Source organism: Lygodium microphyllum, chromosome 23 (assembly GCF_053477565.2).
Source record: "Lygodium microphyllum isolate KBCC chromosome 23, Lygodium_microphyllum_v1.1.10, whole genome shotgun sequence".
Lineage (NCBI taxonomy): Eukaryota > Viridiplantae > Streptophyta > Polypodiopsida > Schizaeales > Lygodiaceae > Lygodium > Lygodium microphyllum.
The window spans coordinates 36,413,711-36,485,799 of NC_141157.1; the positions used below are offsets into that span (position 1 = coordinate 36,413,711).

Here is a 72,089-nt window from a genome sequence, read left to right on the forward strand (position 1 = left end):
TTGCTTAACAAACCTATCATCCTTGATTCCACCACACCTCTCACATTGATTATGCTAACCACCTCCTAGTTGCATGCCACCTATTAACTTACATGACCAAACAACCACAACCCTTAGGCAAAGCACCTTTTTCATTGCATATACAACCTAATAGGCTTAATAAACTACCAACTATAATAATCAAAAACTTCATTCTCAATAGCAATTAATCTACTCACTTATTATCTCTTCACCAATGCAAGTCTTTTGTACCTCTCATCTTTGCTCCTTGTTCTTACATGCTAGATTTGATAGCAAGTGCCATCATGAGGCTAGCACTCATCCATCAAGGGAGGTAATGTTAGCCCAAAAAATGCTACCAATGGAGGCTAATATTAACCCAAAACAATAGTAACATGCCAAAGAAAGAGCTTATCAAGGACAATCAAAGCTAGGACAAAAGGAGTCTGTGAGGTGTCCACCAGTCTCAATCCACGGTGGCACACCTTTTAGTAGTCCATCAGTAGGTTTCCAAAAAATGATGCCGCCTGATGGCACTCCCTTGGAACATCACGAAGTTTGTCACTTAGGCCCTACTGAGTCTACTTCGTAACGAGAAAGTTCCAGCCAAACCCACTAGGATTGACCTGAATTTCGGGGTTCCTTAAATCAGATGGGTCTCCTAGCATAGCCAGCTAGCATCAGTAATTTCGAGTTCCCACTCTTACAGGATTACTCGATCTGAAGCAGACTTGACATTGCACTTGCTCAAAGAGAATGGGAGACGGAGGGAGTGCGGTACGTCAACCCTCCTGTCCATAAGGTAAAATCCCATTCCGGCCCCTAAAACAATGCAAGTCGGTTCTACCTAACTGCTAGTTGGTCAATTTATCGTCTTTCTATTTCTATTGCCGATTTAGAAAAGCTCCCAACTAAACGAGACCACCCTACCATTGGATAGACTCGTCAAGGTTATGCCCACCCGCTTTCCTTTGATGACGGTATCATCTTTAGTTTTTTAATTACCTACATCACATTTATTGGAACATATACAACTAGCTTCCTTAATTAGTCTATTAAATCACATGTTCCTTCTTCACGTAATTTATCTCACAGACATGCATACAATTCAAACAATCCTTGAATAAAGAAAACTTCTTTATTATATTGAAAGCTTATTACAATTTTCATCTTTTTGACCCTGTGGAAGATACACAGAATTCCATGAGGGTATTCTGCCCACCAAGATTCCACCCTTACAACTAGCATTTAGGGTTCCCATCCTAGGTCACGAAGGGGCTCGTCAGATTCTAGGAACAATGCAGGATTTACAGCCAGAGCCCCCTCTTGCACCCACATCTCCTACTGCTTGAGACTATTCCTACTGATAGACCTTTTGCTATTGGAGTCGATCTAAGCCTCTCGAAGCAATAACCATGACCCCCTTGGAGTAGGGTCTCGCCGCTAGCTTGGGGGTAGCCTAGCGTGATCCTTCCTTTTATTCCATTGTCAATAATTTCAATCAAAGATCTAGATTCTAGCAAACACAAACAATGACAATCACACCATCGTGCAACTCACAGCTTTATATGGCCAAGGTAGAGTCCTAAGGTTACCTTACATTCTAATGAGGATTCTCCTCCCCATAAATAAGTGTTGAGTACGTCTCTTATAACATGTTAAGCAAGGCATGAATTTCCCGTTTGGTCTATCTTACCCAACATAAGTGAACTTCCTTGAAGAAATATATTCTGCCAATAACTGAAGGAGATGAATTATAGGACTCTTAAATAGACATCTAGTTTTCATAACAAGCGTTAGTCAACACTTAAACTTGCCGCATTTGACCATAAATATATTGAATGTGCAGAAGGACATGTGTACAATAACCTTCGACAATTATTTCTAACATAATTCTACGATTTAGAATCTCAATTAACCTAGCTGCAATTCATAACGAATAATCATTTATGCTTGTAATAGTATGCTTTCTAGATGAATTTATCAATTCATGTAAGTGAAAAATATGGAAGCTAATATTTTATGTAGAGAAATAATAATCTAGTAATGAATAACCTAGTTTGGTAGCGTGACAACATTAGGAATTTCGTATTTTCTTGCACTTGCATTAGCCACACCCGAAGTTCCATTGGTAGTGGCAACTCTGGCAACCTTGGGCACTCTCGCATCTCTAGCAATATCCGTTGCTTGACCGGTTGTGATGGTTCCCATGGTCTTTCCACTTCGTTGCTTGGAGCTGTCATCCATGAGTGGTTCAAGAGATAGGGAAGATGGAATAGATTTGAGATGGGAGAGCGTAGGAGAAGATGGCTTAGTTGAAGCCGGGGTAATTCTTCTCTCTCTCTCTCTCTCTCTCTCTCTCTCTCTCTCTCTCTCTCTCTCTCTCTCTCTCTCTCTCTCTCTCTCTCTCTCTCTCTCTCTCTCTCTCTCTCTCTCTCTCTCTCTCTCTCTCTCTCTCTCTCTCTCGTCTCTCCTCTTAGGTGTATCCTTCTACCTCTCTCTCTCTCTCTAACTCTCTCTCGCAGCCTCTCGGGGTCTCCTTGTGTCCCTCTAACTCTACCCATGCCTCTTATTTATAGTGAATTGGAGAAGAAGGTTTGTGGCTGAGAAGAATAGGTCTTTGTGGAGGGGATCTTGGAAAAATTAGTGATCTAATGCTCAAATCATAAATTCGACGGTTTCATTGGTTTTAAAAGGGGGTAGAACCCCAAGACACTTGCAAGACACTTGGTTAGAAATATTTATAATCACTCCTTCTTCTCCCTGTTCGAAGTGTTGTTTTCTGTCTATGGACTGTGATTGCAATGCGCACAATTTCGACAATCCTTTCTTTTTCATTAAATTTCCAAATTTGGCTAAAAAATCACTTGCATTCTTTTTTTTTACATGACATCCTATTCTAGAAATCTTCCATAGCTTTTTAGGATATTTGTAATATCTAAAATATCTAAAATATACTAGTTTTGCTAAAAAATCTAATATTTTTGGACCATCCATACTATACATATTAATACTAGTGATTATTATGGCTCATAACTCTCGTTCACGTTGTAACTTTCGTGAATGGTGGCTACAGTCCTTGTCAATCTAAGAAAAATTTTAGATTACAATCCTCGATTTTATTTATTTTTAATGTTAGTTAGTTATTAACGTTAGTTCAACTTTTTACTTTAGTTAGTAACCTTACTAACTTATTAATTGACTAACTAACTTTTGAACTAACCAAATCACTTTTATTGCATGGAAATATTACATCCTTCTCCCCTTAGAGAAATCGAGATGTCCTCATCTCAAGAGAAACCGTGGGAATTGTTGATGAAGAGCATTCTCATCTATCCATGTAGCATCTTCTTTGGGATAATCTTTCCACTGAACAAGGTATTCTCTAAGCATTCTACTCCTCAATTTTCTCTCCCTTACATCAATTACTCTATCATGTTGTAGCTCGAGAACTCCTTGGCTAGGTATTACAACTTGTTGATCATCAAGGATATGGTTAGGGTTAGCTACGTATGCTTTCAATAAGCTAACATGAAATACATTGTGGATTTTTATACTTTCAGGGAGTTGTATCTTGTAAGCGCTTGGTCCTAAGCACTTGAGAATCTTATAGGGTCCACAATATCTTGGACTTAGCTTCTTAAATTCTCCTAAAGATAAAGAACTCTTCTTTGGATGGACACAGATGAAGACCATGTCTCCCTCTTTGAAGATTTGTTCTTGCCTTTTTAGATCAGCATACACCTTTTGTCAGTCCTGGGCAGCGTCCCGGTCCTGGGCACAGCTCAAATATCTTGTCTGATAATCTTGATTTGATCATCCATTTCTTCTAACATATTTCTCGAAGCTTCTACCCTTAGAGTAGGATCGAAAAAATTAAGTGGTATATGGCAATCTAGACCATATAGTGCTTGAAATGGAGTCATCTAAATACTTTGATGATCGGAGGCATTATAAGAAAAATCCATTAAGGATAGGCACTAAATCCACCTTTTAGGATCCTTGCTGCAATATATGCGCAGAATATCCTCAATTACTTGATTAATTCATTCTATCTACCCATCAGTTTGTGGATGATAAGTAGTAATGAAATAAAGTTGGGTTCCAATGGCTTCAAATAAACTCTTCCAAAAGTATGATGTGAAAAGAGAATCATGATGATGATCCTTTTAGGTAACCCACGTAACCTAAAAATCTCTTTTATAAAAAATCTAGCAATATCTGAGGCTTTGTAATTGGTTTTTGTTGGAATAAGATGAGTGATCTTTGTTAGCATGTCTATTATCACCATTATTGAGTTATATGCTCCTTGTACAGAAGGTAATCCAACTACAAAGTCCATGCTAATAAATTCCCATTTCATCTTGGGAATGCCAAGTGGCTAGAGTTTTCCTGGTAACTTGACATGTTCAAATTTTACCCTTTAGAAATTTAGACATTCAATGACATACTTAAGTACATCACCCTTGATTTTTTGCCAATAGTAGCTTTTCCTGACAGCATTAAGGGTTTTTGCATACCTCAGGTATCGTGAAAAAGAAGAATCATGTGCTTCCCAGAGTATCCTTCTCTTGAGAGTCTAACTTGAAGGAATGCATAGTCTGATTCTAAAATAAACAAGTCATTTGTTTTCATCTGTAGAGAATTCTTGATACTTAGTCTTGATCTTGGGATCTTGTTCCTTATTCTAAACTTTCCAAAATAATTGTTGATAGTCTGGGTCCTTATTTGCTTCATCCTTAGTTAACTCGATGATAAGATTAGTTGGCATTAATACCATTGTAGCTAGAGTTTCTGCCCTAGATGGTTCTTTAGTGATAAGAGCATTAAATAAGGCTTTACGACTAAGGGCATCTGCTACTACATTTTCTTTGCTAGGTCTAAACTTAATTTCAAAGTCATACTCTTGTATAATTTCAACCCACCGTCATTGCCTCATATTAAGATCAAGTTGGGTAAAAATCCACTTAAGACTTTTATGATCTATGACTAGGGAAAACTTATTTCCAAGCAAGTAATGTCTCCATAATTTGAGAGCATGAATCACAGCTAACAACTCTAGGTCGTGAGTAGCATATCTCTTTTCATGGGTTTTCAATTTTCATGGATTTTCATGCTTTTTTAGTAGGTCTATAAGAGGTGCTGCAATTTGGGCATATTTTCTGATGAATATCCCATACCATCCTGTTAGACCTAGAAAAATTCTCACTTCTTTGATAGTGGTTGGGGGTGGCCAATCTTGAACATCTTTGACCTTGGCAGGATCTACTAATATACCTTCAGCAGACACTATGAATCCCAAGTACTCAATCTTCCTTTTGAAGAAGGCACACTTCTTCTTCTTGGCATACAACTTGTGTGCTCTCATTGTCTCCAAGACAATGCGAAGATGTGGTTCATGATCTTCTTCCTCCTTAGAATAAGTTAGGATGTTATCAAATAATATAAGAACAAAATCATCAAGATGAGGTCTGAAAATGTATTGTATTAACCTATTGAAGATAGCCGGGACATTTGTCAACCTCCTCCCACAAAATCTTAAGGTCATCGACTAATGGACGAAGATACACGTCCATATTTTTGACTTTGTAGCGGCCAGGATGAGATGTCCTTTCTCCGTAGAAATCCATGGAGGGATATTGTAATTGACAAGGACTATAGGCCACACACTGTAAGAAGTTGAGCATAGACAGAATGGGTTCACGCCATCCATTGCAAGATCGATCCGAAGATTCCTTGGCTCTCGGGCAAAGCCTAGGAAGATAGAGTCAATGTGACTCCATGCGTGTGAATCCACTGATATTCATTGAACTCCATCTGTGGACCTATTATGCACATGCCACGTTGTCAAGCTCACCGTGCTGGATGTACCAAACATGTGGTTTATGCGAGGGATAAGCGGAAAGTGTCTAAGAACTTTTTTAGGGATGGTTTGCCCTTGCAAGTCCTGTCAATACCTGTGAGAACTACACTTTGGACATGTCTCCATAGTCTCGTATTCTCCTCGAAACAGTATGCAATAGTTGATACATGCATGGATGTTGTTGAAGTCCATGCCAAGGTTTCGTAAAACATGTCATGCATCATCACGAGGCCCATGCATTGTATTTGCAAGTGGTAATATATGATACTTCAGTAACCTGAAAAAAATCATAAAACACCTTGAAAAAGCACAAATGTTTTTAATGATAGTGCCAAAAAGAAATCAACGAAGCATACGTACAAGGTACCTAATCAACTCGGTCACACTCGCATCGCTCCACCCGTATTTTGCTTGCACACTTAGAAGTGCAAGCAGTGTCTTCAGGCGAGATACTCGATGCCTATCATATAATGGTACGGATGCTTCCTCTCTAAGCGGATCAGAAGTCTCGACATCCATAGGAATCAATGCATCGATCATTGCCTCCATCTCAGGCTCCAAGATTGTAGGCAAGTCTCGAAGGCTACATGTCTTCTCTGGTATTGACAGTATAGATTAGGTAGTACCTTCCAAGTGGTGGATTGGCTCAGGCACTCCATCCATCGCATACCCACAAACTCTTCTAATTGGCCACAAAGGGTGCACTCCTCCTTGGGACGAGACGTCACCTCCCTAGATAGAAAATTTGCCAACCACACCCAATCTTTTTGTATATGGTATTTAATTAGCTTGTGAATACAATGCATGATTGATATAAACTTTTCTTACCATTTGCTCAAAATCTAAGATCGCCTGATCAATGATCTCAGATTGAAACTCGCCGAAGCATCGTACGTGTTCTATAGACAATCGACGTTTTCATCTAATTGCCAGCTTACATTGAGAGCAAGGACATGGGACAAGTTGATTAAGATATGCCTCGCGATCTTGAACATCACGACCTTCATCGTTTTCCATTTTGTCTACGTTACGACAAACAATTTGTTTTTGTTATCATTCTTTTTTTCTTTCTTAAATTGTTTGAGAAGGGATTTCTTCTCTTGTAACTCAGCAAAATTAACGTATGTAAAGTCTCCACCCACCCACAAATTAACGTATGTCGAAGTGTTTCCCGTATCGTGGTATTGTACCGGGCCTCGCCACCACTCTCTCTTTGTTTTTTATCCATTCATTCTCTCCTCTCCTTCCATCTCTCTCTCTCTTTCTCTTTATTTATTATGATGTATGTTTATTTCCTCTCTCTCATTCCTTCTTCCTTTTTCTCTTCCTCCCCCTCTCTCATTTCCTTTAACAAAACATATATCTCTCTCTACTATCAATTTCCTTTAAAACATCTCTCTCTCTCTATCACTACCACTACAATAAACAAGAAAGAAGAAAAAACTACTACTACCACTACCACTACCACTACCACTACTACAAACAAGAAAATAAGAAAAAACTAGTACTACTATCACTACTATAACAACAACAACAAACAAGAAAACAAAACAACAATAAACAAGAAAACAAAAAAAACTATTACTACAACAACAACAACAACAACAACAAACAAGAAAACCACTACTACTACTACAACCATGACTACGACTACGTCTACGACCACGACTATGACTACCACTACCACTACGACTACGACCACGACCACAACCACAACAAACCACTACCACTACCACTATACTAAACAAGAAAAGAAGAAAAAAAAAAGCAATAACAACAACTACTACTACGACAATAACAACAAATAATAAAAGAAGAAAAAACTACTACTACTACTACAAAAAACAAGAAAACTAAACAACAATAAACAAGAAAAGAAAAAAAACTACTACTACTACTACTATAACAAACAAGAAAACTACTATTAATACTACTAATACTAGTACTACAATTACGACTACGACCACCACAACAACTCTCTCTCTCTCTACTACTACCACTACCACTACAATAAACAAGAATAGAAGAAAAATGAACAATAACAACTACTACTACTACAACAAACAAGAAAAGAAGAAAAAACTACTACTACTACTACTACTACTACAATAACAAACAAGAAAACTAAACAACAATAAACAAGAAAAGAAAAAAAACTACTACTACAACAACAACAATAACAATAACAACAAACAAGAAAACCACTACTACTACTACTACTTCTACAACCACGACTACGACTACCACTACCACAACAACTACTACCACTACAATAAACAAGAAAAGAAGAAAAAACAATAACAACAACTACAACAACAACAACAACAACAACTACTACTACTACTACTACAACAAACAAGAAAAGAAGAAAAAACTACTACTACTACAACAACAACAAACAAGAAAACTAAACAATAATAAACAAGAAAAGAAAAAAAAAACTACTACTACTACAACAAACAAGAAAACTACTATTACTACTAGCATTTGCAACGCAAATAGCGAAACTGCTATTTTGCGTCGGAAAGCGCCGTCGCTATGCCTCCGTATCCTTGTAGTGATTCTCCTCCCCATAAAGAAGTGTTGAGTATGTCTCTTATAACATGTTAAGCAAGGCATGAATTTCCCATTTGGTCTATCTTACCCAACATAAGCGAACTTCCTTGAAGAAATATATTGTGCCAATAACTCAAGGAGATGAATTATAGGACTCTTAAATAGACATTCAGTTTTCATAACAAGCATTAGTCAACACTTAAACTTGCGGCATTTGACTATAACTATATTGAATGTGCATAAGGACATGTGTACAATAACCTTCGACGATTATTTCTAACATGATTCTACGATTTAGAATCTCAATTAATCTAGCTGTAATTCATAACGAATAATCATTTATGCTTGTACTAGTATGCTTTCTAGATGAAGTTATCAATTTGTATAAGTGAAAAATATGGAAGCTAATATTTTATGTATTTATTTTATGTAGCAAAATAATAATCTAGTAATAAATAACTTGGTTTAGCAGCATGACAACATTAGGAATTTTGTCTTTACTCGTCCTTGCATTAGCCACACCCGATGTTCCATTGGTAGTGGCAACTCTGGCAACCTCGGGCACTCCCATATCTTTGGCAATATCTGTTGCTTGATCGGTTGCGGTGGTTCCCATAGTCTTTCCACTTTGTCGCTTTGGAGCCGTCGTCCCCACGAGTGGTTCAAGAGATAGGGAAGGCGAAATAGATTCGAGATGGGAGAGCATAGGAGAAGATGGCTTAGTTGAAGACCGAGACATGGGAATTGAGGTAACTCCCTCCCTCCCAGCCTCTCTCTCTCTCTCTCTCTCTCTCTCTCTCTCTCTCTCTCTCTCTCTCTCTCTCTCTCTCTCTCTCTCTCTCTCTCTCTCTCTCTTGGAGGGGTATCCTTCTACCTCTCTCTCTCTAAAACTCTCTCGCAACCTCTTAGGGTCTCCTTGTATCCCTCTAACTCTCCCCATGCCTCTTATTTATAGTGAATTGGAGAAGAAGGGTTGTGGCTAGAAGAAGAGGTCTTTGTGGAGAGGATCTTGGAAAAATCAGTGATCTGATGCTCAAATCATAAATCTGATGGTTCCATTGGTTCTGAAAGGGGGGTAGAACCCCAAGATACTTGATTAGAAATATTTCGGATCACTCCTTCTCCCTATTCGAAGTGATGTTTTCTATCTGTGGACTGCAATCGCAACGCGTGTAATTTTTTCAATCCTTTCTTTTTCATTAAATTTCCAAATCTGGCTTAAAAATTACTTGCCTTATTTTTTTACATGACATCCTGTTCTAGAAATCTTCCATAGATATTTAGGATATTTATAATATCTAAAATATACTAGTTTTTCCCAAAAATCTAATATTTTTGGACCATCCATACTATACATATTAATACTAGTGATTAATATGGCTCATAACTCTCGTTCACGTTGTAACTTCTGTGTGAATGGTGGCTACTGTCCTTGTCAATCTGATAAAAATTTCAAATTTAGATCCTCAATTTTATTTATTTATTTATTTTTAATGTTAGTTAGTTATTAATGTTGGTTACTTTTTTTACTTTAGTTAGTAACCTTACTACTTATTAATTGACTAACTAACTTTTGAACTAACCAACTCACTTTTATTGCGTGGAAATATTACATAGTCAATGGAGGTCAACTGTAAGAAAGAAAGTAGCCCTAAAATTTTTGGAAATAACCTTATGCGTTGGTTCCTTTAAAAAAGACATCTCTACTAATTCTTTATATCTTTCAACTTGCAGAATATTTTTGTAAAACTTGAGATTTGGGCTTACTCTTATACATAATATCTTCAAATTCTAGATGAGAATTATAATTCACAAATGTACAAAAAACATTGAAGCTACCATTAAGCTAGCCAAGTCTTGTAAAATCTATAAATCTATTGTAATGTACCAATCTAGTGTAAGCAATTCATGTGGGTCCAAGGGTATTGTAACTATGCACGATGATTGGACTATGGAGAGAGAAAAGAAGTTGAGAGCACTTGCCTTTGAGGATGACTCATCTATGTGAGAGGTAGATTGAGCCACTGATAGTCGAAGTTGTTGACTTGAAAAGAGCTCAATGATGGGACATTGCATGGTACTATTATTCTTTCAGGATCTCAGCTCTATCACGACTCAACTACCTCTCACCTAGTTGGCTCATACTCTAGCTCCAAGCCAACAAATCTCTCTCTCTCTCTCTCTCATGGAAGTAAGAGAAGGAGAAAAAAACTTAAACTCAAAGTTGCACACATGAGAATGAGCTCTCTATTCACTTTTTCACCTTTTATACATTAGGTTTAGAGTTACATTGGTGTTCCTTTAATTGCATATCCATTAATTTGGAAACTGGAAGTTTTTTGCTTAAATTTATAGGTTTTGGACCAGCCATAAACCTCGCATGCTCATATACATGGATGACATTGATTGATGCTAAGATAGTGGTAGTCTAGACATAGTCTAGTACTTGGCTTTCTTTTTTGACCTCAAGGGGCTGACTTATTGGGTGGCTTGGTGATTTACTTCTTAACACTAGAAATCGCTAAGGTATTCATTGGAATCCACTTCAAGATAAGGGGGCAACTTATAACCTTGTGGAATTGCTTGGTAACCACGATCTTGAAGAGCACCACTCTACAAACTGTCATAGAAGATTGGGTAATCACCTTTGTGGTCTCCCAATCTCATGAGATAGACCATTTGCATCTTGGGCAAGGTTGGAGCCCGTGTGCACTTCACAAAAGTGAGGAATTTCCTCTTGGCATTGAGCACGAGACATGCACTTGCCCATGTATATACTCAAGTTCAAAACTTGGTGACAACTCTTGGTCCAAGTCATTAATCCACTAAAGTGATTCATCAACACAAAGTCCTCTTCGAGTCATAGTGCCACTCGAGGTAATCTTGAGCATCCTAGGCTCATCTTCCATCCATAAATCTACAAGAGGAAATTCCATCTATATATCCCCAAATCTTGGATGGGGAAGAGCCACTCAAAGCTACAGTCTTGCATGGATGTTGAACCATGCAAGACCAATGAGGGAACACTCTTTTTGGATGTCTAAATCTCTCTCTCTCTCTCTCTCTCTCTCTCTCTCTCTCTCTCTCTCTCTCTCTCTCTCTAGTTTGGTTGAAACTTTGCCAATTAGTGAGAGTTTATCTCCTAACAATGTTAGGGTGGTAACTAGGCGTCAAAAATTGAAAGACGGAAATATGACCCTAGTAAAATTAAAGTTAATGTTAAACCTAGTAGGGATGATAAGAAGATGTTGGATGCCCAGACGGGTCATCCTAAAAATGACACGTTTTAGAGGAGCCTGTGGTTAAAAGAAGATGGGTCATCCTAAAAATGACACGTTTTAGAGGAGCCTGTGGTTAAAAGAAGATGAAATCAAAAGAAAAGGAGGATACTAGGATTATTAAGAAGCCAAAAGAGCAGTTGGTGTGGAAAGAAAAGAGAGTAGTGGCAAACTTCCATGAGTTTGACCTAGTAAACAAACTTTATGAAGTTAAACCGAATATGAATCTACTACAAATGATCCAATTGTCACCGAATGTTTATAAGGAGTTTAACAAATCCCTATGAATGGGTTATGTTTTGGAACATTTTGGTGACCATTGAGTGGGTACTGAATGGTGGGATCATGTTGTAATAACCCCATAAGAACCCCCCTTTTTCATCAAATTAATCGAAACTTTTTCAACACCCCCTGTTGACGCCACCAGCCCGGTGGAGGGAGGGGGAGCTGCAATAACAGTCCACGAAGGTGAAGAAAAAGATGATGATAGTGGAGCTACATATGGAAACGATAGGCTTCATCTAGTTGACGATGCGATCAATGATGGGGGGAGGGGCACACGTGTGCCACCTCTCTCTCTCTCTCTCCCCCCCCCCCCACTATCTCTTCTCCCCCAAGATTATCAACTGCATGGCGGGGGGGCCAAATTGGCCGCCTAGGTAGAGGTAAAAGGAGGGGCCTCGTGTCAGCCCCCCCCCCCCCCCAATAATACCTTCCTCCCCCCTTATAAACCCCCCCCCCCCCCCTTGAACAAGGGAAAGCATGTTATCCCCCCCCCCCCCCCCAGTTGCCAATTTGTGGAGTGAAAGAGAGAGAGAGAGAGAGAGAGAAGAAGAAGGCTCAAGAAGTTCCTTCCCTCCTCCTCTTGGAGAGGGGTCACAAACACCCTCCTTTCCTCGCTATTTCCGCAAGAAGTGCCCATACTCAAGTAGCGCATAGGAAACACTTGCAAGAAGGAGTGCTCCGAGAGAAGAGAAGCCGCATCCCAAGCTCCGAAATGGCCCCAAAGCGCAAATTCGCCCAAGCAGCGAGAAAGGCCGCAACCGCGGAAGGAGGATCGTGCAAAGATGCTATGGCTAATACGAAATGGCTATTGGGTATAAATACCAACTCATCACTCCAAAACTAGGTACCACAATGATGTCTTGTCCTATGAGTGGAATGGTAGAACGTAACTTTCATGGAAGAGAATCATACTTTTGCATCATATAGTTTGTGTAATTTGAAGGGTAGATGCATAGGTTTGAATCTAATTCACGATGGTCACGATAATTACAAGTTGATTAACATTTATGGGTTGTCTGCAATACTAAGCTGATTAGTAAGCACAAATTTGCAAATGCATCCTAGAATACTGATTCGTAAATGTACAAGCTCTTGCAAAGGATTGCATAAACCATTAAAGAGAGTTAGCTTGCACTTACATAAAGCGTGATGAATTCTTGTACTTCCCACTTAAAAGTATAAGTCGCAATTTATGATTTTTCTTTCCATAAATTCATTGGAGTGAATTTTCAAGGAATGGAAGCTCCACACTATATCATCAAATCAAGAAAAACTTGGATCTAGATTTGCGTGGCATTGTGGATAGTTTCGATTGCACTACATGATAGAGATTCATCTTAAAAGATAGATTCAAGATGTGCATACAAATTTTTAAACTTAATTGCAAGAGGCAATTCGATAAGTGAATCCCTAGATGGTAATTAATGCTAGGGTTTAATTGTAAATAAGTCAAATTAATGCTTTAATCATAGATTGACTTAGAATCAAGTCAATATGCTCATAGGTCTCTACCCTAGCAACTAGCCGTGATAAGTCCAATAACACTCTTAGAGGTATCATTGAAACCATGATATAACTTGATGTCAATACAAGAAAACTCGAATGTCATATCCGCATGGAAGAAAGACAATTCGCCATGTGACATTTGATGCTTGCAACTACTCAAGGATTGCAAAGGACTTAGCTTACTCTTGGTTTGCACGAGAGATGAACAAAAGTTTATGTCATGAAATCTTGAGGGAATGAATCCCTAGAGTAGACTTAGAAACCTCAATAGAGTTCTATGAAGGAAAATGGTTACCGAATGACCAATTTGGATCCTAGATTGAATCATCAAGTTCTTGTGATCTCAAAACAAGAAACCCTGATCTAAAGGTTGATAAATTAGGGCAATTACCATCCAGGAACTATTGGATATAAACCCAAATGCATAAATGCTCGCTATCCTGTCACAGAAAAATGAGGGACAGAACAAGGATATTCCCTACCCCCTCAAAAGGCCAATTGTAGTTTACACCAAGGCAAGAGAAATCCAAAGAGTGACTGCTAAGCGTTCAAAATGGGAACTTGACCTTAGCAGATGTTCTGAGCACTCACCTCCATTATTGTTTGTGCTTGTAAATTTAGGATCATTGTCTATGAAAGGATTCTATGACCCAAGCTCACATAACAATTGGTATAATGAATCAGGTTAAATTCATGGAGGCCGTGCCAAACCACCCCCAGCTAGCAGTCAACCCTATCCAAGGGGGTTCTAAATAACCATGATGAGAATATGGGCCAAACCCACCACGAGAGGTCTCTTCATGGATTAGTTTGAATGTAGGAGGACGCTCAAATGCCACCGGGTGCTCTGGGTGTAAAGTCCTTGCCCCTGGGTCCTACTCAAGCAATCTACGTGAACTCGAGGATGGAGTCTTGAGGCCCTGTTACTAGTGCAAGGGCGAAACTTGGAGGAAAATAAGATGCATCCTTGCGGATCGCAGGAAACGTCCTATGGACGGAACTTGTATCTCAACTGAAATGTTAATATAAAGTTTACTTCCAAGGAACTTGTCTAAGTTTTTTTCGTGTCAATGCATAAATTACATAAAGGAACATGTGGCTCACAGGTTAATTAAGGAACCTACTTGTATGTGTTTCCACTAATGTTCCTTAGGTAAGTAGGAAACTAAAGATACCAAGGGAAGCAGGTGGACGGGTCCGTCCTATGGCAGGGTGGACGGGTCCATCCTACGGTAGGCCAAATTTAGGTCAATCCTAGTGGGTTTGACCATGAATGTTCCATTGCAAGGCGAACTCGAGAAACCCTAGGCGACAAACCCCATAACATTCCATGGGAGTGCCGAGTGGCACCATTTAGATTCATCTCTTGATGGACCGCTAAAAACATATCTAGACAACGCACATTACACATGTAGAGAAGCATTGCCCCAGGAAGCAGGCATATGTCAATGGAATTCTGATAGATAATGCAGTGGTATACCTCGGCTCATCCGTAAACATCATGATTATGGATTTATTGGAGAGGTTGGGTCTAACAATCCAAAAGAATGTTATCTCGATTTTAAAAATGGATGATGATATCCTAAGACAATCAGAAGGAATGGTAACGGAAGTACATGTGACGGTTGCTAACATTGAATGTGTTCTTGAGATTTGTGTTATTCGATTTATTGGGATGTCAAGCTATTAGTTGCTATTTGGATGTTCGTGGATATTATATTTTGATTATTTTGTAGATATCCCAACCATTTGACTAATTTTTGGGTGAGTATTAAAGAGAATAATTTTGGACCTTGAGTGCTCATTGGATGAAAGGGAATTACCTCCCACTACAAATTGTAAGACAGTTGAGGGAACTTCAACTGTTGGAACCATAAGTTCCAGTGATTTTGAAGAGAGTTCTACCATTGAGGAGGTTTAAATGAGCCAATAGAGGAAAAGGATAGGATTCGTGATGCTAATATGATAGAGTTGGATCTTGGAACTCCCAATGATCCCCACCCCATTAAACTTAGCATTATGTTATATGTTGATGAGAGTGCGAATTATGTGGCACTTCTATAAAAGTTTAGGGATATTTTTGCATGGAATTATCACAAACTCAAGGGAATTCCCCCCTCTATTGTCGTGTGCATATGATCGCATTAAAGGAAGGTAGTAAGCCAGTGAGGCAAAAGGTAAGGTGTATACATTTTGAGTTGAGAGAACCTCTTTTTGAGGAATTGATGCATTTAAGAAAGGCTGGTTTGATCTTTCTCATTGAAAATACAGACTGGTGATCACTGATGGTAAGAAACCCCCAACAAGAAGCAAACTAAAAGAAGCAATCCATTGAACCTCCGTATTAGCCTAAGTACATGTCCACGCATATTATTTAAAATTAAATATATACATGATCAACTCCTTAAGTGTGGGACATACCTATGGAGTTTCGACTTGCCTACAATTAGACCCATCTCCCAATGCAAGAATATGTGTCCTATGTAAGAGAAAAAACTACTTGTGAGGTTTTAATTTGCTGGCTCATAGAGAGCCCAACTCGTCATCTCAACTTTCAATAATAAGCTAAACAAAATAATCATGTCCATGCAATTCAAAATCCCACAAGAAATTCATGAGTGCCTAGACCAAGTGTTAAGTGGTCAAGAAGAGACTAGAGAGTTGAGAGCACCACCCCAAAATGGAACCATGTTTATATAGATTGTAAAAATGAATAGAGAGCTCATTCTTGGTTATAAAAACTTTGGGAATCCCTTCTTCTCATATCTTATTCTCCTTCTTCCCAACTACATTTGTGTGTGTGTGTGTGTGTGTGTGTGCGCGCGCGCACATGCTTGACAAAGATTGGGAGAGTTAGGTAGAGAGCATGAGACAGTGAGAGTGAGTGAAAGAGGAATCCAACATCTTTATTCTTGATTTCCCTCTTCTTATCATATCCCTCTTCTTGTGTTCCACTCACAAAGATGAGAATTGAGGCTTCACCTTCAAAATCTAGATGACAACAAAGAAGGAGACATATCGATGAGCATTCTCTCATTCTCTTATTTACTTTTCTTATTTTCTTGCATTCATGAGAGAATGAATGGAGTAAGCAAGAGATAAAGAGTGAGAGCATAGACTAATTTATCCATGTCATAGGCAAATGCATCAAGAGAAAGTAAGCTCTTGAAAGAATAAGTGTATTTCATCCATGTCCCATTATTGAGTTTGTAGAGTGCAATTAATCACATTAGCAAGGTCTACTCGAAAGCGAAGGATCCAACAGTTGTAGACATGTGAGATCTTGGTTTTAAGATGAATGATACTGTGCATAAGATCCAAGAAGACTATGCATTCACCTCATAATGCACTTATCATCCTTCTATGCATGACGCATGTGTGGCAATTTCTAATTTTAACATTTGGCATTTTGATCTACTACACATAGAAATCCAAACATAGCAAAATCAAACATACCAACAAGCATATTTACTTATCATACAAAGTTGTTTTTCTCTTTGGAAATACCTTGATAGAAAGGCTTTGCTCAATGTGCCAATACCATGCATCGTGTTCAACGTATTACTAAATACAATTTACAGCAAAAAATAGTCATACGCATAATCTTTCATTAGTGTTTTACATGTAGGCATCAAAAAGAACCTACTATACATTTGTGCAATTACAAAAGCTAGTTTTATAATCATATTTCTAGATGGCAAAATAACATTTTGTGATTAGGACAATGGTGATATTATTGTTGGCTCTCAAGCACCTTATGTTATGGATTTTTTTCTCGCATAATGTGCATATCAAGAATATGACTAGTGTTCCCCAATCCCTTCATGTTAGAAGTTTCATGCAACCTTTTCTTTAAGGTATCCACATTCATGAATGACTTCCTAGCAATGAGCATGCCATCCACATATAGAACCAAGATCATAAGGCGATATCCCTAGCCTTCCTAATATATAGGTAGTAATAGGTCTCACTCCTAGTGACCACTCAAATTGCATAGATGCATCAAACATGCGATATCATTCCATGGAAGCTTGTTTCAAACCATATAGGCTCTTATGAATGCACTACTACTACCATGTTGAGTTTATGCAACTACTCAGATGAGATATATTCAAAATTGTTGAAAAGATTTGGATTTGATGCATGTAAGAGTATGGCTAATCTTGGAGAACTTTTATTATATCTTAGTATTCAAGATCTAGGTGATCCCATTGATTCATCCTAATATTAACATGATATGTTAGGAATCTTCTTTGTCTATGGCACTAGGGTAGATGTGCAACTTGCAATCATGTGTGAATAGATTTATGAATAGACCATGTTCAAAGCATCGACAAGTAGTTAAGTGGATCTTTCATGGATCACATATGATTAAGCTCTATTTTACCCATGTGGTCTTGTTAGCCATCTTCCTTGTCTATCACACTAGGTCAGATGTGCAACTTGCATTATCATGTGTGAATAGATTTCTATAGACCATGTTCAAAGCAATGGCAAGTTATTCTACCCATTTGGTGTTGATTCACACCTATATGCTTTCAAAATTTTCTATTAAGTAGGTTACTCTACCCATGTGGTGTTGATCCACACGTATATGTTTTCTAAAATTTTGAAATTGTGGCACCAAAGTATCCACTAGCAGGTTTTGCTTCCTTCTTGGTGCTTCATGCATGTTTTTGGAGAGAAAAATGAATCCTATTGTTAGCACTTCCACCGTAAAGTTGATTAAAGGCAACCTTCACAACTACAGTTGAATCTATTAGCAAGTTAGGTGTTGATCAATCAATCCTCTACCACTATCAACATTAACAATTGAGTTGCTTTAGTAATTGCGAATAATGTAGTCTTCTACACTTGCATCAAGCATATTGAGGCACATGACCATTTGGTACAAGAGAACCTTTTATCAAGGGAGAGTACCTTGGTCTATGTGCCTATGCAATACAATTTAGCATAACTTTCCATAAGGCCTTAACTAATGAGAATTTTGAATCTTTTTACAAAGCTTTGGACATATTTCAATTCCTAGATTGATCAATCATATCCCTATACCATTGGTTCACGTAATCACTCATTGTGAGGGATTTTAAGAATATACTATGGCAATATTTTCTGAATACACTCATGATTGCCCAAGATTTTCTCCTCCTTAAAAGGTTTTTTCCCTCAAGTTTGTACATACCTTACTTTTGCTCTCCTAGGGTTGTGCACTTACTTTTTGTTCTTTTGCTTTTTCATTATCTTTGATAGTAGAGTTTTGGCATTCATGTTTCTTCTATATGATTGTTGTTTATGTTATTGTTGCACCTCTTGTCATTGTCTCCAATGATGAGATATCATTTCCATAAATACAAGGGGATAGGAGCAAAGATGTGGAGTCTCATTGAGTAGAAGAGAAATGAATTCCATCATCAAACGGATGAGTCCAATGAAATGAAATTCATTAGATTCATGTGGCAATGCGCATACATTTTCTAATAGGAGCCTAATAAAATGGCATAAATTCTTCATTACCTAATTTTATGGACATGCATGAGTTGAGTGATATGTTATACTTGTGAGTTAACCTTTTGAACTAAATGACAATGTACAAATGTAATGTAATCAAATGGGGTACAATGAAAAAGTGGAACACCATGGTTAGCTTGATGCTTACACTCTTAGTCAAGGCTACAATCTTATGGAGTGCATGAAAAAGGCCCTATGAAAGTCATGAAAGTGTGCCCCTTGTGTGAGAGCTACCATAGTCATGGTATAAAGTCCCAATTGGTTATTAGCATGAGCTATCATTGTCTCTTGAGTCATGAGTTACCATTGTATCTCCTCTTTTGGTCATTAGCATGGCTACCATAATCATGGTTTATACTCTTTTGAGTCATGAGCTACCATTGTTACATCTCCTCTTTTGGTTGTTAGCATGAACTATCATTGTCTCTTGAGTCATGAGCAACCATTGTTGTATCTCCTCTTGTGGTTGTTAACACGAGCTACCATCATCATGATTTAGCCTCTTTTGAGTACTTATCTACTTATCTATTCTCATTTTCGCATTTAGAGTTGAATATCAATTCATTACACAACTAATTGAGAGAGCATCTTATGATCCTCACAAGGAAAGGGGGAGAGACAAATGCAAATAGAAAAATAGACAAGAGATTGTGTATGCATTATTTAGAAGTGTCATGGAATACATGGAGAGAGAGAGAGAGAGAGAGAGAGAGAGAGTGTGTGTGTGTGTGTGTGTGTGTGTGTGTGTGTGTGTGAAGGAAGAAAAAGAACGTGAATCAAAACATTAACAAAAATACAATTTGAAATTTAAGGTTGAGATTTAATGGCATCAATTCCAATGTAATAATGAGCTTACATGTACTTCTAATCATCTTTTCAAAAATGGGTCTACATAATTTTGGCATGGATGAAAAGAGAATAAAAGGAAGTCATCACTACTAATTGAGATTTGGCCCCACTACATATGAGAGAGATCCACCATATCTTGCTCTAGCTAGTAGGATTTGATCAAGAACTTCATCAAATCCTTACATGGCCCATATTATTTCACTTTTGACCCTTATGGTTAAAGTTGTTTAAAGAGACTCCAAAATGTTTAGTAGGTTCTTTTTAAGACAAATGTATAATATTTTTTTTCAAGGTCACAATGAGTTTAATGATATTTCCAAACATGCTTTCAAAAATGGATGCACAAGTTCTCATCATTAAAAGAGGTAATCCCTCATTAGTTAATTGAGATTGGATTCCAACCGTACACGAGTGCAATTATGAGGGCTGAACAGTTAGCTGAGATTTGGTTTCAACTGTACAAGAAAGAGCAATTATGAGGACAGATCACTTAATTGAGACTCTTCTCCAACTATACATGAAAGGGCATTCACGAGGATAGATCACTTTATCATGTTCTCACTAGTAGAGTTTGATCAAATCCAGAGATGACCTAATCATTACATTTTGGCCCTTATGGCCATGGATTCTTAGAGTCCTAGTACAGGGTGGCAAGCTTTGCTTATCTATGGGTTAACATTTGCTTTGAGAAGCCAATTTAGTGATGGATTCTCAAAGCCCTCTCAAGAGAAGAATCAAAGACAAGCATTATCTTTAATGGCTGTACATTTTGGGAAGCCACCATTTTCTATTAGATGTTGGAATGCAAAATCAACATTAGAGAAACTGCTCTTAGTTAAGCTTGACTCTTTCCAAGATGGTTGATCTTCCATTTGAATTGAGAAGGCACAGATGCTCCGTGTAAAATACTAAACTTGCTTCAGATTAAGCTGAGATAAATGTGCCAGACTCAACCATGCATGCATACAAGTAACTCGACCAATCAACAGCATTTCAAGAAATGCATGTTAAACATGGTCATCAACGCTCATCTGCATTGTTTTAAAAAAGTACACAAAATAGTAATATCTATTGAAATGGGAAGACTACCATAGTTTTGACACATTGCAGTGATGAAAACTAGTCTGTGTGATTGAAGAGCCAACTTGAGGTTAAGGTACGTGACTACTTCGCTAACCTACTCCAACTTAAGGTAAACCCTGGGGAGACATAAGATTACTTGGAGGACATCACTAAATCATTGAACGTACAAGTTTCAGGCAAAGCTATATTATTCCACTAAAAATATCATGCTTTGTAGTGACCTCAGTAGTAAATTGCTACCATAATTTCTCATTCCATAAACACTGAACAGGACATGATTAAGACATTAACTAATCATGTTGGTTGGGTACCCTTTTTATTTACAGGCATCTCAACTTTGCATATGTACTCTTTCTACCAAGAGGAAGTAGAATCTAGTAAAATCTTTCGTCAGCAATAAAAACTTTCATGTACAAGCAATCATTAAAAAATAGCTGGAGAATTGCATGGCCAATTTAGTACACCCACCATGTTTTAGAATTTATGTTGTAGCCACCCATTTTCTGCTATTGACCCAAACGAAATATTAATATCATACAGAACTGTGGACTTGAATGCACTTGAGCAAACAATTTGCCAAGAGCTATCTGGCAATAACATTTGCATCTATTTCCACAACGATGCCTTGAGAATTATCAGAATGCACTGCCTTCATTGAGACTGTTAGTGCAAGGCCTTTCATAACACCAAACCAGCTTAGTAAGTGCACTCCAATAAAAGATCTCCTCCAAAGGGAACCCATCCACTTGTCAATCAGCATCTCGACTTTAGAAGTACCTGGTCAAATTTTGTGATATTGGAATGTGTTGAGTTACAAAAGAGAGCCTGCCTCCACCACTTTGCTCGCAGGTGCCCGTTGCCTTCGTTCCACATGTGATGATGGGAACCAGCCACCCTTGCCTTTGCACTCCCCCTCAGACCATCCAGTCGGAGAGACCTGGCGGCAGTACGATTAGCATTAGCACCCACATCAAGCTCAAGCAATTCTGATGCCTTCCCCAGAAGTACCCCTGGTTGAATATCCAATAAATGATGCTACAGCAGGCTTGAAACTTTTCACTCTTTGAGGGACAAGACATAAAAATGTCATAAAGCTAGGAAGATATTTATTCCAACAGTTTTAGGCAGCATAAGCATCACACTACAAAACTCATTGCGAGAACTCCCATAAGGTAGGTCTGCCATTGGTTAGTTTGTCAAAGATTTTAGATGTACAAAGCTTTGGTGTATATGATGGGACATTTATTTTATCAATAATACACGAGGATCCATCCTGGATACATGGAGCTGCTTGAAAATAACGAATCAAATGGCAGCATACTGCATGTACCAGAGTAGAGAAAGAGAAAGAAATACCTGTCGAACTACCACATAATCTCCAACTGTTAAAGAGAGTTCTCCATGTGCCTCTGCTTCAAACGAATGAATCACCTACATGCACATCCAAAAAAGGGATTATAAGTGGAATAACTTATCAGCCAGTTGGAAACTGTTGCAGCATAAAAATAAGGCAGTCACCAGCCCAAGGCACAGCCATAAGACGCTGAAAGCAGACTGATATCAAATGATCTGTAGATGATTAACATGGTAGGCTTTTGAAAACTGTAAGGGCAACCTGTGAGCTAGTGGGTATGCTGATCAACATGGCTGTTGACCCTGAGAGTCACATATATGCTGTAAGGTAACATGGCCTTAATGTGTCGACATAACTTATCATCATTCCAGGCCCCTCTACAAATGTTAATCCAGTTCCTAACCTGGCTACTTGCTGCCCCACACAACAGTATCCCTACCCTCATGCCTGATTAAATACCACTGCGTCCCCCCTCCTCTTTTGGGAGCATCTTCTCCCTGAATCAAGCTGCCTTACACATGCTTGTTGTGTTTACTGAATCCCCTTAGCACTCTAAAAATGTACACTACGGAACACCAACCAGTCCAATTTTACAGGTACAATTCTACTTCTAAATGAACTGGTCTGCTCAAGAGTCAAGTGGCATTCTACCATGTACCTGCTTTGCATGACCACTCCTAGTTTCACAGACTAACCTCATAGCAGGCATGCTATTTGTATGTGAGGAATGGGAGCCCCTTTTGAGATTGCAAGTGCTTGGAAGTGATCTTCCCAAGCATTGATTGAGCTCACAAGTATCAGGGCTCACATCCCTAGTTGTTGAGCTAAAATGGCACTATGAACTGATTAGTTATTTTAAACAATCCCAAAATATCTAATTACTGAAACGTTCTTTAAACAGAAGCATGTTCCTAGAGAGTTTCTGTATCTCATAAGCAACACCCTGATTTGGGAGGATCTACTCATCTATAAATAGACAGGCTGCCCACCATTCTGTCAGAGCGCAGCGGTGCGGAAGCGTAGGACTAAGAGAGAGAGAATGCAGAGAGAGAAGAGAGAAAGAGACAGTGGATGATGAAGATCTGCTGTATAAAGAATGCTGAATACAAAGATATGCAGATATATACACGGGCGCAGTGCGCTGGACTGCGTGTCTCCACCTCGACGATGCAACCTGCTGTTCACCTCGAAGTCCGCTGCAATCTGCACTGTCTGCTGTCCGAAATCTGCGAACAGAGACGGAATCTGCACGTCACCGGTCTGTAATCTGCGAGCAGAGAAGTGTACCAGACTGCTGAAAGTGCCAGGTATAAATAGCCGAAAAACCGGGGGAAATAGGGCACCAGAAATAGCCAGGCGGAATGCAGCCGACTGGCTGCTGCAGGTCGGACTGCCACGTGGCAGTCCGACTGTGCAGTCCGACTGCACCAGCCTGCTGCCCCTGATCAAGCTATGACCTGATCTCTAACACCCCCTCTCAGAGCCTGGGCAGGGCAGAAGCCTGAGGGATCTGGAATGTCTCCGAAGTAGAGCCTGAGGAAGCGCCTTCGTAAACAAATCCGCAAGATTGTCCTCCGTCTTGCAATACTCCACAATGATGGTCTCATCCAGAAGCTTTTCTCGGATGAAAAGGTACTGGATCTCGATGTGCTTCGTCCGGGCATGAAAAACAGGATTCCTTGCCAAGGCAATGCAACTCTCATTGTCACATCGCAGCAATGTAGGACGAGTCTGGGGGCACCCAAGCTCCTCCAATAATCTCCGAAGCCACACAACCTCGCATGTGGTGGAAGACGCGGCCCGATACTCCGCCTCAGTAGACGAAAGGGCTACCGTGGGCTGCTTCTTGCTACTCCATGAAATAACACCTGCACCCAAAGTAAAACAGTAACCTGTAGTAGACCGCCTGTGGTCCACGTCACCGGCCCAATCCGAGTCGCTCCAACCTGCAAGTATAAGATCTGACCCATCTGTCCCTGCGGGGTAATGAATCCCTAAATCAGACGTCCCCCTCAGATACCAAAGTATCCTCTGAGCAACCTGCCAATGTACCGTCTTAGGTTCACTCATGAACCCTGCCAAGAGCCCAACAACAAAACATAGATCAACCCTCGTGTTGAGAAGCCAAATCAAAGACCCAATCAACTGTCGATAGCGGGACGCATCCGCCAAAGGAGAAGCTGAATGGGAAGTGGCCTTCCAGTTCAGATCCATAGGAGTAGAGAGGGCCCGACAATCCTCCATCTCAAAAGACACCAAGAGCTCCTGTACATATCTCTGTTGAGAGATAAAGATCCCCCTCTGAGACTGATAAATCTCATGGCCCAAAAAGAAGTGGAGTAGACCCAAGTCCGTCATCTCGAACGTCCGATGTAAAGCTGACTTCGTCTCTTGGACCTGCTGTGCAACATCACCTGTGACAATCAAATCATCAACATATAATACAAACAGCACACAACCATCCTCGGAAGTGTGAACATATAGCTGCAGATCGGCCTTGGACCGCCGATATCCCAACTGAGATTGGAGGAACGAATCAATCTTCTCGTTCCATGCACGCGGAGCCTGCTTGAGGCCATACAAGGCCTTCTTCAACCTGTAGACTGTTAGATATGATCAATGCCCCACCCTCATTAGGTGCTACCAATGATCCATGGTGCTCAAAGTTGTAAGGCCCCCATTATGAGGAGAAGCCAAATGTGAGCCCGGACATTGGTTGAGTCCTGACTTGTATATCAGATGAGGTCTATGTGACCGGATGGCAAAAAGGTGACTGTTGTGGATCTAATCTTTGGGTTAGACGGAGTGGTTAAGCTGGTAGCAACTCGAGGCACATTGCATTGAGTTGCGTGGTAAGGGAGTTAAAAGGGGCCCCTATTGTGGGGTCCGGGGGCCGCGGAAGCGGCCCCTGGCTGGGGGGTCCCAGGGGGGCCAGCGGCCCCCCTGGCGGGGGTCCGGGGGCAGCGCCCCCGGCCCGATGGTAAAGGGAATATTCCCTGGAATATTCCCTGGCCGACTAGTGGAGGCTCATATGGTAGGTCGGTCAGCAGGCCGACCTAACGACCTTCGCGGGCTATAAAAGCTAAACCCCTTCGCAGCCATCTGACACTCATCTTTCACCCAGTCAGAGTTGTTGTTCCAGCTAGCCTTAAGCTCTTCACCTATCTTCTGTCTAGATCGCCATCTAAGCTTCACACAGTGGAAGCGCACGGGTGGACAGAGCCATCTTTGTATCAGTTGTTTGGAGTTAAAGAATTTTACTGATTCTCCTCTTATCTGTTGTGTACTCTCTATCTCTTTCTCAGATTCTGTTCGCTGCGCCGTGTAATATTTTACATAGACTTTCCCATCGGAAGATCCAAAGCCTGGAGGCTACTCAACATAGATCTCCTCCTTCAAATCACCATTGAGGAAGGCCGAATTCACATCCAACTGATAAACAGGCCATCTCCTATGGCCAGCCAAAGCAAGAACAGCTCTAATGGTCGCCATACGAGCTGTGGGGGCAAAAGTGTCATGATAGTCAATCCTGGGGCACTGTGCAAAACCTTTAGCAACAAGGCGAGCCTTGTGCTTATCCAAAGTACCATCGCTTAGGTATTTGGTCTTGAAGACCCACTTGACGCCAATCACCTTCTTCTTCGAGGGGCGAGGCACGAGTGACCAAGTGCCATTCCTCTCAATAGCCTCCAACTCGGCTTCCATAGCTTTCTTCCATGGTGCGGACTGTAAAGCCTCCTTCACGGAGGTGGATTCTCGATCCTGCATAACACGGGTCATCAAACAATAGTTGGAGCAAACAAGCTCCGTAGAATGTGCCTGGTGCCTCCGTGACCGCCGCGGACCATCCTGCGGTCCCCACTCCTCAGGAACCCCCTCAATCCCTGAATCACGGAGTGTGTCACGGGCCCAACGAGGAGGAGGCCGAACCTCCCCTCGTCGTTCTCCATCAACAGAAGACTCTGGAAAATCCACCGGTGATAACTCCTCAGAGGTGTCCGGTGGAACAGTAGACTCTGTGTCAGAAACAAAATCATAATAAAAAGGCACGGGCTCCACTGGAACTGTAGAAGGAGCCCAACTCTCCCCTGGATCTCCAAGAACGGGATGCTCCTCACCCGTTGAAGTAGCCGGAACCTCCACAAACCGCACATCACGGCTAGTGTACACATCCCGCTTGACGGGATCATACAGTCGGTAGCCTTGGGACTGGGAGCTGTAGCCAACAAATACCTGTTTTCGAGAAGCTGCTTCAAATTTATCACGGTGAGCCTTGGGAATGTGAACATAGGCATCACACCCAAAGACCCGAAAGTAAGAAACATCTGGCTTCGTCCCAAAATAAGCCTCAAATGGAGTTATCCCTTCCACGGGCGAAGTAGGGGATCAATTAAGAATGTGGACTGCAGTAGCTACAGCCTCAGAACCTGAGGGGTCTGTCGGTGCTCCATCATGGTGCGCGCCATCTCGATCACACTGCGGTTCTTCCGTTCAAGAATACCATTCTCTTGAGGAGTATTAGTATTGGCAAACTCCTGGTGAATTCCTCTATCTGCACAAAACCGAGCAAACTCATTAGACACAAATTCACCTCCCTTGTCGGATCGCAAGGTCTTCAACTTCCGGCCTGATCGGTTCTCCTCAAAGAGAAGCCAATCCTTGAAGTGCGAGAAAGCTTCTGACTTTAATGCCAAAAAGTAGGCCCATGTCATCTTGCTATAGTCATCCACGATCAGCATGAAGTACGAGCTCCCACGCAAGGACTCATTCCTCATAGGGCCACATAGATCCGTAGATACTAGCTCCATCGGTGAAGTAGACCGCCGCGAAGCTGTGTGGGAAATGGCATCCCTATGCTGCTTCCCCCGTATGCAAGAGACACATGGCTGCTGGCTCACCACTATATCCGGCAACCCTCGAACAAGCTGTCCACGTGACGCCCTCCGAAGATAGTCATAGTTCAGGTGACCAAACCGAGCATGCCATAACTCTGACTGTGACTGAGAGGTAAGAAGAAGAGTAGAGAGGGCGGTGGAAGACTTCAGTTTGTAAATGCCGTTCTCCTCATATCCGGATGAGAGAACCTTTCTCAATCCACGATCAAGGACTCGCACCGTCATACTGTCAAACTCCACCAGAAGACCAAGGGAGCAAATCTTATGAACTGAAAGGAGATGGTACCCTAATCCTGGTACATGCAAAACCTCTGAGGTATGGGTACCACCTCGTCCATCCGGAATAAGCTGCATCTTACCCCGACCTGCAACAGAAACTGAAGAGCTGTCTCCAATGAGAATCTGCCCACGCGAGGGTCGCAGCTGGGCAACACCATCTGATGAAGGAGTCATGTGCCGTGAGGCACCACTATCAACAATCCACTCTCGAGCTTGGGGAGCCGTCATCGCAGCATCAGAAGCATTCGGTGAAGCGTCCTCAATGACAGCTAGATGAAGAAATGCAACTGATGAGGGTGCAACCACCGCTCCAGAATCCTTAGTGTCCTTCGTATCTTTGTCAGGGCAATCCTTCTTCCAATGGCCAGTCTTTCCACAAATATAGCATGTGGAGTCTTTGTCCTTGTCCTTCTTGGACTTGTTATCCCCCTTCTTCTTCTTTTGGTCCTTCCCCTTCTTCTGAGAGGCTTGACCTGTCAGCGCCTCCGACTTGGAAGCATTCTGTCCCTTTAACTGTTCCTCTTCGTCCAAGACCATAGGAACCAACTCTTCCCACCGAAGAGTAGACTCTCGCCCCGAAGCAATAAGGGCAGAGTAAAATGTACCGAATCGTGGCGGCAACTGGGACAATAGTGTGATCGCCATGTCTTCGGAGGAAATCGGCTTCCCCGCATTCCGAACCTGCATCTGTAGCTACCTTAGCTTGTTAATGTGCTCCCGTAGCGAAGAAGACTTATTTACGGACAAGGTCCGCATCTGTACCTCCAAAGAAACCCGCTTCATTAGGATCATCCGATTGTACATCTGATCAAGCTCTAGCCATATCTCCCGAGCCACCGTCAAGTGCTCAATGTGAGCTATCACGGCTGTAGTGCATGATAGAAAGAGAAAGGATCGAATCCTGGCATTCAGTTTGTCCCAATGAGACTGGGCCTTGGCCAACTCCGCACGAGCATCGGAAGAGAGTTTGGACTCATCTCTTACCGAGGGCCGATCAATCTCCTGTACCAACTCCGCCAAATCATAGGACTCAAGGATGGCCAACATCATGATGCGCCAAATGCGGTAGTTGTCGCCGTCGAGCTTCTGATCTGTAGGAAGAGCCGGAAAGACAGGCACCTTCCAGTCCATAATCGCCTGGAACTCCAAGTCCATCTCTGTAGACATCTTCACCTGCAATGCCTTCACAAACGCAAAAGCAGCCCCCTCTGATTGGGTAAACTCAGCCTGCTAAGGCTCTTCTGCGTCCTGAACCTTCTTCACCCGCCGGAGGCGATGAAAAAGCAAAACCTGCACTTGTAGGCTGAAAACTCAAACTTCCTCCGCGTCAAACAGCAGTAAACAGCAGCAAATCCACCACCTGTACTCCTTTCCTGTGCGCCCACACTCGTTTCAGCCTTGTTCCAAGGCACAGCCCTCCTGTCTACCCTTAAACGCAAAAAACGCAAATTTGTGTCGCGATGGAAACTCCTCTTCAGGTTGATTCTGCGCTCAGTCAGCCCTCAAACACTGTTCTGATACCATGTCAAAGTGCAGCGGTGCGGAAGCGTAGGACTGAGAGAGAGAGAACGCAGAGAGAGAAGAGAGAGAAAGAGACAGTTGACGATGAAGATCTGTTGTATAAAGAATGCTGAATACAAAGATATGCAGATATATACACGGGCGCAGTGCGCTGGACTGCGTGTCTCCACCTCGACGATGCAACCTGCTGTTCACCTTGAAGTCCGCTGCAGTCTGCACTGTCTGCTGTCTGAAATCTGCGAACAGAGACGGAATCTGCGCGTCACCGGTCTGTAATCTGCGAGCAGAGAAGTGTACCAGACTGCTGAAAGTGCCAGGTATAAATAGCCGAAAAACCGGGGGAAATAGGGCACCAGAAATAGCCAGGCGGCTGCATTAAATGCAGCCGACTGGCTGCTGCAGGTCGGACTGCCACGTGGCAGTCCGACTGCCAGTCCAACTGCACCAGCCTGCTGCCCCTGATCAGACTATGACCTGATCTCTAACACATTCAACTTATCCTGTTTTTGCATCTCATCACTCTTTGGCAGATTTTCAGACATCAGCACACATCATTCAGTGGCTATCCGGCCCTTGTGACTACTGCCACACCTTCCTCAGCTAGCGCCTACCTTGCCTCTGCCTCTAGTTGCTGCATTTATTGCTGTAGCAGGCCACCCTGCTGTCCAGCACCCTGGACATCAGTTTCCAGCCTGCATTTGGCTGCTGCACAGGCCACCCAGCACGCCCTCTATCAGCTATCGCCCAGTCTTCCTCTGTTGCTGCTGATCGGCTGGTATCATCTTCCAACCGGTACATTGTTGCATTTACCAGTTCCAGCCGTCTAGACTGCTGCATTTTGGTTACTAGTCTGCTGCCCTTCCATTCTCAACATTATTTCAGCTCCAAATGGTGGTTACAGCACTCAGGACCCATCTCCGGTGGACATCACTCTCCACCTACTCCCATTTGAGCATCTTGTACACTATCTCCATCATCTACAGCATTGATTCATTCACTTCAACGTTCTCTTTCTTCTCTATTTGTGTTTATGTTTTTGTGTTTTTGCATTATTGTATAAGTTATTCTATTTTAGTCCTCTTCGTACATTTTGTGTTTCCTCAATGCAAACCCTAGCATATCCTCACATGGTATCACAACTTGTGCTCTTGTAAAGAATATCATGTGGCTATCATGGAGAGCTTGGTTTTGTGCGAGATACATGAATGACACATAGCCAATTCACAATTTCTTAGACTCCTTGGGATCCCACAGTGCCTTTTCAAGCTTCTCTATCACTAGAGACCCTAAGGAGAGAGAAGGATGATGATGCTTCACCTTCACCTTCTTAGCCAAATCCACATTTCATGACAAACAAGGAGTTCCAAGAATACTTGTGCATCAAGTATGGTTGCAACTATTGCTCTCCAACTCTTGAGAACCTTGCTCCCAATACATCCAGATCGGTTGGTAAGGCTAGCCAACTCTTTGATCAAAGCGACATACAACATTTGGGATGATTGGCAATCTATCTTCTTCATCACAAAACCAAACACAATGTCATGTTCATCTAACCCTTTTGAGTCATTCAAATCAAAACCCTCCCATGTCTTGTATGCAACGCCTCGATAATGACAGATTTGAGTATGTAAATGTAAATCAAGGAGGGCCTCAAAGCAAACGTACTTCCACAAATGTATTTGATACTTCTGTTTCATTTAAGCATGGTGTTGATAATCACTCAATGCCACTTTGCACCCTAGTACATTGTTGGCAAGAATGCCACCTTTTAAGAATGTGTCTAACATCCATTCCCAAGGGAGCACATTTATTTATCCTAGGATGGGTGTGATGGGTATCCCCCTCACTCCACTTGAAAACTCACTACCCCATCCATCAACCTCTCAAATGCAAGGATTTCTATCCTCTACTTATGGTGCATTGTAATACACTCCATGGGTCACTCCTACATAGGGTTTTCCATTCTTTTCCTACCATGTCCCTATCCCTCTTCCTCTGACTACACATGCGGCTATCATGCTCATGCCCCATCAACCCGCATCCACTTTTGAATCCACTATGCACACATCCTACATACATAGAAAAACTCATTTTAACAAGTCAAATTTCACCACTTGGTCTAACCTCATGTATTGAGTGCTTGAATCTCAAGGTCCTTGGAAACTAGTGGTTGGTTTAAAGCCCACACGAGACCCTCACCTAGCCCACCCCAACCAGATTTGTCAATGGAGAGCTTACAATGCTATGACAAATGTCGAGTTAATGCAAGGGTTACTTCCTAAAGCCAACCTTCCTCCTCGAATGGGGTGGTAATTCCATCTTGACTGAAGCTCGTTTCTAATGTTTTAGGAAACTCGTATGAAACTTGTGAAACCCATTTCATACCTCCCATTTCAGAAACCCTCAGCAACTATGAGAAATGTAAAGTTGCTCCCAAACAAATCCATAGAGCATTGGAACCTTGAAAGGGTTAAGGCATCAGGACATCTAAAAGGAGCCAACCATCAGCATTAGTAATATGTGGCACCTAATGCGAAGATAAAATATCAAGCAAGCCAAGATTTCCATACTAATAGCCTGACAGTAAATAGCACTAGGGCACATATTGAATGCAAATGGGATGGTCCCTATATGAGGAACTTTGAATGAAAGCCCTATAATTTGTCACCACAGGGACATACTTTCAAATGGTTGCTCACAGCAACATCTTTGTTGATCAGTTTTGTACAGTACAGAATCAATCAAGAATGAATAAAGCCAGCATGAGAGTGGTTTCACAGGCCAGTCCATTCATTCTGAAGAAGTGAGGGAAAAAAACGAGAGGGAAGAGGTGGTATAGGTATATCAGCAAGTTGATGGATGCCCACAGGCAGATGAGCTTCTCATGGATGATGGATCACAGTGGAAATCAATCAATTTGATGGCAGGGGACCACATCGCTGAGCAAAAACAATATAAATGGAGTTTACCTCTGCCAAAAAGTACATGGCTCTTTGAGTTGCAGTTGCTCCAAAATTAATGGCAGTATAATCCGCTCCATTTGATTTGACTTCATCATATGACGGTGGTGGCATATAAGATTCAGGTAATGCACTGATAGATGGAGTCACTTCACTGCGCTGACGCTCAGCGACCATCTGAATATCCAACAACAGCCAATCAACTGTTAACTTCCAAATGGGTGGTTACTTCACACTACAAGTACACTCTGAAAGGACGCAAAGAAAGTCAACATGTTTCTAGATTCTCCCTCTAGCTCTTCCTTTCATGTGAAATATCCATCAAGTATAAACATACTGCACCTGTGTATAAAGCTGGTCAAGAATCTCTGCAGCCCGCTGGTGATATACCCGTTCAGCTTCAATCTGGCCATATCCAAGGAGTCTCTCTCTCTCTTTTTTTTTTTCGTAAAAGGACTCTCTCTCTCTCTCTCTCTCTCTCTCTCTCTCTCTCTCTCTCTCTCTCTCTCTCTCTCTCTCTCTCTCTAAAAATTTATAATAACAACCAATATACGAAGAGGCTGAACCCTATAAAAAAGTGCATCCATAAAGCTTAGAAACACTCATTCAAAAATTATCTTTAAGATCCTTTAGTGACAAGGTTGTCAGAAAGAGATTGGTGCAGAGATGTTCTAAAGTAAGTGTAATCATCAGATGCAGAGGCCTCAAATGTAGTCAGGTTGCAAACAATCCAAATAGTCCAGAGCGTGCAAAAGCACATCCAGAAAAAGAAAGTAGCGTAAGATCCAATCTGACTGGGAAAGAACCACAGAACTAGAAAAGCATAAGATCCAATCTGACTGGGAAAGAACCACAGAACTAGAAAAGCTTGCCAAATCAAACAGGACGTGTGGGCATGTACACGCACACCCCTGCCCACCGCCCACTCTCTCCCTCCTTCCCTCGCCCTCACCGTCTCACTTAGGTTACTGGGCTTTCCCCTTTAACTTGTACCGATTTCAATGGAAAGAAATGCTAATGGGTCTAATGAGACATTTGATATTCCAAAACTATCTGTCCAAGTCTTGGTTTTATTTCCCTGCCCCACCGTTACAAGAACACAAACATGTACACATGAAACATTAGCAAAGAAGGCATGCTTTAAACAGGAGTTATAGAGCTTGAAAAGACATGGCATCTGGAAGGGTCACAGGAAGCGATTCAAATACCTGAAATGGCATCCTTATCAGATGGTGCTATTTTTCAAATAATGCAGCCAAATCGGATATACATAATGACATATCATGATGCCCTGGACTCTCTAAAAAATGATCTGAGAAGCATACGCTCTGGTACATTTCAACAGATAAACACCTTTTTAGAAAATCCAACATCATTGTTTGCTTTAGTGATGGAATTGAGGAGCACCCAATCAAGGTAAAGGCCAAAGCAGAAGTGAGTCTTCAACCTCAAGTCAATTGGCAACACAATAAGCACTCCAAATACATTTTTCCAGAAACCAATACTAAGGCCTAGAGTGCATTATATGTTACACACAAGGTTATGGATATTGCAATGCAAATCCAATAAATAATGTTTAACAAGGCTATTTGGAAATACATAAATAGATGTAGATACAGATATAGATTTATTTATTTATTTATGTATAACTCCCTCACAACTCTCATACTTGGTCTTCTAACAAATTTCACATTTGATTTTATAATGCACAATGGCACCACTGTATTTTAGCTTAGCTTTGCTACCTCTAGGGAGAATTTTTGCTACCAGTTTTGAGTGTTTCAGTGTAGCTGTAAAACCTTTTAAAGGCCATGCAGTGTCTCTGAACACTTTTAAAAAATCAGCATACCATAGCAATGAGACGTTGAAGAGTAAGGCGTTGCTGCTGGGCTTCAACTGCAATCATTGCAGCTGCAGCTTCTTTTCCAAGTGTTACCATGGCTGATGTAAGCTCTCCTAATTTTGCTTCTGCTGTTTGCAGTTTGTAAGCATTCTCAACAGTCCCACCTGCCTCTTTTGTCTTCAGTTGTCTACGAGCAACCTCAGCTGCCTGGCACCCCATATCACTCCCAGAAATCCTATTAATATATAATAATCGAATATGAAAATTTCCAGAAAACAAAAGTCAAAAGACGTATTGTAGAAAACCCAGACCTGAGCTTCAGCCTCCTGACGCAGACGATCATAACGTTGGCATAAATGCCTTGCATCCTCTAATGGTGCACCCATCACCATAGCCCTTAAAGGCTCTGCAACCTGAAATGCACAGAGCAGCCAAACTTCATTAATTCAGTTTCAAACAAAAAGCTTCAGGTTTTATTTTTTGTTTGGGGTTGTGACACTGCACGTACACAGCCCAAATTTGAAGTTTAACCCTGGAACTTGATAAGATCCATGGAACCTCAACAGTGAATTCAACATAAAACTGCAAATTGAACATATATGGGTTTCGCCAGCTCTTAGCTTTTGTCCCTACCAATTCTCTCAAGCCTTGTAAAGGCCTGTAGAAAGGCACCTTATGGCACTCCCACCTTGCACATTCTATTGGCTTTTAGCTGGCGCTACAGTGCCCACCTGCTGTGAGACAATTGGTAGCTTACCTTTGGAACCTCCAGCTTTTACAGTGCCTTTTCACTAACTAAATATATGATCTATCATCTCTTCCCACAACATCCCTTCAGCCACCAACTTCTCATCTTATATTTCCTACACCTAATGTCGGGTCAGCCTAACAAAAGGTATGCATCTACAAAAGAGCAACCAGCAAAGTGGCCAACATTGGTAGAATCTCACAGCTGTACCCTTCTCCTAAAGTGAGTTGGTGCAGGATGCTTCAGACAGAAGGCAATCGTAGATGGAACACATGGTTGATACTCAGTAGCAGGTCAATGTTATAGGATGAACTAGAGCAATCCCAAGGTCCTTTTGCGAAATCAATACACAGGTTTCATGAAGTTGGTTGGAAATTGAGTTCTTGGACTTCTTGAACCAAGAGGAGCTGAAAGGTGAATCTGCAAGTTGTCTGCTACTGTAGGCTGGTAACCAATTGCAACTCAGGAGCAAGATAATCAATCAGCTTTGGAAGAGAGCAAATTATGACAAGCTAAAGCCTTATTTGCAAGCCTTCAGATAGAGAGCCTGGAAGAGGAGCTGAACTTGTTGAGGTCAGCATAGGATTTTCCATATATTTTCCACATTCACATACAAGTACAGGTATGGAAGCATGAAGAACATGCGCTTGGCTGTCATCCACTATGAACCATACATGAATCCAAACTCCTCAATGCTTTCAAAACACAAGGTATAGGTAATGAATCAACAAGTGCTAGGTGCAAACTTGCCTCTCATGGCTTGTAAATCTTTAATGATTAATGAATTCAGTTGATTAATCACAAAAGTCTTTCAATGTTGCTGGATCTATCTTCAAATCTTGTATTGTGGGCTCTAGAAAGATTGTGTAAACCATGCCAAATACAAATGACACGAAGGACATCAAAGTTTGGGCAAATCAACACTTGTTTAAATGAAAATCTTGGGCAAGTGTGGTAATGCATAATACCATGTGAGAGTGCACAACAGAAAACAAAAGTGAACACAAAGAGAAGGAGATAGAGAGAGAATGCAGGAGAGAGAAGGAACAATGTGACTGCAATGGCTGAAGATACAAGGCTGCAACAGTCAACCCCAAATGTCGGACGGTAGTAGGGGGGTGAGAGAATGAGGAGGGTTGGCTGATCACCAAGAATCAATGATGGATGATGAGACAGGGAGGGAAGCCACCTATATATAGACAAACTAGGGCCACAACTGGTAATAAAGTGGCCAAGCCCAAAATGTGGACCCAGGACAGCCAAAAGTGCCCAAAAAGGAATGCACTAATGCACCCTCCATCGAAAGTGCCTAAAGCGTATAAAATGACAAACAAATATGATGTCAAAGCTCCTAATGTCCTTGTCTGACTCAAATTGAGGCTAAATGCAAGATATGACCACACAAGACACACCTGATTGCTAACACCCCCTCTCAGATCCTAGATATGGTGGAAGGCCAAAGAAGATGCAAATCCAAGGGTGGTAGGAAGAGGGCCACTATCGATGAAGTCCGTCTAGGAAGAAAGCTAGCCAAGGAGTGAGAGCCCCTCTCTAGTTAAAAATCTGATCAACCAAAAGGCCACCTAAGGCCAATGGAAACGAAGAGGCCTCTAACGGATCACTCCTAGCACTCCAATCCGGGATGGGTGAGCCAAGCCTTTAGCCCAACTATGAGAAATGTGCCATAAGCTGCATAGAAACAACAGCTACGAAGGGCCAAATAGCATCGGATGGTGGCTCGATGATAAAGGAAAGAGGTCGCCGCATAAAGGAAAGGCCCAAAGTACTAGAAACCCTAAAGAAACACAAAGGGCCAAGAAATCCATGACCACATCACCAATATCATCCCCCTCTGAAAGAAATGGGAGATACGAGACAAACACCAAAGGAGATGGTGGGGAATGGGGTGGAACCTATAGGATAAATGGTGCACTATCGAATAAAAACTTTCTTGAAGGGCCTTGCGCAATGGAAGGAGAATGGAACATAGGTAGCCTCCTCTCCTACCAACAGGTCACAAAAGTGACTCCTATAGAAGAATCTTCAACAAAGGCGGCCGACTCCCTACATGTTTCGGACTTGGGCTTCTCTCTCCTCTCAGTTTATTGCAGTCCGAAACATATAGAGCCTCTGGAATAAAGGTCGATGGATGGTCAGACAATAGGAGCAAGGTGCCAACACCACTAATAGACACCGATGAGATGTCATCAACAATGACAATACCCTGTGACAGATAGAGATCCTACAACAAATTACCTTGGGGAACCATATAACTCAATGCGCCATTGTTAATGAGCCAAGGCTGCTTAGAGGACGAGACAAGAGAAGAAGGCTGCTCCACCTTATTACCTTGGGAAACCATATAACTCAATGCACCATTGTTAATGAGCCAAGGCTGCTTAGAAGACGAGACAAGAGAAGAAGGCTGCTCCACCTTATGAATGTATAGAAACACGAACTCCGTGGTAAGATTGGGTGACAAACTAGAGATTAAAACTAGCCTATCTCCTCGAATAGAGTAGTAAATAACATGATTAAGCACTAATTACAGCAAGCATAAAATTCATGCAAATTGAAAATACACACTTTACCACTTTTATCTTGGATAATGGACACCTTGTTGGCCCCACAATTGATGCCCCTTGTGATATTTCTTTATCTTATATTGCAAATGGAAGGAGTACAACCAAGATCCTCTGATCTCCTCTACTAATCCAAACCCTCTTACTATCAAAATTGACTAGCAAGTCTCCAAACCAATTTACCCCTTGCTTTGCTTGGGGATACTCCTTGAAAGACAAATTCAGCCCCAAATCTGATATTGGCTGCCTAGCCTCTTGAATCTCTCTCAAATTCCTCAATTTCATCTCTTGGAATTCAAATCCTAGCCTTCAATTTTTAAGCACGCATTTCAAGGTGGCTATCAAACCCTAATTTCTACTATAAATTAGGATTTACAATAGAGATTTTTCAATATCTCCACCTCTGATAACTCAAACTACTAGAAAATGCTGAGATAACTTGAGAGAGAGCTAGGGAATGAGAGAGAATGCCATAGAGAGAAATTTCAGAGTTTCATCGTGAGAAACACTGAAAACCTACTATTGCCCTGCTCAAACAACCATAGAAGTTGTCACCTACAACTTAGGACCACCAAAAATACTACTATCCCTTCATGTATGCTATCATCTCCACCTCCTGGAGGGCTCCAAACTATCGTCACACGCTGTAGGACTGATCCCTAATGGTTGCAAATCACATCAGCAACCTCTCCTTGCTCTCTAACAACCTCCTTCTCTCTCTCAATGACTGAAATAGACTTTCACCAATCCCCAAAAAAGTTTTTTCCAATTGCATAGACAAGTTTTGCCAAGTGACAACCTTCTAATCCCATTTTCTAACATTATCTAGCTTATTAAATAAATTTTCAAAATAGTAATTTTAAAAAGTAATTTGATAATTATTTTAATGCTCCAAAAATTAATTTTACCAACCAACCATTAAATTGGCTAGGTCAATTTATCTTCCAAGTATCCCTGAGCAACTGTTAGCTCTTAGATCGGGATTAATTAATTAATTAATGCCTAGTCTCTAATGTCACTATTGACATTAGTGGCCAATAAAGTGGTCTAGGCGACACCAGATACCACCTAGTACTTGTCAGACATTACTTATTACAACTTTTGCCATCGGCAACAACTGATATCTCGAGGTTCTAGGTCCCACACTGTAAAATAATTAACTCGCATCTCACATGTGCAAGTCATGTTAGCATATTTGATTAATTTTTTATCAAATGCTAAGCAAAGCAATAATATTTTACATCCTCTTGACAAACCACCCCCTTAAAATCTTTGCAATCATCCTCGATTGCACTACATTGTGCCAAAAGAAAAGCATACTATACTCGAATTTTCATAAGGTATCACAATCACAACATTAGCCATTGTTGTCCAACTATGCGATATGCCCCAAACTTGCTGAAATTTTCCAATCAACATATACAAAACATGAAACTGAAAATTAGTCCAAAATATAGCTAGAAATCCATTGGATGCATTCATAACTCATGTTTCTGAACTCTTTTGACTATCAACCATAGAAAAGCATTAATTCAACATAAACTATGGCTAAACTTGTCAATGTCATTTACTAATATGCTATTGTCTGTGGAACCAACTATATACTATTGAAACTTGAGTATAAAGTGGTCATGAACTGATCACTTGTTGATTTGAGAACTAATCACAAACTGCTGCAAATGTGATTCCAAACTAATTGCAAAACTTGATCAATAACTAATGCAAAAATTGATGCAAAACTAATCCCAAAAGTAACCATAAACAGTTCTCAAACTAATCAAAAATTTTGCCTAAAAATTGAGGCAAAAAATCATGTCAAACTGATCATAAACTAATGCAAATCTATAGTTTGAGTGCCCAGGTGAAACTCATACTCATCTACATACATCTCACAATGACTAATACACAGAGTAGTAACCTCATGGCAAGCATATTGTCAGCACAGTACCTTGGATACATGTTGAATATATCCGAGATCCACTACATATGAGAGTCGTCCACAACAAGCGAAGTGGAAGTATTAACTTTCCTCTGAACATTAGGCAATGCTTCAAACCCCTGCTTTGTTAAACCTAATTGAGCTCGAGTCAGCTCTAATTGAAAGGCATCTCAATAAAGTTGTAACAACTGAGGACGGTCTACCAAGTTATCCTCTTCCATCCACTATACATCTATTGGTGAAACAATGTTGAAGCTTCACCAAGAAGCATATGAAAACTTTACCTCTAACTTTACTTGCCTTGAAACCTCCACTAGGTTTTGTAGGCCTTTCTTTCCCTTAAGCATTGCGATACTTTGTATTTTCACACTGCTGCAATTCCAACTTAACTAATACCCAACATTGCATCCAGTTGACTAGCCCCTCGTATGTACCTAACATGCTAAGAGCACCGGATGCATTAGGAAACATTCTTGTTTGCATACTTTGGACCATTGCAATGTGACTATGCATGGAAATTTACATACTACCAACTATACCAAGATACATTTTTCCATACATTACTAGCTGCGTTTTTCTTGATGCAAGCAATATTGGCTATATTTTTCCTCATGACTAGCACTATATAGAGCATTTGCATGACCAAGATTTAATACCATGAGTCCTAAACACAATGGGCTACATATATGCATTGCCAAACTAGTCACTTTGTGCCCCAGCATCATGTCAACATTGTTATACATGGGATTATGCATATTACCAATCATACCTGGATACATTGGACCTTGCATACCACGCATGGTTGCTACATATGATAAGGAGTTGTCATACATTCCCGTATGCAATCCCTAACCAACCATAGCATGAAAACTAGTGCTACCATCAAAGTAGCTTGGCTGCCCAAGAATTGCATGCATGCCTTGTTGTCCAAAAAACATTGGATTGGCACTTCCAAGTTGTGCCTTACATATGCATCAATTACCTCACTAGCATCATTTGCTTATGCTTACTACTCACGTTTGAAACATCACATAACTACCTTCGGTTCATCAAATATCCTTCCTTAAAATGAAGGTGGCATACGACTTCCCTATTGCAACGGGTGGTATCCAAGGGTGAGAGCACCCTCTTGTGCTAAAGACAAAGTATCAACCACTACAGTTTTCCCCTTGGATAATAATAGATCCAAATTTAAAACATGGACAAGAAAACTGTGTAACTCATCTCTTTTTTAAATCTCTCACAACTTATAAGTCAAGAAATATCTTAAACTCTAAAGATCTTCCATAATACCCCTAGAAAAGAATGTTCATGTTGGCAAGAGCACGAATAACAGCTAGTGATTAACCGGTTCTTATGAAATCCTTTCTGCTGGTTGTAAAGCAACAAAATGACACTTGCACCAATGCTATCTCTTGAAGCATCACACTGTACTTCAGAAGCTTTTTAGAGATCCAACATAATCAGCACCACTTGTACAGCTTTTGCCTCCTTACCAGTCCTTATGAATCTAACATTCTTCCTGCATAGATTGTATTCTGCTTTTGAAATGTCAAAACATGTGCTTGGTGAAACTTAAGCAAATATTTGAACTACAAAACTGATTTTGTCATAAATCAAAAATAGATGCACAAGTGGATACTCCACAACTGTGAAACCCAAACAGACCAACCAAAAATCAAAGACAGATGCATAAGGATACTCTACAACTGAGAAACCCAAAGAGACCAACCTAGTCACGAATCCATTTTTTATGCATCATCCATGATTAGAGTTCTCACCTGGTCGTCACTAGGGAAGGTCAGGCAATCTTCATATGTCAAAGACAGCACACATAAAAAGTGTCAAATATGTCCCATATGTGCACAAAGTGTAAATGCACCATGCAGGTTGGGAATTTCCCGTTCAGCATTATAATTGTTTCATGGCTAAGATCCACGAACTGTAGCAATAATACCCAGGAATACTCCTTACATTATATTCAAGACCATGAAGCCCAAAATTGTGAGCCCATAGCTCATTCTTGGTATCCTATCCAAGATCTTCTCCCAATTCCCTAAAGCCACTTGGGATCTGCTTCACTAGGCTATTCTCAAGATCCTCTCTTGACCCCCTCGGCCATTTAAGATCCATCGATACCCTATCAAATGGGTGTGTGGGCATTTCTCATTTCATAATCAACTACATTTTTTTCATATGAAGTCCAATAGCTGACAGGGCCTCTCATTCCTTACTTGTGGAAAATCACAATGCTACTAGAGATGTGAATAGAATTCCTATTCTCTCTTTCAGTGGCCAGTAAGCATATGCTGCTGATCATCAATTAACTTGCCCCTTCAATTGCCATACTGCATAGTCCAACCAACCAGCTGTTCAGCTGCTGGCAGAAAAGTCACAGCCAACACAGATGAGGCACAATTTTACTAGTAAAACATTGCTCCAACTGCCCTGGAGCTCACAATCCTTCTGCTGCTAGCCACAACCACTTGCTCATCCACTTACCTAATCTGACAACCTCCTCACAGTTGACACAGCAGCTCAGCCTCTTGCACACTACATGCAAGACACTACTCCAATAGTCATGGCTGCCAAAGAACCCTGAAATATTGCTGAACTTAGCAGCTGCACTTGCTGCCATGGTACACTCAACCTTCATCAGACACTCCAAAGACACAGCACTTGTTCATGAACACACAAGAGCACATGGTTGCCCGTGCAGATACAAAATCGCCTACATGCAACACAAACATAAAGAGCCAGGAAAGAGAAGTAACTTCAGTTCTATGCAATACAAGTTGTACAATAAAACAAATAAAGTAGATCATCAATTCGTGTGAAAGACTCAGCAATGATGAAAGCCAGAACTCCAAAAGCCCGAACGAAAAAATAAGCTTTGTAAGAGAAAAAGAAGACAGCAACATTGCCAGCAGCACTTATAAACCTTCTTGTATGCATATGCAAACCATTGAATTATGCTTTTTGCTAACTATATAGCCCTATTGATATATTTCACCAATGCTTAAGATCACCTGTGTTCCAAGAGCACGGTGCAAAGTCTCCCTTTCTTTTTCCATTTGAAAAGTTGAATTGGCAAAAATATTGGAAGCTCGTGCAAGAGCTCCATTAGAGTTAGGTCCCTCAGAGGCATACTTGGAGCAATCTTCTGCCAACTTGGTTGCTGCAACACAAATATATGCTTCAACTACAGGGTATCTGTTGAGTTGGCAAAAGCTGCAACCAACTAATAAATTCTCCAAAAAAGGGAGGGGGAAAAAAGTCAAAACACTAAGATTCACTAAGCCTTTGTTTAAACTCACAAACTTCTGACTGTTTTGATCCACTGGAAATGAAGCCTTCAATGCCTCTAACAATCTCTCTTTGAAAATGCTGCAATTCAAAGAGAAAAATAGTAAATACAAGAGAATTTCCAGTAGGAACATAGTGTTTTACATACTAAAGAAGAACCAACCTTCCCAGCTTTTGTAGAAATGTAAAGTCTTTCCAGCTGTTGGTGTCTTTGAAGTTCTGCTTCATCTGTAACAACATCTGAGCCCAGGGAACCTGAATAGCCTCCAAATTGCTTCAGAACTGCCTGAAACACACGAATGAACGATGTGGTCTATGAGCCTCAGTATTTCATTATAGAGAAAGCAACAATAAAGGTACCAAAAGTCAACTATATTTTTAACATATATCCCTCGCTTGTAAAGCGTGCTAAACTTGTAGTCCTTGAACCTGATATAATAAGCAAAATTATCACATGAATATCAGCAAGCATAAGCTCCTTAAGTTATAAAGCATCTTCTACAAAAGACTCTCTTAGAACAAGTATTAGAAGGGCCTTGTCACAAAGAAATTTTGCGCGCATTATACCATAAACACAAACCAAGACAGTAAAAATTACAGAGACTTCATCTCACACGCTCCCTACCCAATATTCAAAATCAAAAACATTCCATAGCCAAAATAAGTCTCATATAATGATGTTCATCCAAATATATTGCATGCAAAGTGCATGCGATGCTGCAAGGAAGTTTCTACAACTTCATTGACACAATTGGAAGGTTTCCCTTTTAGTCTCAAGAAGATAATAATTGTTGTTGGGACTTCACATGAATGGTCAAAAGTAATCAGTATATTCGAGCTCTCCCCACTTTCTCACATAAACCCTCTCGTAGCTAAAGAGGGAGGAATTGTTGCATGTAGATGCTTCCAATAAAACCCAAAGCAGCAAACTCAAAATGGGCACAAACGGCAAATGGGGACAGAAGCACTATCTTGCATCTTAAACCAACCAAATCCAACACCCACCTTCTCTGAAGTTTTTGAGTTTCTCAAAATAACAAATAGTCTCAAGGGTGGGCCAAAAAGTGGCCATTGCCCAAAACAATGACCTAATGTCCCAATTGGCTCAATTGATGGAGCTCACAAAAGGAAATGATCATACATAAAACACCCTTCACCAAGCATGTTGCATCACATCTACTATCATTTCAACCTGCAATGGCCTCACTAGTCATGCACTACCCTTTTACCATGCATTGGAACTTGTTACACTCTATTCTCTACTAGAATATCAGCAATATTGCTACCCTTCTATGCATTTTTAAATGCGTCCAACATGGTATCATCACCAAAACTTGCTTTTCAATTGCTATACAATGTAGGCTATTCTTTGTATGTTTTCTGCATTGCCAGTTGTCTTGGGCACAACCAACCCAAAACAACTACAGTTCGCTGTTTGCATCATTTTTAGTGTCCTATTCAATGGCCAACCAAACTAATGTTGTCACAGCACATGAATTCACTCCTAAGTTACTCTGCACATGAAAGATATTGCATTAGGCACAGTACAAGACATGGGTATGACCTTTGAAATGTTTAATTGGCAAAAGGTTAGAAGTGGACAGTGTTAACATGCGTGAAACTGGGAAGTTCTTTCCGAATGAAAATTTCAGAATAAAAATCACACAACTAGGAGCATTGTGATGCATTTTGTTTGATTGTAAACAAGACCATGTTCTAGCATGACAACATAATAGAGCGGATGTGGCATAGTGCTTGATGATGATGCACTACACTATTGACAAGGCAATAATGTAAGGTTAGACGTGAAACTTTCATTAACTTGAAAGTTTGACCAATGTTTGGGCAACAAGACATTAAAACTTATGGTTGGGCCAAAATTTGGATAACCACTTAAGTTTTAAAGTGTGGTTGGCCAAATACAACTTCGGGTAAGCCATTTGGCTACCAAATTGCTCATAGGGCAGCAAAGGATTTTGGGGATTGAGCTGGAAAATCAAACTTGCCTCTCTTGTTTTCATAATATGTAATAGTACTAATTATGAAAAAGTACGAGTACAAGATTGCAAGATTACAAGATGCAGGATGGCTCTAGGCCATCATGCATAAAAAGATACAAAATCATGGCAAACAAACATAGGAGATTGCTAAATCATCTTTGGCCAAGATATCCACATGTCAAGCTGCCACTAGAGAAGTCCCTTAAGCTTCACAACATGATGTTGAATGCTTGAGGTGGCATAAAAAATGAAACAATCTTGTGTCCCCTCCCCCCTCTCTCTCTCTCTCATATCAACCAATCAACCATGACTACTTTAAATTTTCAAACATTTTGATATTTCTATCAAGTAGACCTAGTTACAAATGAAGTGTCTACAAAAGAGTGGCAATGAGGGGCCAATACATCAAGGATGTATTGTTTTGAGGTTTTATAACATCCCAAACATAAAAACATTTACAAAGCTCAAATTGTTGACTCGTATCAAAATTCCAATTCATGCCATGGCTTCAAGTGGCTAAGAATGATGCAACTCTAAACCACTCACTCCTCGATGCTCTATTGTAGTAGCTGGAGTGCAATTGCACTTGATGGCAATCCAATCTCCTCCAAAAATACAAAACAAGAGGCCATTCACCTTGTCTATCCATCTTCATCAAAGGGTCATGCAACTTGCTTACAAAACCAAAACAATCTTGGAGCACCTAAGCTGGCAAATTGGTTTGGTCCACCCTCCCCTTCAACATCCTCATGATAAACAAAGAGAGACCCATGGCTTTTCCTTCTATCTTTTGGCAATCAATCAAGGCGGCTCATTCTCTTGGTACTCACAAAGATTTGAGTATTGTATCTATTTCATCATGTATTTGCATCATTTTCTATTGTATCAAGATGATTATCTTTGTAAAAGGGGTTGAATATGTCAACAATGTAAGGGCAATAGAAAGGATGCATGGAAGCAAGATGAGAAACAATAGAGACAAGACAAGAAACTCAACTAAGTGATGAAAGAAAACTAATACAAGACTTGGCCCTTGCATGTGCTAGAGTGCAACTACAATGAGGGTGTTGGAAAAGAGACGACTAAGATAAAAGAAATCAATGACTGCAGCCATATCAACCAACTGATAGGTGAATCTATAAACAAGCCAGACTAACCTAACATCCCCTAAGACAACATCCCAAGACCAAAAGATAGGCAAGACCCTAAAATACAAACAAAGGAAAAAATGTGGCTGAAATCATTGGATTCGAATAGAGCTCTATGAAACTCAAAGGTGCATTTCACATTATACCATAATTAGCTCATCAAACATTTATGCTAAAAATAGTTTTTTGTGTCCCATAAGCAAACTCCTACGGTCTATAAATAAATGGTGTGTTCAATCACTTGTCATCCCAATCATTTAGTTTTAGCTTGCCCCATCCAATCTCCATCACTAAGTGGCTTTGCTAGCTCCATCACCAAGACTACCACCACCTGTCTTCTACAACCTAGCACCTTGTCTCCAAATGTCGCCCAACCTTCTAGAGGCACCTATTGTAAAGAAATAGTAGCATTTGCAAGAAGAAACACACGGTGCACAGCGAACACTGTGACCAAGAAACTCAGAAAAACGTAAGAAGAAAAAGAGGGAAGAATGATAATCACTAAATCAAGCTAATACATTGGAGCAAAGCTTGGAGATGATTGTGCTTTCCTAGCTAATCAAGCGGCAGTATTTGAAGGAATCTATGCTATGAAGGGAGTAAAACGTACTCCTAAGGGGCAATTGCAAGCAAATGCAAGACCTGCAAATGAAGGCAACTGTCTTCAAAAGGTGCTATGAGTTGGCCGGTCACTACAAGCAAGCAAACGCAGGCTGCTAACAAACGATGTTGAGAACACGCTGATGACATGGCAGATCTGCAGCAAATGCAGCTTGTTCTAGGGTTGCCACGTGGCTAGAGCAGAAATTAGGTCACCAGGTTGAAGGCGTGCAGTCAAGAAGGGCTAGACAGCCAATGGTAAGGAAAACACAGGTGGGCAATAACGTCCAAATAAGGCGGCAAGCTGGGTGGCAGCCAGCTGACTTGGCAATAGCTCCAATTGGTGTGGGCGGCAACAAACAGCTCCAAAAGGCAGCACAAGCCAATCTTGCTAGGAAGCATGGTTTTATTGGTACATTCTTTGATTATGTGCTTGTGCATTCATAAATGAGAAGAGCATTTGGCCAAAGTATTCAAGGAACTTAAAAGAAAAGTGTGTTTTTTTTTTGGGGGGGGGTGGGTTGGTTTTTGGGGGGGGGGGGGGGGGGGGGGTTCATCGTATCGAAGGAGCATGCGAGGATGGATCTAGAAGCGATAGATGCAATAAGAAATTGGCATGACTTAAGAATGATACACGATGCTTGCAAATTTTTGGGTTGTATTGAAATTAAAAAATTCATACTGCATTTTTGTAGAGATTGCTTCACCACTTCATGCTTTTACTACAAAAGTTATACACTTTTGATGGGCTGAACTAGAAAAGGTAGCGTTTGCTATGCTTAAGGAAAAGCCCACTACAAATCATGTCTTGGTTTTACCAGATCTATGCAAAGCTTTGGTAATACATGTGGAAAAAGGATTGGTGATTGTTCTTTATCTAGTGTAAGTTACACATGATCGAGACATTATTTGAGATACATAATTAGTTATACATGTATTCCTTACTCAATATGCTCAAGAGATATGGTTGAGAGTCGTTGACAACCTTTTGTACAATTGCTTGCAAGCTGATTTCGTGTGTCTGGGCCTAGGGTTCAAGTTGTTCGAGCACATCTCACATGCAATGATGATGTCATTATGTAGAGGCACTTGGTTGGGTTATTGATGGCTCATTCATATCGGACAAGGTCTTATGCAATCACCATCTTGAGTTCTTTCATATAGAGACCTCTTTAGCCTCCTTGGTAGGCCATGTTGTAGGTTTAGCAAGGAACCCCAACACATGGGATCTTCTATGGAGAGCGTTTCTATCTAATAGTGATGAATTCAAATTGGGCAAATGACATAGACCCTTGGAGATCTATGATAGGCTTTTGCTTTACTTTAGATTTTGGTACCATTTCTTGGAGTAGCAAGTGGTGGTCACTTTGCCCTTTCTTCCACAAAGGTAGAGAATAGAGTTGCTTGTGTGACCACCCAAGATGGTGTTTGGTTGAGGCAGATGTTGGTTGAGATTGGATTTTCATATCCGTAGCATACAATTATTTGAAGTGACAATCAAGGTTGCTTGGGCATAGTTGGGAATCTAGTGCTTTATGCTCACATGAAGCACATTGTGATTCAATATTATGATGTTTGGGAGTGCATCTAGGACAAGGAGTTTGGAGCTGATTTACCATCCTACAATTGGATAATGTGGCATATATACTTGTGAAGGATCTTCCATTGCCTTCACTTTTGCATCATATGCACCCCTTGGGAGTTCCAACACACCTAGGATTTGAGAGGTGGTGTTAGTGTTCTTGGTTATCTCTTGGTTGTGAGCCCTACACCAAGTTGGTATGGAACATTAGGAGCTTGTGAAGATGTGCTAGGGTTTGTAGGGGAAAACATAGAATGTACGAACATGACTAAAACAACCCAAATAAAAACACAAAAATGCAAACAAAGAAAAAGCAACTTCGATTAAAATAAATGAATACTGCAAATGAACGAATGTGTGTATAGATTCTAGAATGCTCAAAGGTTGAGCTGTCCAACAGCCCATGACTCTTGTGAGAGTTGGCTGAGGAAGGGATTGGACTTTGACATCCATCGGAGATGGGTCCCAAGTGTTGTAACCACCAATTGGAGTAGTAGGAGTGGGTAGGCAGCAAAAATGCAGCCTAGAGGAGTGTGTTGGAGCAGAAGCTGGCCTCTAGGGATAATACAATAGCAAGATGGCTGATCAGGCTGGAAATGTAGTTGTCTACCAAGGCTGAAGGCGGCAATTGGGAATAGCCAATCAGGAGCTAGGGTATGAGGAAGTTGTTCAATCCGACATGTGGGAATGCGACAAGCAAACTATCACTTGGCTGTAGACAATAGAAACATAGGCTGATTAGGTGGTGAACATAGCATGAATGATAATGCTAGCTGGTGGAGCTAGGAGAATGCAATAGATAGGTGTTGAGAAACCCAATTCATTAAATTTATTAATTTCTATTCAGGTTTCCATTTATAGCCCCAAAAAGGCTTCATGTGTAGCATTTATCAGTGTTTGGGGGCCATCCGAGAGAGTCCGAGCGCCACCCTAGACACTACAATAACTCGTGTGCCTATAAATAAGGCATGGGCATTCATCACTTGACACCTCATTCTTCAACCAGTCTCCCCTATCATTGACTACCAATCTCCGCCACCTCTCCAACACCTATGATGACGAGATTTTAAAAATCCTATTCTTCATCTTATTAATGATAGCAAGAGCATTTGTCAGACCAAGTGGCATAATCAATAACCCTTGTAAGCCAAAGGTCGTTTGAAAAGTTGTCTTGGTCATGTTTGCTTTCTGATTTTCCCTACATGGTGATTTGCACTTGTTTTCCTTCTACATTGATCTGAAAAGCTAGACCTCCTGCAGCTAAAGACAATGGATCGATTGTAAACACTAGAGCACTGATTTAAACACTAAGTAATGTCAGCTAAGAACAAATTTCATGAGCAATAAGGTGTTCAAAGTTGACTAGGAAGTCTCAATAAGCCACTCCCGTTCCACATCAGTGCTGCCTCAGCATAAACAGCAATAGGTCATCACATGTTGCCTGTAACAAAGGCCATGAGTAAAACTCAGCTAAAAACTTATTTCAACACATGCAGAAGAGTGTGTCATCAAAGTTTAATAGGGAGTTTCACTGGGCCCCCCAAGGTCTGAGCCAGCACTGTTTTGACACCCTCAGTATCAACAGCAGCAGCATGTCAACCTGCATGCAGTTTTGATGCCCTCAATGGACCCCGTATACGTAGTCCAGGTCATTATTCCACATATGCAGGATTAAGCCGTGTAATGTTGCAAATGTAATAGGCTCCTGTTCCGGATCTTAAAATGCACACACTTTACCCAACAGACACCTTCCCTGGCAATGGATCTTTTTCCTCCAAACCAGTACATTCGCAGAAAGGGACACGTACATGTAGAGACATAGATGTGAGTGCATACCACATACAGAGCAAAGTAAGCACAAGCACTTTTACCAACACATTCGTGCCATTGTGCTATTGTCATTGTGGGATAGCAACGAGCAGAAGAAAGGAAAATGGCTTGCCTGCTGTTGCTTGGCCACCTGTTCCCTGATCTTACTCGCTTGCTTTCGGATGGCGTCCATGTTTGCAAACTAGAAAGCGGAGCTACAAGTTCAGAAGGATAGCATCCGCATTCTCCAATGGCCACCACTACTGCATCCAGAAGCCCTAGGCTCTTTTTAGCAATGCAAACCAGGGCAACAGCAATTTAAGATACAGATCATCATCGTATGTGCTGTATATGCAACGATGCCTCGCAGGGTGTAGACAAGAGTTACCTCGGACGACAACGAAAAGTGCGAGGATCTATGGTTGCTGGATCCCAGCGTCTCCTTCTTCCATGCAGTGGATCTGGAAGATTGTCTGACCGGGCTCTCTTCGGAAGGCCATACTGGAGACGATGGAGAGGGGGAAGGAGAAAATGACATTACACTTAGCCTAGCATTTGAAATTTGAAACCTTTTAAGTAAAGTCATCTTATCTTATAATTATTAATGGGCTCAACTCAAAAGAAGTAATTTTACTAAGTTTATTGCTTCCCCTACAATAATAACACCTAGGAACTACAAGATCGTCCCCCAGCATTAGAGATTAAGTCCAATAGAAGGGCTTTAACTCCTACCCTACACGTGGCCCAATATCTTGTGCATGCATGTAAGAGATACTTGCAGGAAAATGATTTCTCTCTCGTGATTCTAAGAGGCGAAAGGAGGATGGGAAGTGCTAGATGATTCGAGATGAAGCAACTATGGAGATTGACCACATTGTTGTTGCATGTAGCAATGCAGTCGATATGGTCAAAATGGAGCAGCACATGCGATCAATCCAAAGCATTCTCAATGGAAGGAGAAGAGCAAAGGCAACAGCCATAGGACATAAGGTATTTAAGGCACCTTCATGCTCTCAATCTCATGTATCAAGTAACAATATGCTAATTTTGCTTCTACTCGAATCTTTTATTACTTCATGGAAAGGCCACCTACCAAATAAGAGTTTAACCAATGGTTCACCACCATGACATTTCAAGGTAATTGATGCTAGGAGGCATGTTCCACGGTGGATTCCGTGAGGTTTTGTGGTGGATTTCGTAAAATTTTATTACCGGGACTCATACACAAAGTGGATTCTTTGTGCGAAAAGTCAATGGGGACGCCTATCCTTTTAGGGCGTTTTGTTAATTTAATGTGTAAGTGGGTGATTCCATAGCGGGTGATTCCACAAAATACATATTTAAATAAATAAACGTTTATGAGTTTAGAGTGCGCACTCGTAATAAATTAAGGTTAGGATTGAGTTCTAACCAATTTATTTTTGTAGCTGAAAACTGCTAGGTATTCACTTTTGTCGGTTTAATTGTATTATTTTTCTAACAATTGTGAATGCTTCAGTTGATGTGTAGAGCAAGCAGCGGTGGCATTGGAAAGCATTGGAGGATAGTGTGTATTCAAATTACAATCAATTTTTTATGGGTGCTTATCTTAGACATGGCGCCCATATTTTGTCGCGCTTATTTATTAAAGCGCTAAATATTTATTTATTACTTTTGCATGCGCATGGGCGCACGATTTAAATATTTGTATTGGACATTGTATTTGGGTACCGCCTGACTACTTGGACGCCCAATAGCTTTAATTCTTTAGTGGCACAAAAGCAAACACAAAAGCTAAAGCATGCTAATTATAAATTGAGCTTTTTTTTTAAAAGCTTGAAGATAAATAATATATAAAATACATGCTTTGTGGAGCGCTCACACAAGGCATGGGGGGAGATTGCACCTAATCAGTCTCTTGCTTCATGTCGTGCAAGCTTTCTTTCTTGTTCTTTGTGCAAAAGTAGAGTTATTTTGTTCTTGGGGACCTTCTAACACTCACTATGCGCGCATGCGGCGTTCGATCTATGCACCAGTGGTATCAGAGCGAAGTTGAGATCAAGAGCTTCCAATCGCTTACCATCTCGCGCGAAGGTGGAGCTCCTGGAACGATCGAGCTTTACAGTCAATCTCGTGGCAAACGGTCGATACCAGCGTGTTCCTGGCAGTCAAGAACCCCCTGCTGTACACTCAGATCGCGAGGGACCGGCCTTTGTAGAGGCGGAGGACCACGCGGAAAGATCCTTCATGAAGTCATTGAGTACAGATAAGAAATTCTTCACCATAGCTTTTAAAGCTTAAGGTTAAGCTTATTAGGCTTCAAAAGAAGCTTATAAAAAGCTTCATAATTCAATTTCACCCCTCGGCAGCAGCAGCATGTACTGCCCGTCGCTGAATCGGGCGTCAACATACCCAGGTCCTAGAAATCAACGATTAGTCTAAAAGACTAAAACTCCAAGTACTCCAAGTCGCTCCAAGTCACTAAGGTCCTAAAGATCATCTTCAACAACTACTATAGCGGCAGTTCATATTCAGCAGCTCACGAATCAGTTTACTACCCTCTGGAAGCCCCTGTTCACACTTGTGAACTGACAGAAGCAGATTACAGCAAACAATAGTCAACACGCAGTCTATACGCCAAATTATTTTCTTAGAAGACGATTGTGACATCGAATTTCGCAATCTAAAGGAGAAATACTACAAAAGCCAAACTAAAAAATATATACAAGCCTTGTAAACCCGCCTTTGAGCTACGCTCATCCCGCTAACAAGGTTTCAAGTGTGTGAGGTCATTTGGAATTTTGCAGGATGAATGATCAAACCATGGAAGATTTTATGGCTAAAGGTGATCTACCCGAACCAACAATGGAGCAAAAGTTGGATTTGATTATGATGCAGCTTCAAGAAGAACGAAGAGCATGACAAACTTTGCAAGCTCAATTGGCCAATCTGCAACGATCTACCACCGACCAAGATGTATCGCAACCTGAAGATCTTATATGACGTACCATCGATGCAACACTTGAAGCCCAATCCATTCTGAAAGAAACAAAGATAAGTAAAAGAAATTTCAAATTTCGTACTTTCAATGGATCACGCGATGGAAAGACTGTCCTTGCTTTTATTAGTCAATTTGATGATTATTTCCATGAAGAATCATATGTTGAGAAAGACAAAATTAAATGTGTTACTAACCATTTAGTTGACCGAGCATCCTTATGGTGGACTGTGGTCCGCAAAAGCGTTGATTGTCCCACTACCTGGGAGACTTTCCAAAAGAATTTTTTGCAGAATTTCCTTCCACCTTAATTCCACAAAAAAGCAATCAAACAATGGGATCTTCTACAACAAAGGGATCGCAAACCTATTTCACAATATACTGAACGTTTCTGGAATGCTCTATTGCAACTACGAATGCTCGAAGATGTACCTGAAGCAACTCATAAACTCAAGTTTATGTCTGGTCTACTTGGACATTTTTATGCGGAGGTCAATATGTTCAAGCCTACAACCCTTGAAGATGCAATTTCCTTGGCCCATGACACTGAAGACAAAATTCGCGGACGAGATAAGCAACCACAACAATTTCCAACTAATGGTAACTTTGGTTCCAAACAATTCAATTCAAATTTTCGAAGATTTAATCAAAGTTTTTTTCTTTTATCTTCATTCCGTAAATCTTGGACATGACCACCTACTTTGCCATCAAACACAAATCCAAACCCTAAGCCATCTTTACAGTCAAATCCCAACATTCCTAAACTTCCTGCCAGTACCAATCATGTATCCAAAGTAAAACCCATAGTTTGTTATAAATGTCATCAACCTGAACATCTAGCAGCCAATTGTCAATCCAAAAAGCCATCTGTTCATATCAATTATCTAGGAGCAATAGAAGATGAAGAACGTGAAGAGATGTCGGATTTTACGGAAGAAGATGACGACATTGGTACTACTTCTAATACTTTGCTAAGTATGCCAACTCCCCATTCCTTATTAACAATGAAATGTTTTATGCATAGTAAAGAAAAGACTATTTTACATGATGATGGGAGCACACATGACTTTATTTCTACAAAATTGGTCAAAGAATTGAATTTACGTACTGTTTCTACACATTATCGCATCAAGGCTGTATTCTTAGGTACGAGATATAATGGAACACAAGAGGTGCATAATTTAGAAATTAAAATTGGTCATTATACTGAACAAAGAAATTTCTTAATTATACCTTTGCAGTCTAGTGACATTATCTTAAGAATGCCTTGGCGTCATCAATACAATCCTGATATAGATTATTCTACGTATTCAATTAAAATTTATTTTCAAGAAAAACAAATCACACTGCATGGTATGCACACTTCCAATAATTTTCCATTACTTACTCATACTCAGGCTAAACGTGCATTACGTAAAAGTAGCAAATCCTATTTAATATGGGTGAATGAAATTCAAGCTAAAGAAAAACAGATGCATCCTAGGCATGCACAATTTCTTTCCCAATTCCAAGATTGTTTTGCTGCTGATTTACCACATGGATTACCACCTTCACGTCCTGAAGATCATAAGATAGATTTAATTCCTAGAACACAACCATCATGTAAAGCACCATATAGACATAACCAAATTGAACAGAAAGAAATTCAAAACCAAATAGACGAATTGCTTAATAGAGGATTAATTAGACCTAGTAGTTCTCCATTTGGTGCACCCGTCTTATTAGTGAAAAATAAAAATAATATTTATCGCATGTGCACTGATTATCGTGCCCTAAATAAAATTACTATTAAGAATAGATACTCGATTCCTAGGGTAGATGATCTTATGGACAAGCTACAAGGATCTGCCATATTCAATAAGATAGATCTTAAATCTGGATATCATCAAGTAAGATTGGACAAATCTGATATATTCAAAACTGCATTTAGAACACAATTTGGACACTATGAATTCCTGGTTATGCCTTTCGGTTTAACTAATGCACCAGCTACATTCAGTCGAATGATGAATCGCATATTTTTGAAACATCAGCATTGTGTCATTGTTTTCTTTGATGACATATTAGTTTTCAGTAAAAATGAGAATGGGCATTATGAACATTTGTCTTTAGTTTTTAAGTTATTAAAAGACAATCAATTATATGCTAATCCAAAAAAGAGTGAATTCTTCCAAACAAAAATTGAATATTTAGGACATATTATTTTATCAGAAGGTATTAAAGTCGACCCTAAAAAAATAGAAGCAATCTTAAATTGGCTGATACCCAAAAATGTGCATGAATCACGTTATTTTCTAGGTGTTGCTAGCTTTTACAGAAAATTTGTGAGGAATTTCTCATTACTTGCATTACCTTTGACAAAACTCTTAAAGAAGAGTATCGTGTATAATTGGTCTGACAATCAACAAAAGTCCTTTAAATTGATGAAACATGCTTTAACTCATGCTCCTGTATTACAATTACCTGACTTCAATAGACCATTCTTCTTAGTAGTTACTGATGCTAGTGGATCTGGAATAGGAGCAGTCCTTATGCAAGATTCTCATCCCATAGCTTACTCTAGTTGCAAACTCAAACCATCTGAACTTAAATATTCTACCTATGACAAGGAATTGCTAGCCATAGTACAAGCCTTACATCAATGGAAACATTATTTAATGGAATCTGAATTCATGATCAAAACTGACCAACAAAGCATTAGACATCTTCTTAATCAACCACAAATATCTGACCGACACATTAAATAGGCCGCTTTTATTCAAAGTTTTCATCCCCTTATACAATATCAACCTGGAAAAGAGAATGTTGTTGCTGATGCTTTGAGTAGAAGACCGATAATTCAAAATATTTCTGTGATATCATTTGATTCCCTTATTCCTATGAAAGATACTTATCACCAAGATCCTACTTTTCAAGCTGATTAGAATAAACTAGTTGCAAATAATTGGATTCCTATTGATTCATTGTCTTACACTAACGGATTTATGTTTTATGAAAAAAGATTATGTGTGACTGTTCCATTTCGATCATTTGTTTTGCATGAAATTCATTGTCCCCCATATCAAGGTCATAGAGGAATTATATCTACTTTGCGTACATTGATTGAAGATTTTTATTGGCCACACATGGACACTGATGTATCTAACTTTGTATCTGAATGCCTAATTTGTCAACGAGCAAAAAGACACCATGGTAAACAATATGGTTTATTAATGCCATTATCCATTCCATCACGACCATGGGAACAAATTTCAATGGATTTTATTACAAGTCTGCCTAACATTAAAGCTAATCATGGTATGATTTGGACTATTATAGACAGGTTTAGCAAGCAAGCATATTTTATTTCATGCAAGAAAACCTTAACTGCATCTCAAGCTGCTCAATTATTTTTGAAAACTGTTTTTACTAACCATGGTTTACCAAAAGTCATTATTTCTGATCGTGATTCTAGATTCTGCAATAATTTTTGGATTACTTGGTTTGCTAACTTAGGAACAAAGATTGATTTTTCATCTGCATTTCATCCTGAAACAAATGGTCAAACAGAAGCTACTAACAATACCATTTTAGATCTTTTGCGTGCCTACACAATTTCAAAACCACATACATGGGATACATATCTACATTTACTTCAATTTGCATATAATAACACACCACATACAACTACAAAGAAAGCACCATTTGAAATTATTTATGGATATCGATTGCCTACACCTATTACATCATTAACAAACAAAATTCAAACTGCTGCCTGATGATCTTGCTAACATGCATGCTACTATTTTTTATGAAGTTAAAGATATGATTGCCAAAGCCCATCAATCATATACAAAACAAGCAAACATGAAAAGAGAAGCTATGAGTTTTAAAGTTGATGATTATGTTTGGTTACGAATTGAAAGACAAAGATTACAAAGTGTAGATAAACACCCCGTTGTCAAATTAGCACCTAGATTTTATGGACCATTCAAGATCATACACAAAATCAATAACAATGCATTTAAACTAGAATTACCACAACATTGAAAAATCCACAACACCTTTCATATCAGTTTATTACAACCTTTTAGAGGACAACTACCTGTACACCCTATCTATGAAAACCCTCCTTTGCTAGATGAAGAAACTGAAATCCTTGAGCTTGAGACTATTATAGATACTGACTTTATGACCACTAGAACTGGCCATAGGATTAGAGGTGGTTCTTGAAGTTTGGTGCCTTTCTTAATTCTTGTTATATCTACAAGGAGGGTGGCTATTTTGTTCAAAAGCATTTAAAGAGACTAGAAGTGCAAGCCGAAATTGGTGAGCAAAGGTCCAAAAAGAAAGAGGAAGATCTACATGCAAGTGAAGAGCCAACCAATGCTTTGAAGAAAGAAGATGGAGATGGAACTAGAGAAGTGAGAAGAAAAAGGAACATCAGGAAGTCCATGGGAAATAAGGGGCTAAGACCAACTTGACAAAGTGGTATGTTGCCAAAGGATCGTAATTTTATGGGGAAGGGAAATCTAGATCTTTAGCAAAAAAAGATAAGTAGCACAAACCCAAGCAAAAAACATCAATCAAGAAGCTTGTAAGGCTTCCTTTGTTTGAATGCAATTATTATACAGTTGTTGAAGACAACGAGGAGCTCTTTGAAGAATGTACTTCTAACATGGATTTGGCCACAAAGAAACTAACCTTGGTGTCTTGGGATGTTAGATGCCTATGCTAAAATCAAAGGAAGGATGTGTTACACTCAATAGTTCAAAAAAGCAAGTGTAATATTGCTGCCTTATGAGAAATAAATATAGGCGAGGGTGAAGCTAAACAACTCAATGTTACCACGTACATTAACTATATGGTGGGGTGCTCCCATGGAAAAAGTGAGGTGATGTTGCTAATCAAGGATTTTCTTGTCTCATAATATCTCTTGCTCTAGTGTAGAAGGATTCACATTGCAATTAATGCACTGGTCAAGGGTGAGCAAGTGGCATTAGTCTCCATATGTGCTTCCAAAATCTCTTGTCCAAGAGAATTGCAAAGTGGTCTTTGCTAAGTGGAGAGTTGGATCAAAAACCTTCCCTATTAGTAGGGCATTGAAATATGACTATAGAGAGAGAATATAAATTGCATGGTCATAGAGGCATGATAAGCAAACAAAAAGACAAATGGAATAATCTTTAAACCAAATAGAACTTGGGCCTTCTATTTAGTGAATTCCAACACCTGTACTTTTTGTGGCACAACCATCACCAAAGGAGATACTTAAAGCTTCAAGCTTGGATAGGATTTTTGCTAATGATGGTGCTTAATGGTTGGTAGCTAATTGTAAGATCTCTAATCATTGTCTAGTTTAATGTACTCTTAGATTGCTAACTTGTGTAGATCTAAAGAAGGACCACCACCATTTTTCTTTATATGCTTGCTTTTTAGTAGACCCTCATTTTTTAAGGAAGATCAAACACATGTGGGAGGAGGTAAAAGGTCTCATTATGGATCATGTGGCAAGATGGAACGTGTAATATTGAGGAGGCAGAGATTGTGCTTGTAAAAGGAATAATCTTGCAAATCTTAATGTTTGAGTTTAAGCAATTTACCAATGATAAAATTGTATGCCACATCTTACAAGAAACTAAAGCTTACCTTAAGGATTGAGGCAATTGGAATTCAAGTTGTTAAAAGTGGAAACGAAGGATTAATGGGAAGTAGATGGAGATACGTTGACTTCACTCTATTTCAATGCACTCAAAAATAAGCAAAAATTAGGAACATTCACTTGTATAGAAGATGTCATCACGGTAATGCTCAAAACACTAGAAATATTCTTATGGCATTCCAACAATGTATTGTTGCCATACTTGAATCCATATATGACAAGGCAAGTGAATACAAAGCTAAAGTTCAAAGATGCTCTTAAGGGGATGATATGACAATCTAAAATAAAGTTGACCCATGGCTTAAGTTCCCCTTCTCTAAAAAAATAAGTTCATTTTTCCTTAATCTAGATCAAGGATGGCAAACCTTTAGGATGTGACAACCTTCCACCAAAATTCTATAAGGACATTTGGAAGGTTTATGGAGATGACTTCATTAAATTATTATATAATTGCTATAGTGCTAGGTCTATATTGTTTGAAATCAATCTAGGATTGATAGATTTGGTCCTTAAACATATCAATAAGTAGAAGATGTCCTAGTGGCATTGATTGACTTTGTTATCTATCTATCATGAGCTAATTGCTAAAGTATTGGCACTAAGAGTTAAGTTATTAGTCCCTCAAATTCTACATGTTTGATGATATGGTTTTGAGTTTGAGAGAAAGATTCTCAAAGCTATACTCAACTTGGTGATGGCCATGGATTTGGCTATAAGTAGTTGGGCAATATCATTTTTGGTCAACATGAACTTTGACAAAACTTTTGAAAGAGGAGCGGAGGGTGGAAGCATGAGTTGAAGCAAGAAGAGAGTAAGAGCTATGGAGATTTAAGTGATAAGAGAAAGTGTGTGGGGACTCTAATAGTCATTATGTGTGACCTACCTTCCCCTTATTCTATTTGTACTAAAAGAATAAAGAATAAAGTAATAGTGATAGGCACTTGCCACCTACAGTGTATAGGTGCGCAAATTTGTATACAAGTAAACGCAGGTGGCTAGGCACATGCAGCCTTTAACCCCCAAAACCCTCCCACTTAAAGGCGAATGTGCCTCAGTGAGGAGTGAAAGGAAAAAGAGAAGAGATACAACATGTGCCTAGAGTGTAACGTGATGAGGAACGATGTCATCTCATCCTACACCCATCAACTACTTAAGAAAGGCATACCATTCTACTGGGAGACTTTTAGTGAGCAAATCTATAGGATTTGTATCCATAGGGATCTTGACAAGCTCAATGGACTTGTCCTTTACCACCTCTCTATCGAAGTGATAGTGCATCTCAATGTGCTTTGTGTTTGCATGGAAGACCGGATTATGGGCAAACTGAATGGCACTCATTGAACAGTCGTCAAATCTAAATGTAGTATACGAGTCATAGTCATGCTAATATCTATAGCTAGATGGCCTAACCATAGGGCCTCCTTGCAAGGCTCAATGGCTACAACGTACTTAGTCTTCATAGTAGATAAGGCCATCCATTTCTGTACCCTAAACATCCAAGAGAGAGTACCTCCAACATAGGCAAAGACATTTTCAAGGGTGGACTTTCTATTGTTTGCATGTCCTGTATAATTTGGAGTCAATGTAACCCATAACTCATGTATCCTTGCTCCCATAGGAAATGCACATATCTATTGCGCCTTTAAAATATCACATTATAGCCTTTACAATATCCCCATGTCACCTACCATGTGTAGCCATATAGCATGCTACATCTCCCACTCCAAATGCTATATCAAGATAAGTAGCTATCATGGTATATATTAAATTGCCCACTACGAATGCATAGGAAACCTTGGCCATCTTGGCCCTCTCATCATTTGACAATGGAAAATTGGCTAACTAACCTTTATATGAGAAGGTAAAGGACATCCAATAGGCTTACCATTTTGCATACGGAATCTCTTAAGTACTGTAACGTACCTGCCCTTGATTATGTGACGGATAACATTTTAGTAGTTGCCCAAAGTTTAGCTTCTAGCCATTGCCATCCGTACTCTAACCAAAATGATCCGATTTTGTCCATCGAATTTTGTCCGGCTAGTTAACCCTAGGTCTACCCCGCATGGGAAGTGTCCTACCGTTATCCACGGAGGACCGCCCAACTTGAAGGTTCCTAATTAACCTAACAGTCACCTATCAACCACTATCTCACATCTGGAGGTGTCCTTCGAGAGGCTTCTTGTTCGTAAGGAGCGACTGTCATTACCATTGGTTCATGGAGTACGATGCTTTTTTCCAGTATAGTAGACTAAGGATTTATGAAATCCCTTGCAATGCTCTGGCACAGCCACTGTACCTTTCCCGTAAGATAATTTACAGTTTGGATTCTAAGACCAAACCCTAGGTAAGTCAATGAATCCGCCCTTCCTAGAGTTTCTTCCTAGTGTTTGTTTCGGGGAAAACCTCTCGACTAACTGAGACCACCCTGCCATAGGACTGGATTTGTCGGGAATCCATCCATTCTCTTCCCACTATGGAAGTTCTTAGTTATCTAATTACCTACCACATTACGTGAAACATATAACAATAGCTTCATTAATTAAAAAGAATCCTTTTATGCACAGTTGTTCATTTGTGTAATTTACTAAACGGACATACAATCAAAATAAAACAAATTCATTGATTATATTTCATAATGTGTGTTCTCCCATCCATATAGGAGAAAATTTACAATTTCACGTGCTACCTCATCCGTCACATTTAGATGCCACCAAGATCAAATCCACCTATAGCTAGCGTTTTTAGGTGTTCCAAGTAGAACTTGGGCCATACAGGGAACCAAGTAGTTCCTAGGTGCGTAAAGGATTTACTAGCCAGAGCCCCCCCCCCCCCCCTCCCCCCCCTCTGGCACCCTAGCCACCTCCTACTTAATGTGATCCCTGCTGGGAGACCTCTCACCATTGGAGTCAATCCATGCTTCCACGGCCGTGGTAAAAAAACATCCCCTCTTGGTATGGGGATTCAACACCTATCCTTGGGGGAGGGAGGTATAGGGCTCCTCAATTTTTATCTGTTCCAATACTTAACTTAAATAGGATCTAATCTAGAAAATCACAAACAAGATTGATGTCTTTTGGTAGTTATGACTTCAATCGATCATACAACTTTCAAGTGATGATTAATCTAGTAGCAATCGATACTTGAATTTCACATAATGAACTCTTCCCCTTGGAATTTAAGTAAGGGTATCTAGATTTTGGGGTCTCTAACTTCCAATTTAAGGTTTATTCTTGTAACCAAGTTTCTTGGCCTTAAGTCAATTTCTTTAACTTAGAGATATTTCCTGTCTTAAAATCTTCTATTAAAGCTTCTAGATTAAACTATATCCTTGACTAATTTATTCGAGGTTCATTCTTAATAAATTCGTCTTGAAAATTTCCTCATGATTTCTCTTGAGTTTTAGAAATTTGTAGTTTTCCTAACAATTTCTAACCTATAAGATGTTCTAATAATTTACCAAGCGAATACTCTAAGATCGCAGTATTTCTTAAGAGACTTATCTTATTTCAATTGAATTCTGATAGAAAATTTTAGGGAAAAAAACATGTGGTATCAAAATTGGTAAAGGGTTGTTATCGGCACACGTGACTCCGTTAATGACTCTCGCACTCGCAACTCCAATTGTTGCTTCCACATTAGTAGGGCATTCACAATTTTCACTTTTGAATTCTTTTTTTTTTGGGCCATGACGGAAATATGATTCATAGAAGAAGAATAACATGACAGTAATAACTGTTGGCAAGGGTGTAAAACTCTCTCTCGATGATGGTTATTGTCAGATTCAATGGTGTAGGCCTCGCAGGTGGTTCTTCTTTCCTCGTGGAGAGCAATGCTTCTCTGACTCTAGTAGACAGAATAGGGATGAGAGTAGAGGTATGACTTCTAACTGGATTGATAGAATAGGATAAAGTTCTTCAATGTCTTCTCTTCTCGGATTAGAGTAGAAGAGGATGAGAGACCTCCTGCGTATTCCCTTCCTTGGGTTGAATGGAATGATGTCTCTTTGTCTCATGGAATAGAGTCTCCTCCTTCTCGATTAGTGTCTCATCCTCACCAAGATTACTCTTATTCCTCTTTTCTGGTCATCCCCAAGCCCTCAATTTACAGTTTTGCAAGGGGAAAAAGAGAAGATACTTGCTTTTTAGTGTTTTTGATGACATCATCAACGACAAAGAGAGAATGCTTTCTTTTAGAACTTCTAATGACATCATTGATGACGTCAAAGAGGGAGCTCCATTTTTGTAGCGCGAAGATAAAAATTTACAAATCTATGGGCAAGCACCACGTAGCGTGTCACCAGGAGGCCGTTACTCCAAGGCTTACGACCAAGGCGGTGACTAAGGGATAGACCTTGGTATCTTGGCCTTGGCATACTTGCCCAGGCTAAGAAGGATTCGTTGGTGCAGTTGGCTTTGCAGGCGAGGAGCTCCCACTAGCTTGTGGGAAAAATCTTAATGGGAGGTCATCCATCCCAACAGTGTCATCACCCAAGTGTACTTAATTGCCAAGTGACTATCCACTAGGCTAGTTCTTTTGTTGTTCTATACTACAAACATAGTTTTAATAAGCTAAAATTTGTTAGGAAAACTACGAAATTCTAGAACTCAAGAGAAATCATGATGAATTTTTCAAAACGAATTTATTAAGAACGAACCCCAAATAAATTAGTCAAGGATATAGTTTAATCTAGAAGCTTTGATAGAAGATTTTAAGACCGGAAATATCTCTTAGTTAAAGAAACTAACTTAAGGCCAAGAAACTTGGTTACAAGAATAAACCTTAAATTGGGAAGTTAGAGATCCCAAAATCTAGATACCCTTACTTAAATTCCAAGGAAAACAGCTCATTATGTGAAATTCAAGTATCGATTTCTACTAGATTAATAATCACTTGAAAATTGCATGATTGATTGAAGTCATAACTGCCAAAAGACATCAATCTTGTTTGTGATTTTCTAGATTAGATCCTATTTGAATTAAGTATTGGAACAGATAAAATTTGAGGAGCCCTATACCTCCCTCCCCTAAGGATAGGTGTTGGATCCCCATACTAAGAGGGGATGTTTTTTTACTGTCAATGTGGAAGCATGGATTGACTTCGATGGCGAGAGGTCTCCCAGTAGGGATCACATTAAGTAGGAGGTGGTTAGGGTGCCAGGGGGGCTCTGACTAGTAAATCCTTTACGCACCTAGGAACTACTTGGTTCCTTGTATGGCCCAAGTTCTACTTGGAACACCTAAAAACGCTAGCTATAGGTGGATTTGATCTTGATGACGTCTAAATGTGCCAGATGAGGTAGCACATGAAATTGTAATTTTTCTCCTGTATGGGTGGGAGAACACACATTATGGAACATAATCAATGAATTTGTTTTATTCTGATTGTATGTCTGTGAGTAAATTACGCAAACGAACAAATGTGCATAAAAGGATTCTTTTTAATTAATGAAGCTGTTTTTATATGTTTCACATAATATGGTAGGTAATTAGATAACTAACAACTTCCATAGAAGGAAGCTGGTGGATGGATTCCCGACGAATCCAATCCTATATGCTAGGGTGGTCTCAGTTAGCTGAGAGGTTTTCCCCAAAACAAATGTTAGGAAGAAACTCTAAGAAGGGCTGATTCGCTGACTTACCTAGGGTTTGGTCTCAGAACCCGAACTATAAATTATCTTAGGGGAAAGGTACGGCGGTTGTGCCAAAGCATGGTGAGGGATTTCATAAATCCTTAGTCTGCTACTGGAAAAAAGCATTGTACTCCATGAACCGAGGGTAATGACAGTCGCTCCTTTTGGACAAGAAGCCTCTCGAATGACACCTCTAAATGTGAGCTAGTTGTTGATAAGTGACTATTAGCTCAATTAGGAACCTTTAGGTCGGTGGTCCTCGGTGGGTAACAGCAGAAGGCTTCCCCTGCGGGGTAGACCTAGGGTTAACTAACCATACAAAATTTGATCATTCTGGTTAGAGTATGGATGGTGATGACTGGAAGGTAAACTCTGGTCAACCACTAAAATGTTATCCATCACATAATCAAGGTCAGGTACGTTACAAATGGTATCAGAGCCAAAAGAAATCAAAAACTTGGTAATTGTAGCCTGAGATATGAGTTGTTTTTTCATTTCCCTTGCTGATATGTGTTTTTTTAAATCTTACCTAGAGAGATGAAGATTGGGAGAAATTCCTAGTCTTCTGAGCAATGTTTACATTGGCAATGCATTCTACGGATTATGGATGGAGAATGCAAGTAATGCAGATTCAGGATCGCATCTACGATCCTTCTCCACAATACCGAGAAAGATGTTGAATGATAAGTGGTGGATATTGGTATATCAACGCAAATCGTTGTGCCTTCCTTCAAACCAAGTTGAAGAGGATAAGATGGATGGAAAACCTTAAAGTCATGAAGGTTTATTTATTCCATGAAGCTAGAGTGAATTAAAATTTATTCACCAGAGGCCAGAGATTAATCTAAATCGATGTATTTATGAGGAAGCGACAAAGGTCATCCCAGTAGACCGAATTATAGTCATTGGTCACTCTAAACACTACAACTACGTCAAAGATGGACTTCCTAATCTTCCTTTAAAGTATCGATTTTTTAATATCCATTCTTCAAAGCCTGATTATTACCCAATTGATATATCCAAATGCCATGCTTAAATTGTATTACGAAAATATTCTCTCCCAAATAACCAGCCATCCCAAAATAAACCATGTATTTTTTCCCTACAGCAAAAGAAATTATTTTGTCTATCCATTGAGTATGAATTTGGTTACCATTCTAGCAATTAAGAATTACGAGTCAGTAGATATATATGAAATCCATGGTTAGATTCCTTAAGTTAATTCAGAAAACTCTATCATGATGTAACCTAATTTGAAAATTTAATAGAAAGTATTTCTATCCTTCTTAAATGATTTCTCTTTTTGAAAAGATACGAGCAAATTGTATGATAAGATTTGTAGAGTTGAGTAGAGAAAATCTTATGATAACACGAGAAGTTATTTCCACCCTTAATGCTACTGAGATCCAAGAAAAGAAGTTCCTGCTTAAGCAAATCAAACCACCTAATTTTAATGGCTAAGGCAAAAAGGTCGAGGTTGAAGTAGAAATATGGGTTGAGTCCATGGAAGATTATTTAATTGTTGCTAGAATTACCCCAGCTAATCAAGCAATGATCGACAAGTTAAAGCTAACAGGAGAAGCCCGAATTTGCTGGAAACAATGGTGTAAAGACCAAGGAATCTATGAAGCGTTTGTTAGTTGGGACGTATTAAAGGATGCAATATGAGGCCGGTATCTCCCGCTAGCATACCACACGCAAAAGATGAATGAATTCTTTGGTCTAAAGCAACTTGGAATGACATTGGAATCCTTTACTCGAAGTTTGTAACACTTCTCAAGTATGCACCATCTATGGATATTGCACAGCGAGTATCCAAGTTTTGCCATGGATTGGATGATTCTCTGCACACACAGCTTGAAGCAATGCATCCATTCAACCTCTAAGATGCATTGATAAGAGCAAGACTGATTGTACAAGAACTCCAATCCAAACCAAGAAACAATAAGCCTTGGAATAATAAGTTCCAAAATAGAAATATGACCAAGGGCTATTTAAAAAGAGCCCAAGGTCAATTCCAATCTGCTAATAGCAAGAAGGCTAAGACGTCAGCGGTGGAGAACTTTATTGGTGGTAATAAGGATACTTTCAAGTGCTACTATTGCAACAAACATTGGTGCCTAAAACTCGGATAGAACGAATGCCAAAGCAAGTTTTGTACGACCAGAGTCGCGGACAACCATAGCTAAAGAAAGACTTGTCAGCATAACCCTCAAGGAAGTAGAAGATGATGAAGGTCCCATCTTGAAAATTGACATGGAGAGAGCAAGAATTCACGCCTCTCTCAACAAGAAGGGACCAAATCGACAGTTCTCAGTGATTCAAACACCATCAACCTATAATTGTAAACCTTTTAAAATTTTGATTGATTGTGGAAGCAGACATTCATTCATATTACCAAGGTGTGCTAGAAAACTAGGCATATACACAATGTATGCACCTGGACTGATAGTTGCGTTAGTTGATGGAAAAGAAGTTCCCTCAACACAATAGACAAGTAAGGTGGAGTTTAATCTAGGTGGCAATCAGACCAACATGCAATTCAGAGTGATGAACTTAGGAACCTATGAGTGCGTGTTAGGAATGGACTGGTTAATTCCCAATGACACTCATATTCATTGTGAAAAGGGCCAAGTCACATTCTTGAATCTTGTAGGACAACAAGTGACCACACAGGGAGAAGCAGGAAAACCAAAGCTTCAATCAGCGAAAGCTTCTCGAATCACTAAAGGTTTAAGAAAAGGCTCACCTGTATACCTAATCAAATTAAATAACATTGAACATGATAAAGAAGCCAAAGATGAACCGTCATGGCTTAGGGAATATGCTAATGTATTTCATGAAGTATTAACTAAACTTCCACCATAGAGAGAAGTTGACCACAAAATCAAGCTAGTACCAAGAGTTGCACCAGTTGCAAAGCAACCATATCAAATGTCCATTCCAGAAGCCATAGAACTAAAGGAACAACTCAAACAGCTCTTAGATCAGGGATATATTAGACCCAGTAACTCACCCTAGGGAGCTCTGGTGTTATTTCAAAAAAAGAATGATGGGACTCTCTGTCTCTGCATTGATTATCGAGGGCTAAATCAGGTAACGATAAAGAATAAGTATTCGATTCCAAGGATTAACGAACTACTTGATCGAATATAATGATCGAAGATTTTCTCCAAGATTGATTTGAGATCAGGGTATTACTAGATCAGAATCAAGCAAGAAGATATCCCAAAACCTGCCTTTAGCACAAGGTACGGTCATTATGAGTTTATCATAATGTCATTTGTGTTAACAAATGCCCCTGCTACCTTCAACAGATTAATGCAAGATATATTCAAACCTTATCTTGATGATTTTATCCTTGTATTCTTTGATGGCATCTTAACATATTCCAAGGATGAATGAAGTCACGAGTCACAACTGTTGATAGTTCTTGAGACAATGGGACTCACAAGATGTATGCTAAGAAGAAGAAGTGTGCGTTCTTTAAGAAGAAAATAGAGTATTTAGGGTTTATAGTTTCAGCAGAGAGAATTTCAATAGATCCAGCCAAGGTCAAGGATGTACAAGTTTTGGCCACCTCCAACCACTTTAAGCAAAGTTCGTAGCTTTTTGGGTTTAACAGGATGGTATCAGGTCTTTATCAAGAATTATGCCTTGATTGCTGCACCCCTCACTGACCTACTCAAGAAGCAAATTGCCATTACATGGACCCAAGTTGAACAGTCTAGCTTTGACAGGCTCAAGCTAAGTTTAGTCACAGCTTGATCCTCAAACTACCCGATCTTAGCAAAGAATTTCAAGTGGTGATCGATGCAAGCTCTCTTGCTTTGGGATGCGTACTCATGCAGGGAGGATATCTTATAGCATATTTCTCTAGAAAATTGAAGACTCACAAGAGAAATTATACTACTCATGACTTGGAATTGCTTGCAATTATCCACGCTCTTAAGTTATGGAGACACTATCTACTCGAGAAGAAATTCTCACTGGTAACCAACCATAAAAGTCTTAAATGGATCATCACTCAACCAAATCTAAATATGAGGCAACATCGATGGATCGAAGTCTTGCAAGAGTATGATTTTGAGATCAAATATAGACCGGGCAAAGAGAATGTGATTGCAGATGCTTTAAGCAGCAAAACATTTCTCAATGCACTTATCTCAGAAGAACCTCTTAGAGCTAAAACACTAGCTACAATGATATCAATGCCTAGCAATCCCATCCTCGAGCTAGCTAAGGAGAAGGTAAATAATGATCCCAAATATCAACAAATACTGAAGGAAATTCAAAATAAAGAGCAAAATCCCAAGCTTAAGACAAAGTATCTTAACTTCTCTGTTGTTGACGAAGGGCTTGTCTACTTCAGGACAAGATACTATGGGAAGCTCATGATTCCCCATTTTTAAAACATCCTAGATATGCCAAAACTCTCAATGCAGTTAGGAAATTTTATCATTTGGAAAAGCTCAAAAGTGACGTACTTTAATATGCTTGAGTTGCCGAGGAATAAAAGCCAAACGAGTTAAGCTGCGAGGAAAGCTACAACCACTTGATATTCCTCAGATGAAATGGGAATTCATTAGTATGGATTTTGTAGTTGGATTACCCTCGGTTCAAGGAGGATACATCTCGATCATGGTAATTGTGGACATGTTGACAAAGGTTATCCACCTTATTCCAGTCAAAACCAACTACAAAGCCTTAGATATTGCTAGGTTATTTGTCAAAGAAATCTTTAGACTTCATGGACTGCCAAAGAGAATTATCAGCGATCGTGACTCTCTATTCACTTCACATTTTTGGAAGAGATTATTTAAAGCTCTTAGTACACAGCTTTGTTTTAGTATAGCTTATCACCCTCAAATTGATGGGCAAATAGAGCATATAAATCAGGTCATTGAAGACATACTTAGAGCATATTATTGCAAATAACCTAGACTGTGGATACAATATCTACCTTTGGTGGAATTTGTTTACAATGCGTCCTATCATCAGAGCATTCAGATGACCCCATTTCAAGCTCTATATAGGCAAGATTGCCTAACTCCACTAAACTTCTCTGATCTGACCCTGAAGGTTGAAGCTTCTAAGAAGATGCTTGAAGAGATGGACGAGAACAAGTTAAAACCATTAAGCAATATATACAAGCTACCAAGGATCAATAGAAAGCCTATGCTGACCTAGGGAGAAAATAGCGAATCTTCCAAGAAGGAGACAAGGTTTTTATCCGTGTATGCCCAAAAAGGAGTTCCTTATCCTTGGGAAAATTTAAGAAGCTAAGCCCAAGATAATGTGGACCTTACAAAGTCATAAAGGCTCTTGGACCTAATGCTTATAAACTGCAACTTCCTGAAACCCTAAAAGTTCATGATGTATTCCATGTAAGTCTCTTGAAGCCCTATGTATCTACTCCTAATCATATTCTTGATGATCAACAAGTTGTAATGCCGAGCTAAGTACTTGAACTTCAACCTGATTGAATCTTTGATGTAAAAGAAATAATCCTTAGGAATAGGACCCTAAGAGAACACCTAGTACAATGGAAGGATTATCATGAAGAGGATGCCACTTGGGTCGATGAGGTAACCCTTATGAAACAATACCCCCAATTTCACTCGAGATGAGGACATCTCGATTTCTCTAGGAAGGGTCGATTCGCTGAATTACGTAGGGTTTGGTCTCAAAACCTGAACTGTAAATTATCTTAGGGGAAAGGTATAGCAACTGTGCTAGAGCATGGCGAGGGATTTCATAAATCCTTAGTCTGCTACTAGAAAAAAGCATTGTACTCCATGAACTAAGGGTAATGGCAGTCGCTCCTTCCAGACAAGAAGCCTCACAAAGGACACCTCCAGATTTGAGCTAGTTGTTGATAGGTGACTATTAGGTCAATTAGGAACTTTTAGGTTGGCGGTCCTATGTGGGTAACGGCAGGATGCTTCCCTTATGGGGTAGACCTAGGAGGGTGACTAGGGGTACTCTTTAACTTATACATCCACTTACATGGCAATGCATACTTTCCATGAGGTAAGGAATCTAAGTTCCATATATGGTTCTTCTGTAGCAAATCAAAATCAAACTACATAGCTCTCTCCCAAGAATGAGAATTACCTCTACACCTAGTCTCCTCATTAGGTAAGTGGCTCAGAGGAGTTTGTCACCATGACATAATCCATAAAGGGCTCATAACGATCAAGAGGACATTAAGCTCTAGTAGAGCATCTCACAACAGGCTGGGGGGCCTATATAACCTATCCTCTCTATCCAATATCATGATTCTACACAAGAGGTGGATTTTAGGCCATTACATCGTCAACAATTGCAATAGGCTGTCTCACTAGGGATGCTTGTATTATAACATGAGACTCATTCTGAAAGATTACCTTATGTATCTCAATCACATGCTTTGGTCTCATATGAATCTTACCCTCATAACAGATAACATCATTGTTGAAATATCAAAGTGACATGAAGAGAGTGTGTGCAAGAGGGAGAGAGAGAGAGCTCAAGTACAAGAAGAAGATATTGCTTAATGAGTTATTCACAAGTACAACTAGTACACTCTCCTGTACATTGAAAGTGACCTTTAGGCTATTTAAATAGCCTCTAGATGGCTAGGGTTAGGGTTTCCCCCTACCCTCCAATTCATTCATACCCAACTACCCTTATCCACCCTTGCATATATAGGGTTCACATGCCTATCTCTCAACACACCCCCTCAATGCCAAAGCGGCATTGGACCACAAGATATGTTAATGCCCCCCCCAAACAAAGTGGGATGCCTTTATAAATTAGGGTACAAGGGTGCTTATAAGCAGACGATTTTTAGATTTAGAAAAGTCGATAGGATATTTTTTCCAATAATTTTGCTGACAAGATGTCCCTTTTTGTTGCAAAAGGAGCATTTAGTTGATACAATATGAACCAAGAGTTGATCATGGGTTGTCGAAGTGGGTGCTTGACTAGTGCTGTCTTCTTTTTTATTTCTTTTATTCTCATCTAAACAAGATTGGATGATGCTTTCCAAGGTTGGATTAAGGATATTTGCAAGAGTAGTTACAAGGGTTGGAAATACCTTCTTGATAGCTTTTACGAGAATTACAATGGCATCTTCATCATGAATTGGAGCTTGAACTAAGGATATTTGCTCCATGAGCCCCTTCATGTGAGAAATGAACTTACATAGGTCTTCTCCTTGTTTATAATCCAAGCTAAAAGTTTCAATCTTAAGGAAAATTTTAGAGTTATTTCCTTTAGCACCATAAAGCTTTTCAAGCTTATCCCATTTCTCCTTGGCAATGGAGATTTGGTCAATGTGATTGATTAGGGATTCATCTAAATGAAGCATGATTATGGCTTGGGCCCTTTCATCATCTTCTACATCAAGTGGGTTTGATGGATCAATAACCTTGGTCCCTTTGATGAAGGGCCAATAGCCCTGTTCCATCATCTTATACTTCACTAGTACTTGCCATGGATGAAAGTCTTTTCCATCAAGCTTACAAATTTGAGGTCTAATATCAGCATAAGCCATGGCCATGATAGGAAGGTCTTACTGGATCATGACTATGAGATGTAACATTAGTGCTTACAAGCACTCATCTCATAGTATATGTTTGCAAGTCAGCTTTCTCACGAGCTTAATGATGTTCACCAAGCATCTTTGAGGCTGAGATGGAGCTGCAAGATCTATAAGAGACTCCATAGGACTTAAATCAATGATTAAAATCAATGTTGGTGATTTTAGTAAGAGACAATTTTCAAAAGACCAAGCTTTCAAGCTTTGGCTATGGTTGCTAGTAGGATACCCAGTTAGGGTTTTGCTTTGTGTGCGTAGTAGGGATAGAATTAGTCCAAACCCTTCAAGGGTTAGAAGGCCCACTTGAAGATCTACCAGAACCCCATGATAGTTGCCAGCGTTGTGCTGCCTGTAGATTGTGCTAGGCCACTAAACGCCACACTGCCCAGACTGCACCTATTTTGCATTTTTTTGTAATGCTAGCTTGATATGTCTCCAATTCCATGTTTGACTCAACGTATTGATGTGCCTTAAGTTGGGAAAGAAGTTCCCAGAAGAAATCATGAGTTGATATGGCCTCCTTTACTCACAACAACTCCTCCAATGGAGGTAGGTGTTGGCTGGCTATGGAGGTTGAAAGACCAAGATGGGAAAATGAGGCTTTTCTTGTGTTAAGAATCGTGTGGTGGGGGACTTTGCTTGAGCTGTTGTGCCAAACACACACTGTACACACAAGAAGAAGCTCACTCAAGAACACAAGAAGAGAGATGGAGGCCAAAATGTTTTCTTGCTAGTTTTTTTTCTTCTTCTACACACTATA

The 72,089-nt window shown here is 40.0% G+C and overlaps 1 protein-coding gene across 3 annotated transcripts; it reads right to left on the reverse strand.

The window, feature by feature from the left end:
* Positions 1-21,291: 21,291 nt before the first annotated feature.
* On the reverse strand, positions 21,292-50,036 carry LOC148016065 (SH3 domain-containing protein). 3 transcript variants are annotated; one of them, XM_087664773.1, is made up of 11 exons: positions 49,883-50,036; positions 49,628-49,757; positions 42,519-42,641; positions 42,367-42,436; positions 42,079-42,227; positions 34,092-34,193; positions 33,787-33,987; positions 32,280-32,342; positions 31,947-32,114; positions 22,285-22,359; positions 21,292-21,865 (listed from the first exon to the last, which is right to left on the reverse strand). In XM_087664773.1, the coding sequence occupies exons 2-11, from the start codon at positions 49,685-49,687 to the stop codon at positions 21,740-21,742; spliced, it is 1,137 nt and encodes a 378-aa protein (XP_087520899.1). In that variant the 5' UTR covers positions 49,688-49,757; positions 49,883-50,036; the 3' UTR covers positions 21,292-21,739. The 3 variants fall into 3 exon arrangements, with proteins under 3 accessions (XP_087520899.1, XP_087520901.1, XP_087520900.1); XM_087664775.1 differs by having other exon boundaries at positions 49,628-49,772; XM_087664774.1 differs by having other exon boundaries at positions 49,628-49,779.
* Between the last annotated feature and the right edge of the window lie 22,053 nt (positions 50,037-72,089).

Bases quoted from the DNA above. Each gene is read 5' to 3' on its own strand.
- LOC148016065 (XM_087664773.1), bottom strand. From the start codon at position 49,687: ATGGACGCCATCCGAAAGCAAGCGAGTAAGATCAGGGAACAGGTGGCC. The intron at 34,194-42,078 runs GTGATCTTAAGC...TGTGCATTTCAG, and splicing joins ACCGTGCTCTTGGAACACAG to GTTGCAGAGCCTTTAAGGGC. The intron at 21,866-22,284 runs GTATTTCTTTCT...TACTGCCGCCAG, and splicing joins ATTATGTGGTAGTTCGACAG to GTCTCTCCGACTGGATGGTC.